Below are 72,089 nucleotides of genomic sequence, written 5' to 3'. Positions count from 1 at the left end.
TTCTAGTTTATTTGTGTAGAGATGTTTATAGTATTCTCTGATGGTAGTTTGTATTTCTGTGGGGTCGGTGGTGATATCCCCTTTATCATTTTTTATTGTGTCTATTTGATTCTTCTCTCTTTCCTTCTTTATTAGTCTTGCTAGCGGTCTGTCAATTTTGTTGATCTTTTCAAAAAACCAACTCCTGGATTCATTGATTTTTTGGAGGGTTTTTTGTGTCTCTATCTCCTTCAGTTCTGCTCTGATCTTAGTTATTTCTTGCCTTCTGCTAGCTTTTGAATGTGTTTGCTCTTGCTTCTCCAGTTCTTTTAACTGTGATGTTAGAGTGTCAATTTTAGATCTTTCCAGCTTTCTCTTGTGGGCATTTAATGCTATAAATTTCCCTCTACACACTGCTTTAAATGTGTCCCAGAGATTCTGGTATGTTGTATCTTTGTTCTCATTGGTTTCAAAGAACATCTTTATTTCTGCCTTCATTTCATTATGTACCCAGTAGTCATTCAGGAGCAGGTTGTTCAGTTTCCACGTAGTTGAGCAGTTTTGATTGAGTTTCTTAGTCCTGAGTGCTAGTTTGATTGCACTGTGGGCTGAGAGACAGTTGGTTATAATTTCTGTTCTTTTACATTTGCTAAGGAGTGCTTTACTTCCAATTATGTGGTCAATTTTGGAATAAGTGTGATGTGGTGCTGAGAAGAATGTATATTCTGTTGACTTGGGGTGGAGAGTTCTATAGATGTCTATTAGGTCCGCTTGGTGCAGAGATGAGTTCAATTCCTGGATATCCTTGTTAACTTTCTGTCTCGTTGATCTGTCTAATGTTGACAGTGGAGTGTTGAAGTCTCCCATTATTATTGTATGGGAGTCTAAGTCTCTTTGTAAGTCTCTAAGGACTTGCTTTATGAATTTGGGTGCTCCTGTATTGGGTGCATATATATTTAGGATAGTTAGCTCTTCCTGTTGAATTGATCCCTTTACCATTATGTAATGGCCTTCTTTGTCTCTTTTGATCTTTGATGGTTTAAAGTCTGTTTTATCAGAGACTAGGATTGCAACCCCTACTTTTTTTTTGTTCTCCATTTGCTTGGGAGATCTTCCTCCATCCCTTTATTTTGAGCCTATGTATGTCTCTGCATGTGAGATGGGTCTCCTGAATACAGCAGACTGATGGGTCTTGACTCTTTATCCAGTTTGCCAGTCTGTGTCTTTTAATTGGAGCATTTAGTTCATTTACATTTAAGGTTAATATTGTTATGTGTGAACTTGATCCTGCCATTATGATATTAACTGGTTCTTTTGCTTGTTAGTTGATGCAGTTTCTTCCTAGCCTCGATGGTCTTTACATTTTGGCATGTTTTTGCAATGGCTGGTTCTGGTTGTTCCTTTCCATGTTTAGGGCTTCCATCAGGGTCTCTTGTAAGGCAGGCCTGGTGGTGACAAAATCTCTAAGCATTTGCTTATCTGTAAAGGATTTTATTTCTCCTTCACTTATGAAACTTAGTTTGGCTGGATATGAAATTCTGTGTTGAAAATTCTTTTCTTTAAGAATGTTGAATATTGGCCCCCACTCTCTTCTGGCTTGTAGAGTTTCTGCCGAGAGGTCTGCTGTTAGTCTGATGGGCTTCCCTTTGTGGGTAACCCGACCTTTCTCTCTGGCTGTCCTTAAGATTTTTTCCTTCATTTCAACTTTGGTGAATCTGGCAATTATGTGTCTTGGAGTTGCCCTTCTCGAGGAGTATCTTTGTGGTGTTCTCTGTATTTCCTGAATTTGAATGTTGGCCTGCCCTGCTAGGTTGGGGAAGTTCTCCTGGATGATATCCTGAAGAGTGTTTTCCAACTTGGTTCCATTTTCCCCCTCACTTTCAGGCACCCCAACCAGACGTAGATTTGGTCTTTTTACATAATCCCATACTTCTTGCAGGCTTTGTTCATTTCTTTTTCTTCTTTTTTCTTTTGGTTTCTCTTCTTGCTTCATTTCATTCATTTGATCCTCAATCACTGATACTCTTTCTTCCAGTTGATCGAGTCGGTTACTGAAGCTTGTGCATTTGTCACGTATTTCTCGTGTCATGGTTTTCATCTCTGTCATTTCGTTTATGACCTTCTCTGCATTAATTATTCTAGCTATCAATTCTTCGACTCTTTTTTCAAGATTTTTAGTTTCTTTGCACTGGGTACGTGATTCCTCCTTTAGCTCTGAGAAGCTTGATGGACTGAAGCCTTCTTCTCTCATCTCGTCAAAGTCATTCTCTGACCAGCTTTGATCCGTTGCTGGCAATGCTGCGCTCCTTTGCAGGGGGAGATGTGCTCTTATTTTTTGAATTTCCAGCTTTTCTGCCCTGCTTTTTCCCCATCTTTGTGGTTTTATCTGCCTCTGGTCTTTGATGATGGTGACGTACTGATGGGGTTTTGGTATAGGTGTTCTTCCTGTTTGACAGTTTTCCTTCTAATAGTCAGGACCCTCAGCTGTAGGTCTGTTGGAGATTGCTTGAGGTCCACTCCAGACCCTGTTTGCCTGGGTATCAGCAGCAGAGGTTGCAGAAGATAGAATATTGCTGAACAGCGAGTGTACCTGTCTGATTCTTACTTTGGAAGCTTCCTCTCAGGGGTGTACTCCACCGTGTGAGGTGTGGGGTGTCAGACTGTCCCTAGTGGGGGATGTCTCCCAGTTAGGCTACTCAGGGGTCAGGGACCCACTTGAGCAGGCAGTCTGTCCGTTCTCAGATCTTAACCTCTGTGTTGGGAGATCCACTGCTCTCGTCAAAGCTGTCAGACAGAGTCGTTTGCGTCTGCACAGGTTTCTGCTGCTTTTTTTGTTGCTGTTGTTTAGCTGTGCCCTGTCCCCAGAGGTGGAGTCTACAGAGACAGGCAGGTTTCCTTGAACTGCTGTGAGCTCCACCCAGTTCGAGCTTCCCAGCGGCTTTATTTACCTACTTAAGCCTCAGCAATGGCAGACGCCCCTCCCCCAGCCTCGCTGCTGCCTTGCAGTTAGATCGCAGACTGCTGTGCTAGCAATGAGGGAGGCTCCGTGTCCGTGGGACCCTCCCGGCCAGGTGTGGGTATAATCTCCTGGTGTGCACGTTTGCTTAAAGTGCAGTATTGGGGTGGGAGTTACCCGATTTTCCAGGTGTTGTGTGTCTCAGTTCCCCTGGCTAGGAAAAGGGATTCCCTTCCCCCTTGCACTTCCCAGGTGAGGCGATGTCTCGCCCTGCTTCAGCTCTCACTGGTCAGGCTGCAGCAGCTGACCAGCACCGATTGTCCGGCACTCTTAAGGGAACATTTAGGGGACATATTAGTCAAAGGCAATAAATAGACTATAGAACCTGATTCAAATAATTCAACATAAAAAATATGTATTTATTAGACACTGGGGACTGGGCACAGAGGCTCACACTTGTAATCCTAGCACCTTGGGAGGCCAAGGAGGGTGGATAGTTTGAACTCAGGAATTCAAGACCAGCCTGGGCTACATGGTGAAGCTTTCTCTCTACAAAAAATACATAAATTTAGCTGGCGTGGTGATGCGCATCTGTAGTCCCAGCAACTTGAGGGGCTGAAGCAGGAGAATCACTTGAGCCCAGGAGGTTGAGGCTGCAGTGAGCCAAGATCTTGCCACTGCACTCCAGCCTGGGTGACAAAGTGAGACCCTGTCTCAGAAAAAAAAAACAAGATATTTATGAGACACTTGGGGAAGTTCAAACACTGGCTGGATATTACATGATATTAAGGTGTGACTGTTAATTATTAAGGTTTTTAAAATATTAAGGGGTAGGCATGATGACTCACGCCTGTAATCCCAACACTTTGAGAGGCTGAGGTTTTCATCTCTGTCATTTGGTCCCAGGAGTTTGGGACCAGCCTGGGCAACATGGCAAGACCTCGTCTCTACAAAATAAAAAAATTACCTGGACCAGTGGCACATGCCTGTAGTCCCAGCTACTTGGGAAACTGAGGTTGGGGGATCGCTTGAGCCCAGAAGTTCAGGATTGCAGTGAGCCATGTTCACGCCACTGTAATCCAGCCTGGGTGACAGAGTGAGACCTTGTCTAAATATAAATATACATATATATTCATACACACACACACACACACACACACACACACAGGTTATTTTATCACTCTGATATACACTGATACACTGAAGTATTACAACCAAGATGTTGAACTGATTTTAAAGTAATTCAGTGGGTGGGTGGGGTGTAGGGGGAGAGTGAGAAATAAATGAACCAAGACTAACCACAATTAATTGTTAGAAACTAAGGAATAGAGGCTTATTACTCTGTTCTATTGTGCATGTTTGAATTTTTTTTTAAGTAGACAAAAAGTGTGGGCCTCTGGATTTAGACTTTGGGTTCAATTCTCAGCTTTGCTTCTTATGAGGTATATAATCTTAAACGATTAACCTCTATGCCTCAGTTTCCCTGTGGACTGTACAATAAGAGTTCCCACTTCATAGGCAAGTAACAAGGATTAAATGAAACAAGTGCTTAGTGTAATGCCTGACACATGGTTAAGTGTTAGAACATGTTGGCCATAGTTATCATCCTCACTGAATATTTACTTTATATATGACAGTTAATCTCTCCTCTATCACATTTCAGACCTTTTAGAAGTCTATAAAATGAGCCAGATGTGGTCGCTCATGCCTGTATTCCCAGCACTTTGGGAGGTCAAGGTGGAAGGATTTCTTGAGCCCTGGAATTCTAGACCAGCCTGGGCAACATAGTGAGACCATCTTTACAAAAAATTAAAATAAAAAATTAGCGGGGAGGCCAAGGCAGGCAGATCACCTGAGGTAGGGAGTTCAAGACCAGCCTGACCAACATGGAGAAACCCTGTCTCTACTAAAAACACAAAATTAGCCAGGTGTGGTGGCACATGTCTGTAATCTGTAATAGCGCATGCTATTCAGGAGGCTGAGACAGGAGACTCGCTTGAACCCAGGAGGCAGAAGTTTCGGTGAGCTGAGATCACGCCACTGCACTCCAGCCTGGGCAACAAGAGCAAAACTCCATCTCAAAAAAAAAAAAAAAAATTAGCTGGACATGGTGCTGCATGCCTATAGGCCTTGGCTACTTGGAAAACTGAAGCAGGAGGATCCCCTGAACCCACAATTTTGAGACTACAGTGAGTTATGATAGAGCTACTGCACTCCAGCCTGGGCAACAGGGTGAGATCCTGTCTCTAGTTAAAAAAAAAAAAAAAAAAAAAAATGAGGAATTTATTTTTAAAGAAATAATAAAATAAAATGTATATTTTCAGGCAGTACCAAGATGGCCAAATAGGAACAGCTCCAGGCTACAGCTCCCAGAGTGAGCAGCATAGAAGATGAGTGATTTCTGCATTTCCAACTGAGGTACCAGGTTCATCTCACTGGGGTATGTCGGACAGTGGGTGCAGGACAGTGGGTGCAGCCCACTGAGCAAGAGCTGAAGCAGGGCAAGGCATCCTCTCACCCAGGAAGCACAAGGGGTAAGGGAATTCCCTTTCCTAGCCAAGGGAAACCGTGACACACAGCACCTGGAAAATCGGATCACTGCCACCCTAATACTGTGCTTTACCAAGGGTCTTAGCAAATGGCACACCAGGAGATTATATCCTGCGCCTGACTCGGAGGGTCCCATGCCCAGGGAGCCTCCCTCATTGCTAGCACAGCAGTCCAAGATCTAACTGCAAGGCAGCAGCGAGGCTGGGGGAGGGGCTCCCGCCATTGCTGAGGCTTGAGTAGGTAAACACAGCAGGCGGGAAGCTCGAACTGGGTGGAGCCCACCACATCTCAAAGAGGCCTGTGTGCCTCTGTAGACTCCACCTCTGGGGACAGGGCATAACCAAACAAAAGGCAGCAGAAAGCTCTGCAGATTGAAATGTCCCTGTCTGATAGCTCTGAAGAGAGTAGTGGTTCTCCCAGCATGGAAGTTGAGATCTGAGAATGGACAGGCTGCCTCCTCAAGTGGGTCCCTGACCCCCGAGTAACCTAACCAGGAGGCACCCCCCAGTAGGGGCAGACTGACTGATACTTCACATGGCCGGGTATCCCTCTGAGATGAAGCTTCCAGAGGAACGATCAGGCAGCAATATTTACTGTTCAGCAATATTCACACTTCTGCAGCCTCCGCTGCTGATACCCAGGCAAAGAGGGTCTGGAGTGGACCTCAAGCAAACTCCAACAGACCTTCAGCTGAGGGTCCTGACTGTCAGAAGGAAAACTAACAAACAGAAAGGACATCCACACCAAAACCTCATCTGTACGTCACCATCATCAAAGAACAAAGGTAGATAAAACCACAAAGATGGGGAAAAAACAGAGCAGAAAAGCTGAAAATTCTAAAAATCAGAGTGCCTCTCCCGCCTCCAAAGGAACACAGGTCCTCGACAGCAATGGAACAAAGCATGACGGAGAATGACTTTGATGAGTTGACAGAAGAAGGCTTCAGATGATCAAACTTCTCCCAGCTAAAGGAGGAAGTTTGAACCCATCTCAAAGAAGCTAAAAACCTTGAAAAGGATTAGACAAATGGCTCACTAGAATAACCAATGTAGAGAAGTCCCTAAATGACCTGATAGAACTGAAAACCATAGCATGAGAACTATATGATAAATGCACAAGCTTCAGTAACCGATTTGATCAACTGGAAGAAAGGGTATCAGTGACTGAAAATCAAATGAATGAAATGAAGCAAGAAGAGAAGTTTAGAGAAAAAAGAGTAAAAAAAAATGAACAAAGTCTCCAAGAAATATGGGACTATGTGAAAAGACCAAATCTGCATCTGATTAGTGTACCTGACAGTGACGGGGAGAACAGAAACAAGTTGGAAAACACTCTTCAGTCTATTTATCCAGGAGAAATTCCCCAACCTAGCAAGGCAGGCCAACATTCAAATTCAGGAAATACAGAGAACGCCACAAAGATACTCCTTGAGAAGAGCAACTCCAAGACATAATTGTCAGATTCGCCAAAGTTGAAATGAAGAAAAAAATGTTAAGGGCAGCCAGAGAGAAAGGTCTGGTTACCCACAAAGGAAAGCCCATCAGACTAACAGCAGATCTCTCACAGAAACTCTACAAGCCAGAAGAGAGTGGGGGCCAATATTCAACAGTCTTAAAGAAAAGAATTTTAAACCCAGAATTTCATATCCAGCCAAACTAAGCTTCATCAGTGAAGGAGAAATAAAATCATTTACAGACAAGCAAATGCTGAGAGATTTTGTCACCACCAGGCCTGCCCTACAAGAGCTCCTGAAGGAAGAACTAAACACAGAAAGAACCACCAGTACCAGCCACTGCAAAAACATGCCAATATGTAAAGACCATCGATGCTAGGAAGAAACTGCATCAACTAACAAGCAAAATAACCAGCTAACATTACAATGACAGGATCAAATTCAAACACAACAATATTAACCTTAAATGTAAATGGGCTAAATGCTCCAATTAAAAGACATAGACTGGTAAATTGGATAAGGAGTCAAGACCCATCAGTCTGCTGTATTCAGGAGATCCATCTCATGAGCAGAGACACACACAGGCTCAAAATAAAGGGATGGAGGAAGATCTACCAAGCAAATGGAAAACAAAACAAAACAAAAAGGCAGGGGTTGCAATCCTAGTCTCTGATAAAACAGACCTTAAACCAACAAAGATCAAAAGAGACAAAGAAGGCCATTACATAATGGTAAAGGGATCAATTCAACAAGAAGAGCTAACTATCCTAAATATATATGAACCCAATACAGGAGCACCCAGATTCATAAAGCAAGTCCTTAGAGGCTTATGATGAGACTTAGACTCCCACACAATAATAATGGGAGACTTCAACACCCCACTGTCAACATTAGACAGATCAATGAGACAGAAAGTTAACAAGGATATCCAGGAATTGAACTCAGCTCTGCACCAAGCGGACCTAATGGACATATACAGAACTCTCCACCCCAAATCAACAGAATACACATTCTTCTCAGCACCACATCGCACTTACTCAAAAACTGACCACATAGTTGGAAGTAAAGCACTTCTCAGCAAATGTAAAAGAACAGAAATTATAACAAACTGTCTCTCAGACCACAATGCAATCAAACCACAACTCAGGATTAAGAAACTCATTCAAAACTGCTCAGCTACATGGAAACTGAATAACCTGCTCCTGAGTGACTACTGGGTACATAATGAAATGAAGGCAGAAATAAAGATGTTCTTTGAAACCAATGAGAACAAAGATACAACATACCAGAATCTCTGGGACACATTTAAAGCAGTGTGTAGAGGAAAATTTATAGCACTAAATGCCCACAAGATAAAGCAGGAAAGATCTAAAATTGACACCCTAACATCACAATTAAAAGAACTGAAGAAGCAAGAGCAAACACATTCAAAAGGTAGCAGAACACAAGAAATTACTAAGATCAGAGCAGAACTGAAGGAGACAGAGACAAAAAAAAAAAAAACTTCAAAAAAATCAATGAATCCAGGAACTGGTTTTTTGAAAAGATCAACAAAATTGATAGACCACTAGTAAGACTAATAAAGAAGAAAAGAGAGAAGAATCAAATAAACACAATAAAAAATGATAAAGGGGATATCACCACCGACCCCACAGAAATACAAACTATCATCAGAGAATACTATAAACACCGCTACGCAAATAAACTAGAAAACCTAGAAGAAATGGATAAATTCCTGGACACATACACCCTCCCAAGACTAAACCAGGAAGAAGTTGAATCCCTGAATAGACCAATAATAGGCTCTGAGATTGAGGCAATAATTAATAGTCTACCAATCAAAAAAAGTCCAGGACCAGACAGATTCACAGCCAAATTCTACCAGAGGTACAAGGAGGAGCTGGTACCATTCCTTCTGAAACTATTCAATCAATAGAAAAAGAAGGAATCCTCCCTAACTCATTTTATGAGGCCAACATCATCCTGATACCAAAGCCTGGCAGAGACACAACAAAAAAAGAGAATTTTAGACCAGTATCCCTGATGAACATCGAGGCAAAAATCCTCAACAAAATATTGGCAAACCAAATCCAGCAGCACATCAAAAAGCTTATCCACCATGATCAAGTGGGCTTCATCCCTGGGATGCAAGGCTAGTTCAACATATGCAAATCAATAAACATAATCCAGCATGTAAACAGAACCAAAGACAAAAACCACATGATTATCTCAACAGATGCAGAAAAGGCCTTTGACAAAATTCAACAGCCCATCATGCTAAAAACTCTCAATATATTCGGTATTGATGGAACGTATCTCAAAATAATAAGAGCTATTTATGACAAACCCACAGCCAATATTATACTGAATGGGCAAAAACTGGAAGCATTCCCTTTGAAAACTGGCACAAGACGGGGATGCCCTCTCTCACCACTCCTATTCAACATAGTGTTGGAAGTTCTGGCCAGGGCAATCAGGCTAGCGAAAGAAATAAAGGGTATTCAATTAGGAAAAGAGGAAGTCAAACTGTCCCTGTTTGTGGATGACATGATTGTATACTTAGAAAACCCCATCGTCTCAGCCCAAAATCTCCTTAAGCTAATAAGCATTCAGCAAAGTCTCAGGATACAAAATCAATGTGCAAAAATCACAAGCATTCTTATACACCAGTAACAGACAAACAGAGAGCCAAATCATGAGTGAACTCCCATTCACAATTGCTTCAAAGAGAATAAAATACTTAGGAATCCAACTTACAAGGGATGTGAAGGACCTCTTCAAGGAGAACTACAAACCACTGCTCAATGAAATAAAAGAGGACACAAAAAAATGGAAAAACATTCCATGCTCATGGATAGGAAGAATCAGTATCATGAAAATGGCCATACTGCCCAAGGTAATTTATAGATTCAATGCCATCCCCCTTAAGCTACCAATGAGTTTCTTCACCGAATTGGAAAAAACTGCTTTAAAGTTCATATGGAACCAAAAAAGAGCCCGCATTGCCAAGACAATCCTCAGTCAAAAGAACAAAGCTGGAGGCATCACGCTACCTGACTTCAAACTATACTACAAGGCTACAGTAACCAAAACAGCATGGTACTGGTACCAAAACAGAGATATAGACGAATGGAACAGAACAGAGCCCTCAGAAATAATATCACACATCTACAACCATCTGATCTTTGACAAACCTGAGAAAAACAAGAAATGGGGAAAAGAGTCCCTATTTAATAAATGGTGCTGGGAAAACTGGCTAGCCATATGTAGAAAGCTGAAACTGGATCCCTTCCTTACACCTTATACGAAAATTAATTCAAGATGGATTAGAGACTTAAATGTTAGGCCTAAAACCTTAAAAACCCTAGAAGAAAACCTAGGCAATACCACTCAGGACATAGGCATGGGCAAGAACTTCATGTCTAAAACACCAAAAGCAATGGCAATAAAAGCCAAAATTCACAAATGGGATCTAATTAAACTAAAGAGCTTCTGCGCAGCAAAAGAAACTACCATCAGGGTGAACAGGCAACCTACAGAATGGGAGAACATTTTTGCAATCTACTCATCTGACAAAGGGCTAATATCCAGAACCTACAAAGAACTCAAACAAATTTACAAGAAAAGAACAAACAACTCCATCAAAAAGTAGGCAAAGGATATGAACAGACACTTCTCAAAAGAAGACATTTATGCAGCCAACAGACACATGAAAAAATGCTCATAATCACTTGCCATCAGAGAAATGCAAATCAGAACCACAATGAGATATCATCTTACACCAGTTAGAATGGCAATCATTAAAAAGTCAGGAAATAACAGGTGCTGGAGAGGATGTAGAGAAATAGGAACACTTTTACACTGTTGGTGGGACTGTAAACCAGTTCAACCATTGTGGAAGACACTGTGGCGATTCCTCGAGGATCTAGAACTAGAAATACTATTTGACCCAGCCATCCCATTACTGGGTATATACCCAAAGGAGTATAAATCATGCTGCTATAAAAACACATGTACATATATGTTTACTGTGGCACTATTCACAATAGCAAAGACTTAGAACCCTAATGTCCATCAATGACAGACTCGATTAAGAAAATGTGGCACATATACACCATGGAATACTATGCAGCCATAAAAAAGGATGAGTTCCTGTCCTTTGTAGGGACATGGATGCAGCTGGAAACCATCATTCTCAGCAAACTATTGCAAGAACAGAAAACCAAACCCCGCATGTTCTCACTCATAGGTGGGAATTGAACAATGAGAACACTTGGACTCAGGAAGGGTAATATCACACACCAGGGCCTGTCGTGGGGTGGGGGGAGGGCAGAGGGATAGCATTAGGAGATATACCTAATGTAAATGATGAGTTAATGGGTGCAGCACACCAACATGGCACATGTATACATATGTAACAAACCTGCACGTTGTGCACATGTACCCTAAAACTTAAAAGTATAATAAAAAATAAATTAAAAAAAAACAGAAAAAAATAAAATGTATATTTTAAACTTTAAAAGGAAATATATTGTCTCATTTCAATCTTATCTATACTACTTATGTTACATATTTTACTCTATAAAATACATACCGTATGAGTTGTACACATCGTTTTGTAAGAAGGAAAAAAAAAAACTTTGCCTATCAGAATAAAATGAGATCTGTGGGAAGGATCATTTCCTGGGAAGTGGAATCACTGAGAGAGAAACTGAAGAACTGATATGGAAAGGATGAGTCATGAAGCTATCAGGATAGACTTTTTGTTCTTATGGTATCCTAACTTTGTTGAGCATTTGGAAAACACTGTTCATATAAACATATTTTGTGTCAGCACTGACTCACTGCACTTTTTGGCAAGCCATTTAGACCTTTCAACTTTAAAGACATAATACTGAAGGTATACATTCCATCAGAGGACTCATATTAAACCTCTTGCAGAAAGGCTTTATCTCAAACTGCATTACCTTAAATTTCTATATATTTCCTTCATATATTCCTCTGAATCATAAGGCATTATCATATTTCACAAATGAAGACACTCTATGAAATGCCCAATGCCAAAGACAATAGCATAATGAAGACTACGCTTTCTTATACTGCAACGATGCACATTCCGCTATCTGAAAGTATATTTACATCCTCCACCTCAACTGTACCACAGCCAATTTGACCTCAGAGTTCCTTCACAGCTGTACCAAAGTGGCTAATGTGAACAACTTTGGTTAATTTTTCCTTTGAGCCTTTATAAAAGATAAAGCTTTTTATCATAAAATTAAGAATGCATTGTTCAAAAATTTATAGAGAGAAAAAAACCTACCCATAACGTCATCACCTTAACACATTTTTTTTCTTTTATTTTTTGAGACAGAGCCTCACTCTGTGGCTCAGACAGGAGTGCAGTGGTGCAATCTCAGCTCACTGTACCCTCTGCCTCCCGGGTTCAAATGATTCTCCTGCCTCAGCCTCCTGAGGAGCTGGGATTACAAGCGTGTATCACCACACCCAGCTAATATTTGTATTTTTAGTAGACATGGGATTTCTCTATGTTACCTAGGCTGGTCTTGAACTCCTGACCTCAAGTTACCCACCCACCTCGTCCTCCCAAAGTGCTGGGATTAGAGGTGTGAGCCATCGTGCCCAGCCTTAACACATTATTATACTTTTTACTTCTCATTCAGCCTGAAAAAAGTGCCAGTAATATTTTTAAACCAAATTGTTCACTAACTTTCCCCTTTCTCTTCCCTGCCTACCACCCCACCCTCGTTTCAGAAAATGTTGAGTCAGAGAGGGATAAAATTTAGAAAGACCCCTAAATAGGCTGGTTCTTTCTAGCAGTCTGAGATATTTGCAAAGTGGAATTATCCCCAGAATGCCTATTTCCTGGCCCCATCTACTCATCTTTTGCTTGTACTGTTCTCAAGTGAAATATTCTTCACTCTTCCCGTCATCTAAGCTTTCAAAGCCAGAACACATCCAGTCTCTTCCCTCTTATCCCTGGTTGCTGATTTCTAAGCTAAGTCTATGCCTCCAAGTCAGTAAGTTTCACTCCTAGCTGCCTTTTGGAATCATCTAATGCTTTTTACAAATTAGATGCTCTGGCCTTCTACCAGACTGAGAATCATAATCTCTAGGACTGAAGTCAAAACCTTGCAAGATTTTTCTAAAATCTCTCCAAGCAATTCAGAAGATCCTAAGGGTTGGAAACCATTGTTCTAGTAATTACAATTCTCTTGGTCATGTCTTGCTAGTTTTATCTTTCTTTTTTTTTTTTTTGAGACGGAGTCACCCAGACTGAAGTGCAGTGGCATAATCTCTGCTTACTGCAACCTCCGCCTCCCGGGATCGAGCGATTCTCCTGCCTCAGCCTCCTGAGGAGCTGGGATTACAGGCACACGCCACCACACCGGCTAATTTTTGATTTTTTTTTTTTTTTGGCTGGAACTGTGATTTAATATTAATTCAAGAAAACGACCTCTAACAATCACTGCAGTGGCGGAGGAGAAGAAATCCTAAGAATTGGGGCAAGTTGCAGCACAATTCATCTCTGGCTCTTGGAAATCTGAGAGAAGCTCAGGAAGTAGCTTGGCTTAGTCGTCATCCATAGCTAAAGCTGCTCCTCGGCCAAATTCCTGCATTTGTGGTCTGGATGCTTGGCAGAGTCATGCTCAGGGCTGGCACACCCATTGCTCCAGGAAACCCGACTGGCTTGCCTCCCTCCTCTCCTGGGCCTTAGCGAGGCCAGAAATGGCAATGGTTGGTCAGTGCTAAGAGCCAGGCCACTCTGACTGTGACACTGGTCTCCCTCTCTGCATTTGGCAGAAGGTAAAGTGAACAAGGGTCCAGACCAGCAACCCTGCCAACTAGCTGAGAGGCACATTGACCGTAGGAGATGTCCAGCCAGCCACCAGGCTGAGAGGGAAACAGGCACATGCCCTACCAGGGGGGCAGCTCCCTGGAAGGGCAGCAGAGAAAGCAATCAAGGGCACACACTGGGTCAGAAGGGAAGCCTGAGACTCTGGGAGCAGAAATGGCAAGGGTGGCCAAGCGTGCACTGGTTTACTGATCAAACCTCATGTGACAGGCCAGGAAACTCCTCCAGGCCTGTGGCAGCTGAATACAGTTCCTAGGTGGAGAGGTTTACTGGAACACGGTATAGGCAGGGCTTATGAGGAGGCCAGCCTTGGAGGTGTCCCACATGGGTCTTCTGAAGAAAAGTTATACCACCCTCACCACAAAAAGAACCCCACAATCAAATTAAGAGACCTACTGTGGCCGATGATGGAGAGAGAAGAGTTCTGCAGCAATTGTGGGATGACAGTTGTTCTTCCTGGTGACCAAGGAAGCACTTGGGGCCTCAGCTGGCCTTACCAGTGAAGGCCTGAGGGTGGTGTCTTCTCATCTTTATTGCTTTCCAGGGAGAAGGGAGGGATCCGAACATCAAAGTGGGAGCCATCAGGTCTTTCAAAGCGGAATGTGCTCCACATGTGCCCACTGGAAGCCTGCAGCAAGACGTGGCTGCTATACTGGAACGCGGGCTGCTCCTTGGATAACACCGGTTCCCTGCCCACTACCCCTCGGAGCCCTACCGGCGGCCGGGCAGCGTTCCGCCCCCCAATTTTTGTTTTTAGTAGAGACAGGGTTTCACCATGTTGGTCAGGTTGCTCTCAAATTCCTGACATCGTGATCTGCCCACCTCAGCCTCCCAAAGTGCTGAGATTACAAGCCTGAGTCACCACACCCAGCCCACCTTTCATTCTTTTACCGCCCCTTCAGGTGTTTGAAAGAATAAAGCTCACATAAGATTTATCTATTTGGTTTCTTGCTTAATTTATTATTGCTCTGGAAACGCTGGCCTCTCAGTCTCTCTGCCTAATTTATGTTTCCTTTTTAGTATCATCCCTGAACATGTTTTAATAATTTCAACTTTTATTCTTGATTCAGGCAGTACCTATGCAGGTTTGTTACATGGATATATTGTGTGATGCTGAGGCTTGGGGTACAATTGATTCTGTCACCCAGGTAGTAAGCTTAGTTTTTCAACTATCGGTGGAAAACTATTGGTTTTTCAACCCTTTCCCCTCTCTTTCCCTCCCCTCTCAAGCAGTCCCCAGTGTCTGTTGTTGCTATCTTTATGTTCATGAGTACCCAATGTTTAGCTCCCACTTATAAGTGAAAACATGTGGCATTTGGTCCAGCAATCCCATTACCGTGTATATATCTAAAAAATATATAAATTGTTCACCCAAAAAGACACATGTACTTGTATGTTCATCACAGCACTATTCACAATTGCAAAACATGGAATCAAGCTAGGTGTCCATCAAAGATGGACTGGATAAAGAAAATGTGGTACATATACACCATGGAATACTACACAGCCATAAAAAAAAAAAAAAAGAATGAAATCATGTCCTTTGCAGTAACACGGATGCAGCTGGAGGCCATTATTTTAAACAAATCAACACAGGAACATCTCTGAACTTTCCGTCAGCCTCCCCAAATCCTCTTACAGTGATCATTCTCAAGCCTTAATGTATGCCAAAATTACCCAGATGGCTTGTTAAAACACACATTTCTAGGCTGCACCCCCAAATGCATAATGTAGTAATTCTGAGAATCTGTATTTCTAACAAGTTTCCAGGTGATGCTGATGTACCTGGTCAGGCGACCACACTTAGAAATATTAGTTATGGATTTCCTAATGAACCCCATATTTTGTGCATCAATCACCTGGCAACTTGATGCAGTTCAGGGACCCCTTTCCTCCCCAAAAAAATTATAAGTCTTCCTTCATGATCCACTTCTAAATCACAATACGCATTTGCACTTAGAGGTAATTAAATCTGGCCGGGCACCGTGGCTCACACCTGTAATCTCAGCACTTTGGGAAGCCAAGGTGGGCGGATCACCTGAGGTCAGGAGTTAAAAACTAGCCTGGCCAACATGGGGAAATCCCATCTCTACTAAAAAATTAGCTGGGCATGGTGGCAGGTGCCTGTAATCCAGCTACTAGGGAGGCTGAGACAGTAGAATTGTTTGAACCCGAGAAGTAGAGGTTTCAGGGAGCCAAGATCATGCCATCGTACTCCAGCCTGGGCAACAAGAATGAAACATCATCTCAAAAAGAAAAAAGAAAAAAGGTAAATAAATCCAATAAACCCTGATTAAAATGTTTGAGTGCCTACTATGAGAAAAACATGGCCTGATTACTAAAAACCACACTGATTTTTCATAATACATGTTAGAATTATTGAGGTACATTTTCTTGTTAATGCATATAAACATATAACCCCAATTTGGGAAGGGAATAGCTCTACTCTCAAAATGATGGATGTGATAGTTAACTTTATGTGTCAGCTTGACTGGGTTAAGGGATGCCCAGACAGCTGGTAAAACATTATTCCTAGGTGTGTCTTTGAGGATGTTTCTAGAAGATATTAACATTTGAGTCAGGAGACTGAGTAAAGAAGACTGCCCTCATCAGTGTGGGTGGGCAGTATCCAATACATTGAGGGCCTGAATAAAACAAAAGGGCAGAGGAAGAGTGAACTCGCTCTGCTTGAGCTGGGATATCCATCTTCTCCTGCCCTTGGACATCTGCACTCCTCTGGTTCTCCAGCCTTCAGACTCAGACTAAGACTTACCCCATTGGCTCCCCTGGTTCTCAGGCCTTCGGGTTTGGACTGGAACCACACCACCAGCTTGCAGAGGGCAGATCATGGGTTTTAGCCTCCATAATCACAAGCCAGTTCCTCATGATTAAATCTTTCATATATCTATATATTTCAGCTTGTGCAAAAGTAATTGCAGTTTTTCCCATTACTTTTAATATCCTATCAGTTCTGTTTTTCTAGAGAACCCTAATACAATGAGATCCTTCGATGAGGACATGCTAAACTCCAATTTATGATTGCCTTTGTTTAATTCTTACTGAGCTTAATTCCTTACATTTTAGTAATAAATTATATTTTCATTTTATGTGGGTCAATTTTGTCTCTTTAACCAGAATGTAAGTTTTTCAAGGACAAGTCTCTGTGTTATACTTTTTAATACCCCATCTAATACTGCTGACCACATGACAAGCAAGCACTCAGTCCTTATTGGCTAACTCATTCATTCATCACTTCCCAATATGTATTTTCTAAACCAGGGTTCAAAACAGGACCATGAATTGCAAAAACGTCCACGTTGGCCAACAGAAAAACAGATTTCCAAACTAACTGAATGATTTGCATTTTAGTCATTCTTCTAGAGTATGCATGCTTTTTCCTTCCCTCTTTTTACCCCGATAACTGAAATCTGACTGTACTATGATGAATAAAGAGGAAAAGTTAGCAATAGTAAGCTGGAATTAGAAACAAAATCAAAATTACCAATAAATGCCAAAATTTCCAGGAATAGAAGAGGTAGAAGTTGAAAACCGTAATTTTTCTTTATCTTCCGATAGATGTCACTAATAATTCCTTTGTGGACATCAAAACTGGATTAAATTTGAGAGGTAAGAGGGAAATTGAACAAAAATCAAATATTCAAGTAACATACCCATTGGGCTTAAATGTTCACTTGTGACTATCAAAAAAGTTATTAAATCACAGCCAGTCAATCAAGCCAGACTCAAAATGACTATCAGCTCTCACATAAATTCTATACTGTTACTGCCAAATTATTCTAGCTTTTATTTTCATAAACATTTTACCCAATTCTATATTTTCTGAATTGTGACAATTATTTAACAAGAACTCATAAAGACACATAATGCTATCACCTCATCATTCAGAGGCTCTCAGAGTTTGTTCTTAACTACCCAATGTTCCCCAGCCATTGCTCCTCTCCAACAAAACCACTACACAATCCCAGGCTTCCATTCTTCCCTTTTCATGGTGTCAATAGTATGTTCTTACAACAGGGGGAGAAGAAATAGCAGGTGGAAATAGCAGTGGAAATAGCAAGGTTCAAGAAAAAAAGAAATGGATCACACCATTAGTACCAGTTTTTGGCATTCAGGAGCTAAAAACTCTGCAATTCCATTCTTACAACCCATTTGGAGCTCATTTCAAAAAGAAGTCAAACTTCACTAATCTTTCTGAAAACTAGAATAGATAACAACAGCAAAATTGAGCTGTTATTGAAATAAAATAGAAAATATGCTAAATGAACAATTTAGGCCTTAGTTAAAAAAAAAATTTAGATAACATTGATGGATATCAACATCACATGCTCTTCAAAAAAAAAAAAGTGATCCTTAAACAAAAGACCCACCCCATGAATGGCATCCTATCTTGTGACAACTTGTTAGTGGAAAATAAAATTTATTCATCTCTTTTCTAGATATAATTTTCATAATCATTTATCCAGATATTCATTTTTATACTTTTTGTCAATACCTAAATACTATTTAAGATGCATTTATAAAGCTCAGTCTTTTCAAACGAACAGCATTTTAGACACACAGAACCCTTACTAATGACCAATGATCTATGGCCCATATTTAAAGAGCCACCTTTGTCTTTTTTTTTTTAATCCTCCAAAACAATTACAGTAACAAAAAACTGGAATAGCCTGCCAGAGAAAATTCAGAAACTATATTCTTTTGAATTCCTAAGTGCCACCAAATATTTGAGCAAAACAGAGTAAATGAATAATTTGAAACAAGGTTTCTCAACCTTGACACCATTGACACTTTAGGCCAGATAATTCTTTGTCGTAGGAGACTGTCCTGTGCATTGTAGGATGTTTAGTGACATCCCTAATCCCTATTAGATGCCAGTGCCATCTCACCTCCCACTTGTCACAACCAAAAATATCTCCAGACATTGCCAAATAGCCCTTTGGGAGGGGGACAAAAAAATCTTTGAATGAGAGCTACTACTGTGAAGTGGTAAGAAGAGAAAGCCCAAAGTTAGACATTCACTGAAAGAAGTTCTATGACTCTGCAGCCTCATTGAATCATCAATTTGTTCTTATGCATTATCTTAAAGTTTCTCCCAAGTTTCACATTTTCTCAATGAAAAAATTTCTTCAAGTACAAATGACATTCCAGGGACAAGAAGACACCTTTATTTTACCGCCCAATTATTTTCTTAAAAAAGCTTGATGTTTGATAAAATAAAACAAACTTTTAGTACCATAGAAATCTTTCAACATGTACAATGACATATTATTACTATGTACAACTTCAAAAACAAATGCTTCCAGCTCCAAGTAAACTGATGTTGAACATCCTGCCTCTATTTCAGCTGTACAAAATTTCCTGGATGGCCAATAGTCTCCTTGGCTTGGAAAAAAATTATATAAATAAGACCTTCAATGAGTTGGGAATCATAAAAATGCTATCTGCAGTTCAGTCATCTGGATCTTGGCAAGTGTGCAATAGCTGTAAGAGTTCAACAAGCAAAATAAAACCCTGTGGATATTTAAACTTCGGTTGTCCAAGAGGTCTTGTAGGTTCACAGTTGGTCTATCAAAAATAAAAGCTATTCCTATTGTGGCAAACAAAACTTGGTATCTGGTTCAAATACCATTTTTCACCAGCTCATGAACTCCATTCTCATCGATGATTAGAGGTGCATGGAATTCTTTATCTGCCACATAACTTTCTAAACCCTAAAAAGAAGATTGAAATGAAACACAATTAGAAAATCTGCACTTATCATGCAATGCTGGACTTGCTATAATGATGATTTAAAGCACAAATGCCAAAAAAGGTTGAGATGTAGAATATAGAAGTCAAAATCTATTTAATATACATTTTAGAGTAGACTTAATGACTGACTTGTAAAAGCATAAAACAAAAATATAAAAAGAAAATTACTCTGATTATCATTTCTACAGTTAATAAGATGATAATCATTTTTCCTACAATCATCTCTCACAAAATTAACTTTTTTTTTTTTGAGACGGAGTCGTCTCACCCCTCTGCTCACTGCAACCTCCACCTCCCAGGTTCAAGCAATTCTCGTGCCTCAGCCTCCTGAGTAGGTGGGACTACGGGCGCCTGCCACCATACCCGTCTAATTTTTTGTATTTTTCAGTAGAGACAAGGTTTCATCATGTTGACCAGGCTGGTCTCGAACTCCTGACCTCAAATGATCTACCTGCCTTGGCCTCCCAAAGTGCTGGGATTACAGGCATGAGCCAGCACAAGCGGCCAATAGAGTTAACTTTCTAAGCAAGAAAGTTGTCTCTAATGCTACAACAAAGCAATACAAAGATCTCCAGGAAAAATATTACGTAATTAAAAGAGTAGAGACCTCTAAATCCCCAAGTTTTAAAAGTGACAGTACTAAGTACATGAACAAGCTAGACTCCTTGAAAGAAAAGTTACATTGCATTTTTAAAAAGCCAGATGATTTATCTAAAAAACAAGGGTGATTATATATTTTTCAAAAGCCTACTGCATTTCAATGAGTGGGTGAAATGGACTAGCTATTGTAGATGTCTGTAAATGGCAACTAACTCACTTATGGAATAGATGCAAAGCCATAACAGGAATTCTCAAAGAGAAGAATTCAGAACAAATGCAGCTTCTCAACTTGTTCCCAGGAAGAGCTCCTCAGGGCAGGACTATCAGAAAATGCTGCACCTTCTCTAAGGGCATCCCTACTTCAACATAAAACAATGCCAGAATTCTACTTTTTAAAAAAGTTTTATTGCTTTTTTCTGTTATTTTTTTTTTAATTTATAAAGACAAGGTCTCACTATATTGCCCAGGCTGGTCTCAAACAACCCTCCTGCCTCAGCCTCCTCTTGCCTTGGCCTCCCAAAGTACTGGGATTACAGGAGTGAGCCACTGTGCCCAACTTTATTTCATTTTTAATTGACAATAATTGTATATATTTTTGAGACACAATGTGATAATGCAATACATGTATACACTGTAGAATAATCAAATAAGGCCAATTAACATACCTATCACCTCAAATACTTATCCTTTCTTTGTGGTGAGAACATTTAAAATCCACCTTTTCGTTATTTTGAAATATACAAAGCTTTGCAAAAGAATAGAGGAAAAAGTAAAGGAGACTTACTTCTCCAGCATAGGAGATAAGAGGAGAGATTTCACACTGGATTGGTACATCATTGGCATCCTTCAAGCTAAGAAAAAAGACGAATGTGTATTAAAGATTTTGCTTCCCATGTTACTTGCCGGAGCAAAAGTACAAACCATCAACTTTCCTCTGAGAAGCTTACAGATAACAATTCTTCCAGTTAAACAAATGGAACAGATGCTACCCTGATGACCACTAAATTCCCTGAGGATTAAGTTAATATGAAATTCTCAGGTCAGAAGGACACTATTTGGGGCAAGTGCCAATAATTATGGGTAGCTCTTTACAGCACTTCATAGTTTTTATACACTGTCCCCTTACCTACATTTCATTTTTTACCATTTCCAAGTTTCAATTTGATAAAAAGGCAACTACTTACTAGGTATATACTATATGCCAAGCCCAGTGCTAGGTGCTCTGGAGCCTTCATATTGCATTTTAATTCTCACCACTACCTTGGTACTACTAAGGTTGACAAACATTCTAAAGCTGTACTCTCCAATACAGAAGCCAATAGCCACACAGGGCTACTTAAACTTAGTTAAAATTTATTTAAAATTTAAAATTCAGTTTCTTGGTCATAATAATCACACTTCAAGTGTTCAGAAGCCATGAATGCCCAATGACTACAAAATTGGACAACAAAGATATGCAACATTTCCTTCACTACAGAAAGTTCTATCGGACAATTAAATTATTTCCCACTACATGTTTTTCTGTACATCCCAAATATTCTAGATTAACTGAGCTGATTTATCCAGTATGTTTCAAAGTACTTCTCTGTTACCAAAAGTCCCTTTCTAAAGAGCTAAGGCAGAAGGCACTCAAGCAAAGGCAAGGTCAAAGTCCCTATTTGCTTCATCTAGGTCACAACCTAACATTTATAGCAATGAATTTCTAAGTTATCTAACACAAAAGTCAATAAATAGTCAACGCATTTGCAGTCATCAGACTTCTTTGTTACTTGCCGCTTCAAGAATCTTACCAATAAGACACCGGGCACAAAAATATTAGTCTCTTGTCAAACCATAGCTCTTTCTTTTCTTTCCCTAAGTACATAGTCTCAAACTTTGCTGGAGTGAATAAAAATCAGAGGGCTTCTGAGTTCAACTACAGGTCAACCTTTCTCTAGCATTCAAAGCACTCTATCCTACTTCAACTTACCTATCCTGAGACTCTCCACTCAAATCAGACCAGTCACACTCTTTGGATTATTCCAAGTCATTCTCAATTATGGTCCCATAAAAACCATACTCATCCTCCAAGATTTGGCTCAAGCCCCAATCTTCTCTTGACCACTGCATTTCATAGTAATTGTCTCCATCCATTTATTCATATAAAAAATAAATGTGGCTGGGCGCAGTGGCTCGCGCCTGTAATCCTAACACTTTGGGAGGCCAAGGCGGGTAGATCACCTCAGGTCAGGAGTTCAAGACCAGACTGGCCAACATGGTGAAACCCCGTCTCTAGTAAAAATACAAAAAATTAGCTGGGTGTGGAGGCGAGTATCTGTAATCCCAGCTACTCAGGAGGCTGAGGCAGGAGAATCGCTTGAGCCTGGGAGGCGCAGGTTGCAATGAGCTGAGATTGCTCCACTGCACTCCAGCCTGGGCGACTGAGGAAGACACTATCTCAAAAATAATAACAACAATAATAAATAAAAAATAAATGTATTAGACACCTGCTAAGTCACTGCCTCCTAAAGTTATTATTGCTATAGCACACATTTGGCACATAATCACATACTGTCTGAAAATTTACTTAACTTTTATGTATGTGCATCTTGAACATCCCAGTAGGCTGTAAGAAGTGACTTAATTCTCTTGTATAAGATACTTCAGCACCTAGAATACTAATAGCACCTATAAACCTGTGAGCAGGCCTATCAATGCTTGTTGTCTGAACAAATAACACTATGAAAATAGACAGATGACAAACTAATGAAAGAAAAAGAGGAGGTATAGTAGGGCACACACCTGTCTACATACGTGCCAGATTCTACCACAAGAGCTCAAGAGGTCTAGTCCAGACCTTCCGGGGCAACTCAAAGTCATACAAAACCAAATGAATTTTGAGTAGGCATGCCAAGGAAAAAATGAGGGCCCACCCATTAATAAGATGTATATAGCCCAGTCCCACATAAACCCCTGAAGGATTCAGTGTAGCAGGAACAGAAGAAGGTGGTTGTGAACCCAAGAAACACATATACAGCTGGCCTTAATATATAACTTCCATTCTACCACCACAAAGATACCCCAAGAAACTAAGGAGTCAACTTTAGCAAACAAAACTGGATGCCCTGAAGGAGGGAAAACAGAAGCTACCATCACCAAATGTAAAATCTCAGGATACAGGCAAATTAGCCCAATATACCAACTGCCCCACAATTCTTTAGCCATGCATCCTTTTGGTAGCTAACACTATTCAGTAAGCATTAAGGTGAGAAATAAAAATAATAGTGAGTCAAAACTCAGCATGGCTGTTTACATTCTTTCAGAATACTCCTAGCTGCTTCTTCCCTCTTTTACATAATATACTTTCTTTTCATCTCTCACTATTACATGATTTTCTTCAGCTGTGTAAGTTCATCCTTTGGTGCTAAGGATTATGCAGGAACTCTTTTTTAGTGCATGGTATCATTTAAAGCCACACTTTGATTTCACTTTAATTATTCTACAAACGACTAAAATGAAGAAAACTGGGCGATGGGGGGTATTAAATAAAAGAGTAAGAATAATGTTTAAAGCTTTTTGTATCTTAACTAAGATAGCTAGATGCTGTCTTCAGTTATATAATTAAGAATCTATTACACTCTTAGGTTAAAAGCTACAGTTCAATGACAAAAAAAATTTAGTCAAAGTTTTCTTTTTTAAATATAAAAGCAGTTTGCTTCCATATATTAAAAATGGTGGATGAGACAGAAAGTGACAAAGGGATCTGCATCCCAGTTCTCAGGGCATGAGGGACAATAGCCATCTGTGGCAGCGGTCCCCAACCCCTGGGCCATGGACCGGTACTACTCTGTGGCCTGTTAGTACCTGGGCCACACAGCAGAAGATGAGCAGTGGGCAAGTGAGTAAAGCTTTGTCTGTATTTACACACGCTCCCCACCACTCACATTACTGCCTGAGCTCCATCTCCTGTCAGATCAGTGGCCGCAACAGATTCTCATAAGAATGTGAACACTATTGTGAACTGCCCATGTAAGGGATCTAGGTTGTATGCTCCTCATGAGAATCTAATGCTTGATGATGTCTCCCATCATCCCCAAATGGAACCATTTAGTTGCAGGAAAACAAGCTCAGGGCTCCCACTGATTCTACATTACAGTGAGTTGTATAATTACGTCATTACAATGTAATAATAATAGAAATAAAGTGTCCTATAAATGTAACGTGCTTGAATCATCCTGAAACCACCCTCACCATCCCAAGTCCATGGAAAATTTGTCTTCCACAAAGCCAGTCCCTGGTGCCAAAATAGGTTGGGGACTACTGATCTACAGCACCTATAAGAAATTGATCAGATCTTTGAGTCCACTTCCTTGTTTACAGAGTCACATCCCAGAAACATTGACACTCACAGGAATTTGGGCAGAGGAATGGCACAAACAGGAAAAAGCACTTGGGTGACACTGATGTCAGTGCTACTCTATTTCTGAGACAATTTCCATCTCCAGATTTTGCCCTACATATATTTCCCAAATTACCTTAAAAACTTTTTTTTCTTTTTTTTTTTTTTTTTTTTTTGAGATGGAGTCTTACTCTGTCACCAAGGCTGGAGTACAATGGTGCAATCTCAGCTCACTGCAACCTCTGCCTCCCAGGTTTAAGTGATTCTCCCGCCTGAGCCTCCTGAGTAGCTAGTTAACAAGCATGCACCACCACACCAGCTAATTTTTGTATTTTTGTTTTTTTTTGTTTGAGACGGAGTCTTGCTCTGTTGCCCAGGCTAGAGTGCAGTGGCCGGATCTCAGCTCACTGCAACCTCCGCCTCCCGGGTTCACGCCATTCTCCTGCCTCAGCCTCCTGAGTAGGTGGGCCTACAGGCGCCCGCCACCACGCCCGGCTAGTTTTTTGTATTTCTTAGTAGAGACGGGGTTTCACCGTGTTAGCCAGGATGGTCTCGATCTCCTAACCTCATGATCTGCCTGTCTCGGCCTCCCAAAGTGCTGGGATTACAGGCTTGAGCCACTGCGCCCGTATACAAATTTTTGTATTTTTAGTAGAGATGAGGTTTCACCATATTTGCCAGGCTGGTCTCCAACTCCTGACCTCAGAAAATCCACCCCCCTTGGCCTCCCAAAGTGCTGGGATTACAGGCGTGAGCCACCACACGCAACCTTAAAAACATTAACTTTCAAAGTGTAACAATAACATCAAGCTGTCTCTTAAACTATAAAGATAACGGCTTTTCCAAACTCTGTCAGTACCCAGATGGGAGAGGATATGTGTTATTTCTAACTAAAAATGATCTGCCATTAAGATTAAAAGATTCCTTAGAAGCAAGATAGTAACTGACTAAAATTAATGCAGTGACCAAAAAGGAGAGCTATTAGTGTGAGAATAAATCAACAGAACAGTTTTCACCATATCAAGGGCCATCAAACACGACAGGAACAATCAGCTTTTATACTGAGAGCATACACCCAATTCCACAAGACACATCTTCAGAATGGTATTTTTAATCCCATACAAGCTTATGTTAAAGGTGCAAAATGTGTTCTCCCTGACCTGTAACCTGCTCTGGATCTTATCTATCATGTAAAATTTGTCAGTTCCAGTTCTAACACCTGTGGTCAGATTCTTTAGTAAAGCATGCTCCCCATTTCCAGCATGCAACAAGATTCTGAGTTAGTGTTATCCAGAGAGATACCTGCCACCAAGTAAGCAGTGCACCCACACCAAAGCTTCAACCATCCTCCCTCCAGACCCCCAAAAGGCAGAGCACTAAACTACGATGCCAGTTAGTATGGAGGGAAGCACAGCCCCATCACCATGCACTGTAGGCAGGCTGGTATATTTACTTGTGATTGACATCAGCTGTGTTGGTCTCTGACTTCCCATTTGTAGCACTGCTATGTGGGAATAAATAAGCATTAATGGGAATGGAAGCAAATCAAACAATAACAATGAAATGGAGTTGCAAAATATACTTGATTGAATGGTATGTATTTATGGTAAATCATAAATTTGTCCCAGGAGACCAAAAGGGGGTTAAAAAAAAATCAAAATAAAACTCAATGGCCAAAGATGAAACATGAGGACAACGTGACATGCCAAGAGCAAGCTTGTTGACCAATACAGAGCCCAAAAGTGGCCTTGGACTGGGAGATGAAAGCTACCACTGCTGCTTCTTAGAAAACCAGTTATGTACTAGTAAATTCCAATGTGTTCTCTAACATTTTATTATTTTTTCTTGAGATGGAGTCTCACTCTGTCACCCAGGCTAGAGTGCAATGATACAGTCTCAGCTCACTGCAACTTCTCCCTCCTGGGTTCAAGCAATTCTCCTGCCTCAGCCGCCCAAGTAGCTGGGATACAGGCGTGTGCTACCATGCCCAGTTAATTTTGTAGATTTAGTAGAGTCAGGGTTTCACCATGTTGGCCAGGCTGGTCTTGAACTTCTGACCTCAGGTAATCACCTGCCTCAGTCTCCCAAAATACTGGGATTACAGGCATGAACCACCGCACCCAGCCCAATATTTTAACATTTATTGAGGCATTCTTGCAGCCAGCCATCTTATCCGTTAGGAATATAAATTAAATGGCAGAATGATTTTTACATAAGTACGGATACACCAGATGATTCAGAAGGGGAAATTCTAGGTGCCAGTGAAGGTTTCATCATAAAATACAAGATTTAGGCTGAGCACAATAGCTCACACCTGAAATCCCAGCACTTTGGGTGGCCGACGCGGGTGTATTGTTTAAGCCCAGGAGGTGAAGTGAGCCGAGATCGCGCCACTGCACTCCAGCCTGGCTGACAGAGAAAGACCTTGTCTTAAAAACAAAAACGACTGGCCAGACATGGCAGCTCACGCCTGTAATCCCAGCACTTTGAGAGGCCAAAGCGGGTGGATCACCTGAGGTCAGGAGTTCGGGACAAGCCTGACCAACATGGTGGAATCCTGTCTCTACTAAAAATACAAAATTAGCCAGGCGTTACAGCAGGCAAATGTAACCCCAGTTACTTGGGAGGCTGAGGCAGGAGACTCACGTGAACCCAGGAAGCAGAGGTTGCAGTGGGCAGAGATTGTGCCATTGCACTCCAGCCTGGGTGACAAGAGCGAAACTCTGGCTCCAAAAAACAAACAAACAAACAAACAAAAACAGATTTAGCTGAAAAGTATTTTATCTTGGATTTAAATTGCTACAATACCTTCTTTTTTTAACTGCTCAAAACCAAGGCCATTTCTAAAGTATCAGTGAATGTAATTGATATTTACTTCTGTTCTAGACATCTTCCTCAGTGATCTGAAAGTGTGACAGTGAAAACTGCCATGGGACTACAATTTGTAGGTAGCCTGGGGTTGGTGGGGCTATGAGTGGGTCTCACAGACAGTACTATTAATGGTAGTGAGGTCGGTTGGGCCCAGTGGCTCACGCGTGTCCCAGCAATTTGGGAGGCCAAGGTGGGCGGATCACAAGGTCAGGAGATCAACAGTACTCTGGCCAACAAGGTGAAAGCCCATCTCTAATAAAAATACAAAAATTAGCTGGGTGTAGTGGTGTACACCTGTAGTCCCTGCTACTTGGGAGGCTGAGGTAGGAGAATCGCTTGAACCCGGGAGGTGGAGGTTGCAGTGAGCTGAGATTGCGCCACTGCACTCCAGCCTGGTGACAAACCGATACTCTGTCTCAAAAAAAAAAAAAAAAAATAGTAGTGAGGCCACAGATACATGGGCAGCAACAACCAATCCTCTGTGGCTGAAGGACTTGCCCTGGGGTACAGAGTGTTACCGATGGGCTTTAACCAATGGCACACCAAAAAAAAACATCTTCTGATCGTTATTTAGTAGAAGTCTTTTTGCTGTCATAGTGGCATTGTTTCCAAAAAATAAAAATTAAAGAAAGAGATTTGAAAGACTGCTCTTCACAAGAAAGTAAAACAATCATTCTCTTTGTAATAGGCAAAGCTAGTGTTATTTCACAACAGGAACTGTTCACACATTAACACTTTGTTTTTTAAAAAAGATCTAGGAATACAGAGAGAGAGAGGAAGTAGTCCAAGAGGAAAAGTCCAAGAAAGCATTCATACAAAAGAGAAAAGATACTGACTTACCGGGGAATTGCTGGAAGGCGAGAGCCATTTTCATCTATGAAGTGGCCCCCTGCATTAAGGACCCAGCAATGATGAAGGGACATCAAAGCATGCCTTGCAGTAGTAGGGTTGTCTTTCCCATTCTGACTGTCAGCATTCTTTAGTGGGGAAAACTCATCTTCCCGTAATACTTCATACACCACAAACTTCCTAGAGCGAAACCATATAAAGACCTCTTTATTATGAAACTGCATACACAGCTTCTAACCCCTTAATATAGCTAAGCCTTTGGTCTTCAACAACAGGCTTTCCTATTCCAATTTGAATGATGAATAAAATATTGCTCATCCTTGGACTAAAGAAAGTTGAAATTTTCTTTCTCAATGCAAAATGAGAAATCATTTCCCCCCTCAACTATAGAACAGTTCATCTGAAGTCAGAAATATTAGGAATCCTAATGTACAAAGATCACATTAGTGCCTGTTCTGGGGGGGGGAAAAAAACAGGCAAAAAAGATGATTTAGAAATGGAAAGATTAACTTCATTTTATTTATTTATGGTTTTTTTTTGAGACAGAGTCTCACTCTGTCACCCAGGCTGGACTGCAGTGGCGCAATCTCAGCTCACTGCAACCTCCATCTCCTGGGTTCAAGAGATTCTCTCACCTCAGCCTTCTGAGCAACTGGGACTTCAGGCATGCACCACCACGCCCGGCTAATTTTTGTACTGTTAGTAGAGACAGGGTTTCACCATGTTGCCCAGGCTGGTCTCCAACTCCTTGGCCTCAAGTCATCAACCCGCCTCAGCCTCCCAAACTGCTGGATTACAGGCATGAGCCACCACACATTAATTTTATACAGATTATTTGTCTTCCTCATTTTTGCACTCATCAAATTCTGAGACAAGCATCTCAACATCAAATGTGATCTTTATAGAAAGCTATATAATCTAAAAACATGTTTACTAAAACATTTATTCACAGGGCAGTAAGAAGATATCCTAAATACAAAACGGGTCAATTCTTTATCTTAACCTTTTCAGTTTCTCATCCAAAATAAACGACTTTAACAACTTTACAGGACCAAGGCAGGGCACAGTGGCTCAAGCCTGTAATCCCAGCACTTTGCGCAACCGAGATGGGACGATCACTTGAGGCCGCGAGTTTGAGACCCGCCTGCTCAACATAGGAAGAACCCATCTCATTTAATAAATATATACATATGAAAAAAAAACTTTATAGGAGCCAGAAACTAGTTGATTAAAAAAAAATGTTGTACTCATAGGCAACTCAGATCACACTCCTGGTTTTATTCTAGAGAACCATAATGAATCTAGACTGCATACTCACAATCAAAATGCCATGTGAGATATGTGCTATCAAATGTTTCCTTAGGCTTGTAAACAGTTTCATGCCTAAGAGAGTGAAAAGCAGCATTTTAAGACACTTATTTAACCTTACTGGTACTATTCAAAGCATACTTTGCAAACTGGAAGATGTCAAAGACAAATTTTTCCATCTTTATTCCATTGGGTTTGTCTGGCTTAACTAAATGTCCTTGGGTATCCACATAAGGAATCTTCTTTTGAGCCACATGGTGCTGCAACTGAGGTTCATAAACACTAAGAAGTAGGAGGAGAAAAGATATAATCATGTTTCAGATTTAAAATGCCAGAAAATCTTATAACACTCAGGAGCAAATGTGTCAACAACCAATACTAAGATTTTCAAAGTGAAGAGCATTTAAGTTTCAGTTCATATTTAAATAGTAAATGAATAGCTTTCCCCGAATAATCTATTTTTTAAAAAATCAAATAACGGTCTCCACTAAAACTGTGTATGTGTGCATTAAAACTGTATTCATTACAAATGCCTTAAAACTGTATACGTGTACATTAAAAAATGCATTAAGTTACTATGGATGAAACAAAAACACAGCTACAAATGGCATAGAATGGGAAATATTCTGGAACTGGAGTTGATATTCTAAGGCGTATTAACTTTTTAAAAAGTAGTCAGTCATCTTGAATGTCTAAAAGCTAAGTGAAATTGATAGTGAGAATGTCCTTCATTTAAAACTACGGTGGGATAAAATAGCTCTTATTTTATCCTTTGTAGCACTACCCACTGATTTTCATGCAGATGTCAAGTTCTTTCTTTATTCTTTAGCACACTAGTTTCTAAATGCCAGTTTGGGAATCAGCTGAATTAGAACTCTGAGGACAGCTTCCTAAAAATACAGATGCACCGAACCCACCTCCTGAAATTCTAATTCAGTTGGGGTAGGGTGAGTATCTGTATTTTTAAAAAGTTCACAGTTGTGGTAAAGAAAGTTTCATTTCTTATTCTTTGCTTCAACAGAACCTAGCACATAGTTGGGGGTGGGAAGGTGAGAAGGGAGAAATGCTTTGGCCTCCCATTAATGTGCTGGGGAATGGGCTCCGATGATTCCCGCCTTACAATACATCTTACTAAAAACAATCACAACATGAGATACATGTCCATTTGATAAGTGATCCTCGGGAAAGATGAATTCTGTGGGATATGGATTTGGGGTATCTGTGTCCCTCTCAAGTGTCTTAGTTTCTGATTAACAATAAATATAATTTTAAAAGGCCCCCATCTTGCCCATACTTGACAACATCTCTCAGAAATGGTACAGTGAAGAAATGGTTGGCAATGTTCCCTGCATTGAACAGCAGTCGTCCATCTGAGCTTCGTTTTTGAGCTGTTGCCAGGGAAATCTCACTATATTCTACCACCTGGTAAACTCCATCCACTCGGCAAACCACTCCAACTGGTTCTGTAGGGTTCGTTTTTTCCACCACCTGTCCACCAAAGAAAGACAACAGTAGAGGAAGAAATGGAATTAAATGTTTCTTTGGAGATTTGCCATTGTCAAAGATGATATTTACAAATTTGCTTACACTAAAAGGTATAAAGCCAAGAAGAATCTTTAACTTTAGACAATCAACTATCCATCTTTATATACCTTGACAGGCATTTTCCAACCGGAAATGAGGTACATTATTTCCTTCCTACTTATCACCTAACTAAACCATGGGCTAGAAATTCCATCATATATATATATATATATATATATCCAGCACAGAGTAAATCACATTGGACTGGGAATAACTAAATCAGGAGTCAACATTCCCCATGTATCTTGTACTTTTTGTTTAATTTATCCTTAACCACACTCAATTACTTTGATAATAAACAAAATGAAATTTCTCTGGGATTCACAAAAGACCTAAGTTAGGCATTTTGTCTCTCATTTTCTATTGCCCAATATTTCATTTGAAAATAGCATTTCTTTAATTTTCATTAGTGAATATGGCATTTTTCTTGTTTTTCAGGGACCTGAGTAGCAGGTAAAGGGGTTTAGGGCAGGCAGGTCACTAGCCTCCCACTCCAACTTTAATCAGAAAACCCAACCATATTTATCTGTTTTGTATACTCAATTTTGTTTGAAATAAGTGATTCTATATTTCAAAAAATTAATTTTGAAAACCAGTGATGTGACAATTTATCAAAGGCTCTGGGCTGATGGGGAGCTGAGAAAAGAGGGCATACTAAAATCAGAGAGAAAATGTAAGAATATGTAATTTTTAAAAACCTCACAGGTGATTTTGGTGTGCCACCACACTAATCCCACACATCACTGACTTAAGTGTTTACAAGAAAATTATAAAAGAACTATATACAATGAACTAATATAAAATCAAGGTTCAGATGAGATAAATATCCAACCAAAGAATCAAACAATAAAAAATATTTGTCAACCTAGGCAACAAAGTGAAACCCTGGTCTCTATTTAAAAAATAAAAAAATCAGCCAGGCGTGGTGGCATGCTGGAGTCTCAGCTACTAGGGAGGCTGAGGCAAGAGGATCACCTGAGTCTGGGGAGGTTGAGGCTACAGTGAAACGTGATTGCACCACTGCACTCCACTCCAGCCTGGGCAACAGAGTAAGACCCTGTCTCAAAAATGCATATTTATTTGAAGGTATTGTTTTATTTGTCCTATCCAATTATCAATTCAGCATGCTTCAAAATATGTTTAAAACTCTGTCCCCACTTTGACAAGTCTATCCTAAGTGGACATGAAATTATATTAATAAAGTTAAAACTTTTCTTCAACAACCGCTTTCTTAAAATAAATACAAGTCAGTAGCAGTCTCGTCCAGAAAACTAAAGGCACTATTGAGAACTTCATTTACACAGCAATTAGAGATATAGGCACTGAGTCTAGCTGGGTGAGGCAGAGCTGCTGGATAAGTAAGCCTGCTGTGTGGTTCACTGTTTGCCACCCTGAAAGGAACACAGTTCTTAATGAAAAGAAACTTTCTACCAAGGAATTAGATTAAACTGAAGGGGAACATTATGCAGCAAATCATTTAAATCAATCAGGGGCCTATTTATAATTCTTATCTACCAACCCATCACCACCTCTTACTTCATGTACTTTACCTACAGTGGGTATCTTACTAGGCAGGGAATTTGGGATAGATTCCCCTTATTCTCATTTTTTTTTTTTTTTAACACACACAGGTTTATTTTCCAATCACCGCTATATACGCCTACTCCCAACCAGCCATAAAAATAAAAATATGTATATTCACATTTTACATTTCCCAAAGGCTTACTTCTACGGCAGCTATTAACCTCCAAATATTATAAAAGTCTACATTACAGAAGAAAGTATTTGTAAACTGCATGAAGTGGGAATCAATTTATATTATACAGAAAAGATACAAAGCATAGACCGGGTGTGGTAGCTCACGCCTGTAATCTCAGCACTTTGGGAAGCTGAGGTGGGTAGATCACCTGAGGTCAGGAGTTCAAGACCAGCCTGGCCAACATGGTGAAACCCCATCTCTACAGAAAATTTAAAACAAAATTAGCCAGGAATAGTGGCAGGCACTATAATCCCAGCGATTCGGGAGGCTGAGGCAGAAGAATCACTTGAACCTGGGAGGCGGAGATAGCAGTGAGCCAAGACTGCGCCATTGCACTCCAGCTTGGACAAAAAGAGAAAGACTCCACCTCCTCAAAAAAAAAAAAAAAAAAAACACACACAAAGAAAAGATATACAGTATAAACTTAAAAGGTTTACTCATTATTTCACAAGTTTAATCCAGAAAAACTGAGTCCAGGGCCAGGCGCAGTGGCTCACGCCTATAATCCCAGCACTCCAGGAGGCCAAGGCAGGTAGATCACTTGAGATCTGGAGTTAAGAGACCAGCCTGGCCAACATGGTAAATTAGCCAGGTGTGGTGGCACATGCCTGTAATCCCAGCTACTTGGGAGGCTGAGCAGGAGGATCACTTGAACCCGGTAGGCAGAGGTTGCAGTGAGCTGAAAGAAAAGCTGAGTACAAAATAACACTTTAACCTCAGAGTTACTACAATTGCTTTACAAAATGATCTTCAATTAACAATGGTTCCTGCCTTTTTAACTTTGCACTTTTGCAAATTACCTCACTGTTTCAGTCTTTTCTCATGTTCCTCACTCCATAAAAAATACTTAATGCACCAAGACAGGGGCCTATTAAAGTACTGTAGGCCAGGCACAATGGCTCACACCTGTAATCCCAGCAATTTGGAAGGCTCAGGCAGGCATATTGCTTGAGCTCAGGATTTCGAGACCAGCCTGGGCAACACAGCAAAACCCCATCTCTACAAAAAAGACAAAAATTAGCCAGGCATAGTGCCAGGTGCCTGTAGTCCCAGCTACTCAGGAGGCTGAGGTGACAGGATCACCTGAACCCAGGAGGTCGAGGCTGCACTGAAGCCATAATAATGCCACTGCACACCAGCCCGGGTGGCAGAGTGAGACCCTGTCTCAAAATAAATAAATACAATAAAAATAAAGTACTGCAAATAATTCTACTACCACAATATGAATCATCCCCTAACTTACGTGTTTTAAAACACATATTCTAACGCTTTGATTTTCTTATTTTAAAAGGGCAGGGGAGCAATTACATAAATGGCTTCTAACATTTCTAAAAGATTTTAATATATGCCAGTCTAGTTATATTTTGGTTCCATCTGAATATTTACTTATTCATTCACTGAGTGACTACTACATTACATGCCAGACACAGGACTAAACAGTGAGAGTCTTTGCAAGGAAGATTCAGTCTGGAATTACCCTACAGAGCCCACAGGTAATGGAGAGGAGTGACAACACTTGCATCTTTGCGTGATTAGTGTACTCACAAAAGTTAGCACACCAGTTTAAAGATTTTTGAGCTGTCAGCAAAACTTAACTAATCTAAAGAGTATGGTTCTATAATGTAATATAATATAAGACTAGGAAGTTGGGAAACACGAACTCTAATCGTGGCTCTGCTAATGTGATAAAGAACCTTGAGCCTGGGTCTTATAAAGTACTAGAACTCTGGCCGGGTGCGTTGGCTCACGCCTGTAATCCCAGCAAAAGGCCAAAGCGGGCAGATCACCTGAGGTCAAAAGTTCAAGGCCAGCCTGGGCAACATAGCAAAACCCTGTCTCTACTAAAAATACAAAAAGACCCAAAAAAATTAACCAGGCATGGTGGTGCATGCTCGTGGTACCAGCTACTCCAGAGGCTGAGGCAGGAGAATTGCTTGAGCCTGGAGGCAGAAGTTGCAGTGAGCCAAGATCACATCACTGCACTCCAGCCTAGGCAACAGAGCTAGACCCTATCAAAAAATAAATAAACAAACAAACAAAGTACTAGAACTCAGGATTCTCATTTCTGAGATCAAACAGGTTGACCAGATCATCTCTGGGGTCCCTTCCAGGTTGAACACTCTCTGATTGCATAAAGTTTAAATTGGTTCTGAAGCTCTTAAGAGTAAAATTTTAAGTTTCTATTTTAGAAAAAACGAGTGACACCGGCCGGGCACAGTGGTTCACGCCTGTAATCCCAGCATTTTGGGAGGCCGAGGCAGGTGGATCATAAGGTCAGGCGTTTGAGACCAGCCTGGCCAACATAGTGAAACCCCGTCTCTACTGAAAATACAAAAAAATTTGCTGGGTCTGGTGGTGAATGCCTATAATCCCAGCTACTCAGGAGGCTGAGGCAGGAGAACTGCCTGAACCTGGGAGGAGGAGGTTGCAGTGAGCTGAGATCATGCCACTGCACTCCAGCCCAGGCGACAGTGCAAGACTCCGTCTCAAAAAAAAAAAAAAAAAAATAGAGTGACACCAAGTGGAAGGCGTGTGCCTATAATCCCAGCTACCGGGGAGGGTGAGGCAGGAGAATCACTTGAACCCAGGAGGTAGAGGTTGCAGTGAGCTGAGATCCTGCCACTGCACTCCAGCCTGGATGACACAGTGAGTCTGTGGCTTGAAAAAAAAAAAAAAAATACAGTTCAGATACTCACAGGGTATACAGAAGTCTTAAATAAATGAACTAAACCAACTCTTATTTTCAGAGTCCAGAGGAGGCTTATTAGGTCCATCAGCTTAATCTCTCAAAACTTGTATCAGTAAATTTAAGATTTCAGCTTCAGATGTGACTTTGCATAAAATTTCTAGATTAACTTTGAGAAAAATCACTTATTTGGCAGATCTTCTTTTTAAATACGGATATTTCAAAATACTTTGAAATCTAATTTGTTTTTGTCAGAAGTCTATACAGTTACTGCTTTTGGTAGAAAGGTCTTCCCTTTGCATCACAATTGTAAAATTATTCTAATTTTCTTCTAATACCTTTATGGCTTCCTTTTAAAATACTTAACTGTAATTCACCTAAAATTAATATTTGTATGAACTTTGACAGAGAGATCTTACTTTATTGTTAGCCAGTTATTTCATTCATTTCCTCCACTGATTTGAAATACCATATTTTATAAAATGTGTCCTTATACATACACAGATGTGTTTCTGACTGACCTACATTATTTTCATTAATCTGTCATTCTATTTTGGTTCTAGTACCACACTCTTTTAATTTACAATTCCTTTTAATGCTTGATAGATTGTCTTTGGCCCCCTTTCCTCGCTTATCTTCATCCTTTTTCAACATTTTCCTGGCCACCTTTACACGTTTATTCTAAACTTTGCAATCATTCTGTCAAGTGTCCCCAAAATAGTCTCACTGTGATTTTGACTGGATTGTATTACACTGTTTTTGATGAGAATGGATACCTTTACAGACTTCTAGTAATGTTTATATCAATATTTTTAAGTCTTCCAAAGTGTTTTTAAAGGTTTGCATGTTTGCTATTTTATTTCTAGCTATAATACATATTTTTTTTGCTACCATAAAGACATATAATCTATACAACAAAAAACATGTTGAAAAGTACAATGCCAAGAACAGAATCATTACATATCATTACAAACCTCCCTCCAACTTAGTACCAGTCTGTGTGTGGTCATTCAAGAAAGTATTTATCTCTTTAATTGTCCTTATGCCCAACTTACCTATTTCCAAATTATTCGAAAGAACATCATGATACCTTGTCACCTGACTTAGGAAGTCTAAATCTGTTATTTCTACCACATTTTCCTTTCCTACTCCAATAACTTTGTCACAGGAAAAAAGTTGGCTTAATCTGATTGAACACAATTTGGTATTAATGAATCCAACCCAGGTCTAGTGATGACCACTTTCCCAAGTACTTACAAATCCTCCTCACATACTTTAAACTCTTACCTGTGATTGATAAGTATACAACATTACTTCTAGAATCAAGTCTTGCCAATTTAAGGAAAAAAGTAGGTGTGGGACCGTTTAGTTACCTTAGAGAGATAAATGGTTCTAAAATATTCAAATCACCCTAATAAACTTGGTTTGAATTCTGGAATGCATATATGACAGAGAAAGACCATGAAAAGCCTCACCATAGTTGAGAAAGGCATTACCTTTGCTCCACAGTCTGCTCCTTTCTGAATGCAAAATCCAATGAACCGTGGGTCTGCCACTTTTACTAATATGTTGTCAACACAATAGACATGAATGCTCCAAATGCCCCTTTGCTCCATATCCTCCACAATATTCTGGGCTGCAAGTGCCCGATAAAGACCACCATTCCCATCTGAAAAACAAAATAGCTCATTAGTAGCACATCAAAATCCATTATAAAGGCAACACAAAGATTGTTTCCAAACTAGGGTCAAGATCCCTAAAAACCAAAATTCGCTTTACAAAGGCAAGAAAAGTGAATATCCATAAGGAAGGAATCAGGTGTCAAAAAATTAAACTATAGGATTTTGAAGGTTACTTAGCATTAAGTATCCAGAGAATAACACTATCAATGTAAGATCAGGCAACCCCAAAAACCGTATCTTTCTTTTTAACTCAGCCCCTTTTAATAATATATTGTATGATATAAAATCCTTTATCAGGCAATGATTATTTCATATCAAGCTTCATTAACATTTGTATGATATAAGTAGGCTCTGTATTTATAACTCTGACGCTAACAATTTCACCCACGTCAAAAATAAAAATACGTAAGTATTTTATATCAAATCGTGTTAAAAAATAGACTGATATGAAGGCCTAAGGTGATTTAAACTAGATATAAAGCCCCTTGTTTCTCCATCTATTTATAATGTTGCTTTAATGTACTTTGTCCAATAACAACCTTAGCCACAGCTTAAGTGATGAAAAATTAGACAATTTCACAAAATACAGCTAAGAATAGTAACTCTTCCATTAACCAACAGAATTAAGATGAAATAAAAGCCTACATCTAGAGAGCACCACTGTTAATACCATTAATTTCTTTTCAGCCTTTCCTCCAAGTACAGATTCACATAAATATAAATCTGTCAGTAGGTCTATTTTTACAGATTGACGTTGTACTCAAGGTCACTGAATGTGGCTACACAGGCAATACACTGTCCCATTCTAGTAGGTCCCATTAACAAACCACGATGTGCATGCACTATCTGGAACTGTGCAAAGCAGTGGCCCTAATCATAGACTGTATGTAGTTTTTCATTTTGCATTCCCTTACTTAACCTACTGAAATAATGTTTATCATTTAATGCCACCAATTATTTTAATGCTATTTAAGAATTAATGCTATTTATAAACTTAATTTAGCCTCTCATTTAGTACATAGCGTATGGTTTCAAGTTTTTACTATAATAAATAATGTAGCCACGAACATTGCAGTATATAGAAAATATTTGCTATATGGCTGGGCACGGTGGCTCACACCTGTAATCCCAGCACTTTGGGAGGCCAAGGCAGGTAGATTACTTGAGGTCAGGAGACCAGCCTAGCCAACGTGGTGAAATTCCATCTCTACAAAAAAGTACAAAAAATTAGCCAGGCATGGTGGCACGTGCCTGTAATCCCAGCTACTCAGGAGGCTGAGGCAGGAGAATCACTTGAACCCAGTAGGCGGAGATTGCAGTGAGCGGAGATTGTACCACTGCATTCCAGCCTGGGCAACAGAGTAAGACTCTGTCTCAAAAATTTAAAAAATAAAAAATAAAATAAAATACTTATTATAGAGAATGAATACCCTGAATGTTCCTCAAGTTGCTCCATCACAGAGCAGACATCAACAACAAGTATAAAAGTGTATCCATTCCACCAACGGGCATTTTCATCTTTTTAAATTATTTCCAAGCTGCAAAAAACACATACATATTCATGTTTAAATACTCAAATCACCATGTTAAAAAGCAAATCAACATTTGATGATTTAGGTTGTTAGCCTTTCTAGTCACCATTAAATAAGGATGATTACAAACCTGGAGCCATAGAAACTTTGTTCTTCTCTTCCAAAATAATTTTCCCATCAAAACTCATGGCGGGGAGCATTCCTTGCTGAAAAAAGATTACATTCTCTTTTTTTAAACCAAAGTACTTGTGCTTGGTGAAGAACTCCTTTGTAGATTCCATTGTTCTGCCACTGGTCATTATATACCTTACAAGAGAAAATTAGATCTTCTAAGCAATCGTGCTAGGTGGACTAGGGCAAAATAAAGTTCTGTCTATTTCCTAAGCTAAAGATATCTTTGAAAGTACTTGCTTATTATTTTGACTTCCTTCATATTTTTCTTGGGTAAGATACATTCATTAGCTGTTTCCCAAGGGAAATTTCTTTCAGTAATTTCATCACCTCTTAGGTATGAAATAAATCTACTTAACAATATTAAACATACTAAACATAACTCCTTCCAGAGAACCTATAAAATGGCTTAAGGAAACATTTTGGAACTCTGTGAAAGTGTATTTTAAATTTGAAAAGCCTATTCTGAATAAATAGGAAGAAAGGGTAACTGTAATACAGTTTAAATGATCTCTTGGGGTTCCTTTTATTGAAATTTGAAATGCAATCTGGGCTCTGCTAACCCTCAATTTAAAAATCATAAAAGTATAATTATACTTTCTGTTGTCACAAAAAGTCAACCCATGCTAGTGTGGATAAGAAGAAAATTATATCTAAAACTATAATTAGTGACTGTGGTAGCTTTTGCCCTTACTAGAATGTAAACTACATATAAGAAGGGATTTTTGCCTGTTTTGGTTACTGATTTATCCTCAACACCTAGAAACAGACACTCAATTAATATTTGTTAAACGAATAAACAAAATGGTATAATTTCATACTACGGGAGATATCTGTCTGTTTAACAAATTATCCCGGATATTTTGAACTTTAGGTACAAAAGGTTTGGATATATTTAGAAGACGACAAAAGAAGTGGCTAAACTTCTCTGCATAAGAACAGAAATTCTGAGTTGTGAGGAGATGGAAGAAAGAAAGAGAAGAAAATTTAACATGATAGTAGGAGGCCAGGGCTGTAAGTAGAATGCTGGCCACTTAGAACACAGATGTTCCTCCAAATTCCCCCACAGGAATCAAGATGAACCAAATAGTTCACAGCAGGCCAGTACTCGTGGTAAGAAGAGCTAGAAAAGTTAGGAAAATTACAAAAAGCAGATTTTTAAAGGCATCAGAGAGCTTCAGAGGCAAAACAGATTGGAACTGTAAGTCCAGAGACAGAATCTTTCAAAAGGGAACTGAGGCCTTGTCCTGAGGGCATCTGCTGATTTGGGGTATAGGCTAGTGGTGAATATGGCTTGGACCAAAGGCTGCTGCTAGGGGACAGAAACTAGTGGAGCTTTTGTTGATCACATGGGATTGAAATAACAAGATAGGGACTTGGGGGGCCTCAAACACACAGCTGATTTTCCCCTCAAAACATGCTAATTTCCAAAACTGCTCGGGCAAAGAGATTAAAGAGCTGAACCAAAAACTTGTAAAAAGCAGAGCAGGATCTTCTGTAATCTCTTGGTACTTAGGCAACTGACACTGGCTAGACACAATGGCTCACACCTGTAATCCCAGAATTTTGGGAGGTCGAGGCAGGCAGATCGCTTGAGCTCAGGAATTTGAGACCAGCCTAGGTAACAAGTGAAACCCTGTCTCTACAAAAACTACAAAAAAAAAACAGCCAGGCACAGTGGCTCATGCCTATAATCTTAGCACTTTGGGAGGCTGAGGCAGGCAGATCATGAGGTCAGGAGTTCAAGACCAGCCTGACCAACAAGGTGAAACTCCATCTCTACTAAAAATACAGAAATTAGCCAGGTGTGGTGGCAGGCGCCTGTAATGCCAGCTACTCGGGAGGCTGAGGCAGGAGAACCGCTTGAACCCGAGAGGCAGAGGACGCAGTCAGCCAAACCTGGTGTGTATGTGGAAGAGGTGTGCGTGGGTGTGGGACAGCTAAATAACCTGGTACTTGAAAATAAGGGTTTCTAGATGCAGAGAGCTCACTGAGTACTTTAAGGTACTCAGTTAGGAATGTAAAAGTTGGTGGTGAGTGCGTATTGCTTATTAAGTCAATAGTGGTCATCTACCAAGCAATAATATATATTACTTTTAACATATATAGTAAATTACACCTCCCAAGAAAATCTTCAGTAACAAGAAATATGTCTGCGAGTGAATAAAGTGTATATATGCATTCTGAATATTATAAAACAATATATGTTCGGACACACTCCAATAATGAGACGTATCTTACCATGGAATAATGCATTTGTTGCCATAATATTTTTCAGCAACCTGTTGTAGCTTCAGGATACGCTCTGCTTGAATCTGAAAAAGTGTCTTACAGGATGGCAAACCAACATCATACATCCCCTTAGGATATGCAACGCCGAGTCTTGTCCCCTGCCCACCAGCTAGAAGAAGAACTGCTACTTTATTCTGAGCAATCTGGAAAAGTCCTAGAAAAGAAAACACTTGTATCACAAAACCTCTACAATTCAACACTTTAGTATTAAATATACATAGGTAGCAGCAAAGACTCATCAAAAGGGGAAGTAAGGCTATACAGCTGCCTTGTCCTGAGGTCATTTGCTGATTTGGGGTACAGGCTAGTGGTGGAGAATCTGGCTTGGACCAAAGGCTGCTTGCTGTTTTATTGATCACATGGGACTGAAATAACAAGATAGGGGCTTATCAACGTAAGGCACAGACAGCACAGAATCTACATAGAATCGTGGATGACTACCTTGCTAATAAAAACTTTTCTATTATTAAAACAATTAAATTTACATAACCCAACAGAACACCAAACGATGAACGATGTATTTTAATGAACTAAATATTTTTGCTGATAATGTCAGGAGGTAAGAAGCGAGAGATATTATAAAGGTTTCGCAAAAATTTGATGACTGATTGATGTGGCAAGTCAAGAAAAGATAAAATAAAGAAAATACCAAAGTTTCAGGATGAATGATGACACTATCAAATTACCTCCAGGCTATAATAAATAATCAATGAGCACGCAAATATAGCAGGTAAGCTATATAAAGAAAATAAATCTTCAGTTGGGAAAGCAGTAAAGTATAATGGGTGAGAACTCAGGCTCTGAAGTTAGGATTTCTGGTTTGAAACCCAACTCAACAGAATGAGCCTGGGGTATCACCTGCAGTGGGCATCAGAAGTCTTTGTAGGGTGATGGAAATATGCTTATGTTGATTGGGATGGTAGTTATATGGGTATATATTTGTTAAAACATAAAATTGGCTGGGCACAGTGGCTCACCCCAGCACTTTGGGAGGCCGCGGCAGGTGGATCACCTGAGGTCAGGAGTTCGAGAGAAGTCTGGCCAACATGGCGAAACCTGTCTCTAATAAAAATACAAAAATTAGCCGGGCATGGTGGTACACACTTGTAGGCTGAAACAGGAGAACTGCTTGAACCCAGAAGGCGGAGGTTGCACTGAGCTGAGATCATGCCACTCCTCTCCAGCCTGGGTGACAGAGCGAGACTCAAAAAAAACACAAAAACATAAAACTACGAGACAGGCAGATCACGTGAAACCAGGAGTTCAAGACTAGACCAGGATGGCCAACATGGCGAAGCCCCATCTCTACTAAAAATACAAAAATTAGCCAGGCATGGTGGTTCATGCCTGTAATCCCAGCTATTCAGGAGGCTGAGGCATGAGAATTGCTTGAACCTAGGAGACAGAGGTTGCAGTGAACCAAGACTGCGCCACTGCACTCCAGCCTGGGTGACAGTAAGACTCTGTCTCAAAAACAAAACCAAACCAAAAGGTAAAACCAGTGTATTTTATTACATGTAAATATATATTAATTTATTAAAATGCCTTTTATAGGCCAGGCACAGTGGCTCACGCCTGTAATCCCAGCACTTTGGGAGGCCAAGGCGGGAGGATTACCTGAGGTCAGGAGTTCGAGACCAGCCTAACCAACATGGTGAAACCCCATCTCTACTAAAAATACAAAAATCAGCTAGGCACAGTGGCAGGCACCTGTAATCCCACCTACTCAGGAGGCTGAGGCAGGAAAATCACTTGAATCCGGGAGGCGGAAGTTGCAGTGAGCCAAGATCATGCCACTGCACTCCAGCCTGGGCAACAAAGTGGGACTCTGTCTCAAAAATAAATAAATAAATAAAATGTCTTTTAAAAAAAATGGGCCATCTATACCAGCTCAGAAGAATATAAGACTCAGACTATCTTCACTACTGATTTATTTCTTTAGTCTGGAAGCCTGTCAATTTTTGCCAGTAGAATATTCAGCAATAAGTAGTCATCAAGCATAATGTTTGAATAAAAATGTTATTCTTCAAACCAAAATAAATTCAAGATGATTTGAGATCCAAATGCAAATAAATGTAACTATAAAAACTACAAAGGAGCTCTCAGTCTGAATTTAAAAAAAAAAAAAAAAAAATCTTGCCATAATCCATTCCTAAGACCGATCTCATCATTCAAAAGTGGACAGTCTCAGTACCACAAGGCACAGTAGTTTGTGAGAAGAGGCTATGTGGAAACCGGGTTTCTGGCAAGCTAGAAAAACTATAAAATTAAAGCCATGGTAAACAGTTTTGTTCTTGTTTTCTGAGTTTCATACTTTCATTAGAATGCTTAGAAATTTTGTGAACAAACCTGGCCACTGCCCACAATTGTACGCTAAGTCAGAGGACGCAGTCAGTGACGGCAACTATCAATTATTATTTTAAAATCCTTAGGTAATGTTTATTTCATTTACCAACTTTGTGCTTCATTTGTTTTTGACATATTGGGTTTTCTTAAAGCTAATACATTAGTAGGTCAACAACATAAAGAAAACTAAACCCGGCCAGTTGCAGTGGCTCACACTTGTAATCTCAACACTTTGGAAGGCCAAAGTGGGTGAATCAGCTGAGGTCAGGAGCTTAAGACCAGCCTGGCCAACATGGTGAAACCCCATCTCTACTAAAAATACAAAAAGTAGCTGGGTGTGGTGGTGCATGCCTGTAATCCCAGCTGCTCAGGAGGCTGAGGCAGACGAATTGCTTGAACCTGGGAGGCAGAGGCTACAGTGAGCCAAGATTGTGCCACTGCATTCCAACTTGCGCAACACAGTGAGACTCCATCAAAAAAATAAAATAAAATAAAGAAAAATAAAGAAAAATAAACCCATTATAAATTTAGAGCCAGTTCTGATTCTATTTTTCCTTCATTAGTAAGTATAGTCCAAGAACATTATTCAGCAATCATTCCAGCTATTTTTTCTTCTTTTTTTGGAGACAAAGTCTCACACTGTCACCCAGGCTGGAGTGCAGTGGCACAACCTTGGCTTACTGCAACCTCCACCTCCTGGGTTCAAGTGATCCACCCACCTCAGCCTCCCATGTAGCTGAGACTACAGGTGCACACCAACACACTTAGCTAATTTTTGTATTTTTAGTAGAGACAGAGGTCTCACCATGTTGCCCACGCTGGTCTCGAACTACTGGGCTCAAGCGATCTGCCCACCTCAGCCTCCCAAAGTGCTGGGACTACAGGCATGAGCCACCCTGCCTAGCCTATTCCAGCTATTTTTTCAATTTAAAAACCCAAAAGCACATTATATATTTTCATAAATTTCACCTTCGATATGAAGCTGACCTCAGCTACCTGAGAGTTAAATCTTCTTTCTTCCTTCCCTAAAACCAGAATTGTCCTCGTTAACTCCATAGTATTTAATTGTACCTCATCAGAGTTTGAAAACAAGAACATAAAATCAGGTGTACCAAAATAGAACCCAAAATAGTAACTATAATCTAAGAGGCAGGTTCTGTGTAATTTTCACCACTTTAGAGATAATAAACTCAGAAAACTTAAGAGTCTCACCCAGGGTCACATAGCCAGTAATTGTGAATCAGGATTAGGACTTGACTCCAGGGCCTCTTCAGCACCATACCACCCTGCCACCAGAGGTTATGCTGCCTTTTTTCTTAGCCTGTCTTACCCACCATCCTAAACGAAAAAACTGTTGAGCAAGAAGAGCCAACATTCTCCAAAACTTCCCAAACACTGAAATTCTTAACAGTCATTCTGAGTTTGTATTTGTCTTAAGCAAGACCCATAACCATTATATAACAAAAACTGAGATGAAGAAATGTAAAGGGAACAGGGAACATTTTAAGACATTTGAAAACTGTTCTATATTTGGTTATTCCCTGAATTATATCAAATAAACTATGGTTTCTAGAAAATAAATTTAATTCTGCTGTCACCTACAAAACATTGTTTTAAAGTACAAGTCCACAATCTCTTACTTAAACCCATAGGTCAGATTTGTTTCAGAACACAGAACTCTTCAAAATGTATAAAAAGACTATAGTACATGTATAATATGTTATAATAATATATGTCCCCAGCAGATCTGAAACAGCATCCTATAATCACATTAAGTGGGATAAATAAAGTTGACAAACAGCCTCATGTCTATTCAGGTCAGGTTTTGTATCATTTTAGAAATGCAGATAAAGATCTGCTGTCTGGACACTTGCATATAATCCAAGGTGTTAGAATAAAAAATATTTCTGAACATCTTCAAAAGAAGTGCCTGATACCTGTATTTTGGACACAGAGATCTCTGTTCTTTTTATACAGTACATTTCCTTCATATGGCACATGTGTTTCAAGTTGTTTTACTCTTAACATGGTGCTAGCCTTCTTCCTGACTTCTTACTTTCACTCTCAGTCCCAGGTAAGTTATTTCCCTCAGCTAACTGACCCGAAAAAGGTAAAAGCTACACTCCCAGAGCCAGTTCCAGGTCTCAGCTCCTGCTGACCTGATGGCATTCAATATCAATTCTGTGCTTTCTATAGGTCTAACCAGGTTCAAAATAGTCCTGTATAAACTTTTCTCTTCCTTAGATGGGTTCCCTAAATTACTGCTTCATTCCTACTCTCCAATTGTTTCACGTTTAAAATTTTGCTAACCAACAGCTCACAGTGGCTTCATTCTTTATTCAGATAAACGGCATGTGTTTGTTTCCTAAACTCCTGTTCACTCTTCAGTGCTTCTTTCCATCTCTGAACCTGATAACCAGTCCAGTCATCAATTAACAGTGGCACTGAGATGATGCCAACCAGATGTATATTACCAGGTAGATATACATTTACATCTTATCTCTATTTAACCACAACTATTACAATGAATTATAACACAATCCACATATATTTGCAATAAAAAGGTTTTTCATTAACTTCTTCCTGTTTACACACCTCACTTATAAGCAAACAGCAAAAAACAAGAGAAAAGGCAGCAGTCCCTGGAGAACCAAGGCCAGCTATAATTCACAAATGAAATGCAGCTATAGCTATTGTTCACAGTATCAAATTGGTGTACACTGGCTGAAGTACTCAGTACTCATCTACTTCAGCTCTGTTACTACAATAAAGTTGCAATGTTTATCAAAAGTATGCAACACATAAATTAGTATCTGTCTTCTGATGACAGATAAAATGCTGTTTTGAATTAAGTGGGCCAATAAAATTCAATAAGTTTTCTGGTTATATGGCAATTATACATTATTTCAAACTGCGTTTGTCATAACATAAATTTTATATGGGCAGCACAGCACCTACCTGAAAAATGTTAACTAATTATAAATGTATTTAAACCCAAGTGACAATTAGGAAATTATAAATTTCTATCCTAAAGCTACCTCTGCAGAAATACTGAAAAACACTGAAAAGTTCAACACTGTATCACCCTTTCTATCTCTCCATGGTAAGACATAAAGGTTAATTTTCCTACACAAGGGAACTCAACACAGGCAAAACTGAAACTGAAATTGAAAAAAGTGGCCAGGTGCAGTGGCTCACACCTGTAATCCCAGCACTTGGGAGATAGCTTACACCTGTAATCCTAGCACTTGGGAGGCCAAGGCAGGCAGATCACTTGAGGTCAGGAATTCAAGACCAGTCTGGCCAACATGGTGAAACCCCATCTCTACTAAAAATACAAAAATTGGCTGGGTGTGGTGGCAGGCACCTATAATCCCAGCTACTGGGGAGGCTGAGACAGGAGAATTGCTTGAACCCAGGAGGCAGAGGTTGCAGTGAGCCGAGATCGTGCCACCGCACTCCAGCCTGGGCAACAGAGTAAGACTCTGTCTCAAAAAAAAAGAAAGAAAGAAAGCCAGACTGACACATGTCCAGGGCTGGAGTATATCTCTCTCCTTGGAGAGTCATGCATTGTGGGCCCAAGAGAATCTAAGCACTTTTTCTGATAACATTCACAAGAAACAGAAAAGTTTACAGTGGCCTGTCAAAGGTGAAATGCTTCCTGGATAACTTTCTACTTAGACCAGTTCCTTCTGTAGACTTTAACAAAGAAGACAGCACAGGTCCTTTTGGAGTAAAGCACTGTCAGAACTTTCATTTAAATTATCAGAACTCCAGGACAAGTAGAGTTGGGTAAACAGGCTATTCAACTGCTAGAAATAAAGGAAAGCTATCCAAGAAAGTTAGAATAATTTAAGTCTTTAATTTTTAATCACGTTATAGCTGAAACTACAGTATTTCCCCAAAATAGTAAGCACAAAAAGCAGAGTAATCAGGAAAATCTCTATCTGAACCAGTTTTAGGTAGCAGAGATTACATTAGAAGAATTTCATTAGGTATGATAATGGCATGTGATCAGTAAGAAAAGGCCCATATATTTAGACACGGATATCAAACTATATGAGGATAAAAATAACATGATGTTTGGGATTTGCCTGAAAATACTGCAGCAAAGGAAAAAAAAAAAAAAGAGGGAGAGAGAAAGCAAAAGGAGCAAAACTTTCACAATTTTTAATTAAGGTGGCTTATGAGGGGGTTCACTGTACTGAATTTGCCACTGAATATTTGTTTCAAAATATCCTTGACATTTTTCATGATAAATTCTTGTGCAGGCTACAAAACTATACAACGCACCACAATCCCAATATATGCATGTGTGTGTGCGCGAAAGAAAATACTGTAAAATATTACTAGTGAGTATCTCTGAATGGTGGAATCACAGAGATTTGTATTTTTTCCTTTGTAATTTTTAGTATTCACCCATTTCTCTAAAATAAAGCTTCATTGCAGTGGCGCAATCTCAGCTCACTGCAAGCTCCACCTCCTGGGTTCACACCATTCTCCTGCCTCAGCCTCCCGAGTAGCTGGGACTACAAGCACCTGCTACCACACCCAGTTAATTTTTCGTATTTTTAGTAGAGATGAGGTTTCACCATGTTAGCCAGGATGCTCTCGGTCTCCTGACCTCATGATCCTCCTGCCTCGGCCTCCCAAAGTGCTGGGATTACAGGCGTCAGCCACAGTGCCCAGCTGTATTACTTTTAAAATAAAACAAATCTATTAAAAACATCAGTATCCTAGATTTCAGAAAATGTAGAGGGAGATAATGTTAAGCATGCATTTCTTCTAAACAATCCACTTACTTTTCTACTATAGTGCTATATGGTAGAGAAGCACCATTATGATTAACAGGAAAACGTCTCATAGGCAAAAAAGGCTAAGACTGAATTAGATATTATTATATTATATTGTAATATAGATATTACAATATAAAATTGGTAGATTTGTGTTCAAATAAGTATGCATTTGTTTTAATAAATGGGAATTTTTATCAAGCAAACAGGTTTTCCCAGTGTATCTTTACTAAAATAACATTCTCAAAGCTGGTAATTACTTCTCTTTCAAGATCTCGGCTTTGTAAAATAAAGATTTTCTAGTGTTCCTCTACATTCCTTTTTCTACAACTGGCTAGAAAACTTCAAGAAATAAAGCAAGATCTCTCTTTAACAAGGAATACAGTGGTCACTTATATTCATCCTTCAGAAATAAATAATTTTCCACTCTAGTTGTAAAAATGTCCATTATCATCTGAATAACCACCAGATACTTTGCAACTACTGGACAATGCTTTCATTCCCCCAATCTGAGGAGGTGGAGGTGTGGGGAAATAAAAACTGTCCCTGATACAATTACCAGGATCTTCCTACTATCTGAAACACAATGCCATGATCTTCGCAATGGCTTCTCTTCCCTTTGATAACTTACTGCAGAAACTTCATTTTGTTATGAATTTGCAAATACATGGTAGTCTCTGGCTAAGTGAAAAGGATATAATGTCAACATAAAGTCTCCTTCTCCACCCTTACTGTTGTTTAAGCTACAGATAAATACCTTTCCCTTGACACTAAGCCAAAAGGAAGTTTACACCGTGTTATGCTATACTTGGTTCTAATAGTTCCGGATTTTAGTTTACATGAAAAGTCATAAAAGTAGACTGGCTTCACATAGTCCAACAAAAAGGCTATAGAGAAGACTCAAATTATAGGATATCTTAATTGTGGCTTATGTTCCCCATTACACAAGGTCAAAGCTTTGACTTTCCATAAGAGTTACTACTAATACTTCATCCCATTAAAATCCCAATGAAAAATATAGGCAACTGGGATACTAGAGGGTAAAGAAAGGCCTGTGTGGTTTTTGGTTTGGAATAGTAGCCTTTTTGAAACCCAGGGAAGGAGGGAAGGATTAGTGAATCCAAAGTAACAGGAGTCATGGTATCACTGAAACTCTTCATTCACAAGCACTCATCTAGGCATCGTTCTCTCACATCTTAGTGGCAGAGCCCTATCCTAGGTAAAAAGCTAGGTTAGCTACCACCAAGCATTTTACATCTGAAAAGCACCTCCTTGAAGAAGATCCAATTATTTTCAAACTGTTTTTAAACCTCTAAACTCTTTTAAATAAAACCTCACGTAAAGATCAAATACATAGAACAGAAAAAAGTAGAACTACTCATAGTGGAGAACAAAGGGGTTGAAGACCTACCAGTTTAGTATCTGCTCCCTCCCTCCCTCCCTATAAGAGGCAGCTTCTCCAACAGTGAAAACCCTTGGGTTCTTTGGAACACCCTTTGAAAATCAGTAAATTTGTGAGCCTGGAGAAAGACAGAGAGAGGTATACAGCAGGTTGATAATGCCAGTAATCTTTCTTTTTACAAGGGGTGAGGGGATGCCAAAGAGTGGAAAACAAAATAAAAATAGCCATGTTATAAATACAGACTGTAAGATTGTATGTATAGCATTACTACACATCTATGAAATCAAATATATATACAATCTGCCCGGGCACACTGGCTCATACCTGTAACCCCAGTACTTAGAGAAGCTAAGGTGGGCCGATCACTTGAGATCAGGAGTTGGAGACCAGTCTGGCCAACATAGTGAAACCCCCTCTCTACTAAAAATACCAAAAACTTAGCCAGGCATGGTGGTTCACACCTGTAACCCCAGCTACTCAGGAAGCTGAGGCAGGAGTATTGCTTAAGCCTAAGAGGCAGAGGTTGCAGTGAGTGAGGAACACACCACTGCACTACAGCCTGGGCAACAAAGCGAGGCTGTCTCAAAAAAAAAAAGGACAGCCGGGCGCGGTGGCTCAAGCCTGTAATCCCAGCACTTTGGGAGGCTGAGACGGGCGGATCACGAGGTCAGGAGATCGAGACCATCCTGGCTAACACAGTGAAACCCCGTCTCTACTAAAAATACAAAAAACTAGCTGGGCGACGTGGTGGGCGCCTGTAGTCCCAGCTACTCCGGAGGCTGAGGCAGGAGAATGGCGTAAACCCGGGGGGCGGAGCTTGCAGTGAGCTGAGATCTGGCCACTGCACTTCCAGCCTGGGAGACAGAGCCAGACTCCGTCTCAAAAAAAAAAAAAAAGGACAAAGAACCAAAAAAGTAAGTATACAATCAAGTACTGGGTGGTAATGTGAGCAAATAAAAATATAGCTTTGATGAGATTATGGGCAATCTGTTATTTCAATAATATTTTTGCAATAAAATAATGTATTTTAAAAAGTTAAGGAAAGTATTTGCCCAAGTTCTCATTCACAGTTGAGAAAATGAGGCCCAGATGTGACAAGGATCATGTACAAACACTCAGGGAATCATCTACAATATTTAGTCAACATTTTACTTACAAAGGAGTAATAGATTATAAAAAGCACAGCTTTCAACTACACCAAAAGCTACAGTTGAGCTATTTTGTCATTCTCAAAAGCACAAATTAGTATTAGGTTAAGGGGACAGATTTTTTTACATGCTTTAGAATGAAAAGCATTGGGGCAATTCAATAAACACTTATTGATCAACTTATAACTATAAAACTCTTGTTCTAAATGCTACGTAACATGCAGAGACAACTAGTACATGGGCTGCTCTTCAAGAATTTATAATGCACTGAGGAAGACAAACACCTCTTATGATAAGCTAGAATGAAATAAAAGCATGAACAACTAATTCTAACTTGGGACACAGAAGAAAAGGTCACAGATCAAATATTATGTGTAGTGAACCTTAATGAATGAGTGTAAGTTCCCCAAGTGGCAGAACTACTGCACAGTACAACTCCAAGAAATGACCTTACAAGGTGACCTAGCTAGGTAGAGAAAGGGCAAAGGGCACATCAAGCTAAGGATAAACATAAGCAAAGGCAGGGAAAGGTGAATTATTTCGGGGAAAGGTGAATTATTTGGTTCAGCTAAAATGTTGACTGGAAATATGGGTTAGGGTCAGGTTAAGGCATTAAAGATTAAGCCAGCTGGGCTAGGCGCAGTGCCTCACACCTGTAACCCCAACACTTTGGGAGGCTGAGGTGGGCGAATCACTTGAGGTCAGGAGATCAAGACCAGCCTAGCCAACATGGTGAAACCCTGTCTATACTAAAAATACAAAAATTAGTCAGGCATGGTAGTACAAGCCTATAATCCCAGCTACTCGGGAGGCTGAGGCAGGAGAATCACTTGAGCCCAGGAGGTAGAGGTTGCAGTAAGCTGAGATTGCCCCACTACACTCCAGCCTGAGCAGCAGAGTGAGACTCTGTCTTAAAAAAAAAAAATTAAGCCAGCTTAAACTTAAGTATTTAACTTGTGCTTCCGGAAAAGAAATCTAGCAGAAGTATGGAAACTAAGGAGGGAAAGAGACTGAAGACAAATTAAGACTTGAGTGAGAGAAGCCTTGAATGGAGCATCAAAAATAAAAAGACAATTTTTGTCACTTTCTGCTAGATCACGTTGTTTAATGTAGTATGAATCAAAATATTAGTGACATGATCCAGCTACCTGAACAATTTTAGTATATCTCAAATAAACTTCAGAAGAAATATGTACACGCCCAGTACCTTCGCTTTCCCAGGCCTGGAGCTGATCTTGATCCCTTGTAGCACTGCCCAATACCTCTCGAGGCACAGGCTCCATTCGTGCATCCACATTCTTTTGGTGAGAAGACTGGTTAAATCCTTCAATGGCCTTTTGGAAAAAGAAGTTCAGCTCCTCAAAATTCATGGCCTGGAGCTCTGCATAAAGTTCTACCTGTTGGGCTTCTTCAAGCTCATTCCAGAAATGTAGTAGGTGCTCTTGCCCAGCTTTGGACAACGTGAGTTTGAGGTCATTAATGTTCATAATGGTCTAATAGCCAAGCTCTGTAGAAATAGGGGTGTAATGTACGTACCTATAAACCGAAAAGAGAAAAATAATTAATGGCACGTCAAAATTCAACCTCCAAAATTGAGGGGGTTTTTCCCCTCTAAAATAAGAATATTTTTAAAACTTGATGTTAAAAAAAATTAACTTCTGCTTTTCCATCAATCAATATTTGTAAGAGATCAAACCTGTAAGACAATAATATGCACCAGGCACTTCTAAGTACTTTACCTTCATGGTCTTGTTTAATTTTCAACAACTCTATGGCATAGGCACTATTATTACCACTCCTTTACAGTTGAGAAGACAGGCAGAGAGGCTAAGCAACCTAACAAATGAGTGGAGCTGGGATAGGAACCCAGGCAGCCTGATGACATGGCTCACACTCTTTACCACATTTAGTTGTCTTTGTATTAGTCCTTTGACCACTAAGCTACCACTGAAAGAACACCTGACTATTTTACATTTAAATGTTTTCCTTGTATCTCTACTGATAGAAATACTATTAAGTGTTGTAGTCAGTATACCGAAATATTCAGGAAGACAGAACTACCTATAATAAGGAAAAATACATTTCATTTCATTAGCAACTTCTGCAAAGAAGCAATAACACATCTATTGTCTCTACTCACTAAAAACTTGGGTCCTCCTTAAAGAGACAAGCAATATACATGTAACAATCAGTGAATAAGACAAATGTTTTCTAAAGAGCTATATTCTGTGATAATATAGTAAAATGTTAAACTTCATAGTGCTAAAAAATAAGAAAATGAGGAAATATTTAATCTACTTGCCCAATATAGACCAATGCAACAGGAGATAGGTGTTTTCTAGAAAGGTCACAAACAGGCACGATCTAGCCGTATGTTAAGGGTTGGGCAGACTACATAGATAAGATTAGAGGCCAGGCATGGTAGTTCATACTTGTATTCCCAGCACAGGCCTCTGCTCAGGAGTTCAAGACCAGCCTGGGCAACATGGCAAAACCCCACCTCCACAAAAAACACAAAAATCAGCCAGGTGTGGTGACATATGCCTATAGTCCCAGCTACTCTACTCAGGAGACTGAGGTGGGAGGAACACCTGAATTCGGAAGGTCGAGGCTGTAATGAAGCATAATCACATCACTGCACTCCACCCTCAGCGACAGGAAATTCTATCTCAAAAAAATAAAAGATTAGGAAACAAGCAGAGCCTGGTGGCCATAAGGAGCAAGTATGTGTGGGATGGAAAGCAGTAAGGTTAACGTATGACAAATGACATAAAATGGCCTGGGGTAGGGCTAGATCATGAAGAGTCTGAAAACTAACCAAAAGAATTTAGACTTTAGAGAATAAGTAATAGAAAGTGAACAGTAAATTCTCAAACAGGGCAGCGTTACCATGCTTTAAAGAGATCAGAGAAAGGAGCAATGGCATACAATAGATTGTAAGGAGGGACAACTAGAAGCAGGAAAAGAAGTTAAAAGAGAATTGCAGGTATGAAATACCAAAGGTCTGAACCAGATTAGTGGCAGAGCAAGTAAGAGTAAAAGGAATAAATCTGAGGGTCACTGTAAAGAATCATCACTGCATTATAACTGCTTCGATGTGAGGGACAGAGGGAAAAAGTAGGTACTAAAGACACTTATCTTCTCCTACGAGAACAGTGAAAAGTCATACACATGGTAGTTCAGAGCACAATTCTAGACTCAGCTGAGCCACTTAATTTCTCCATGCCTCGGTTACCTTACCTGTAAAATGAGATTAACAACAGTATCTACCTCACCAGGATCATTAAACATCAAACACCATTTACAAGCTCAGATCTAGAGAATCTACATCTGTGTGTTCTCTGAGGTGGTAATAACAACACTTAGCTTTCAATGTTCGTTATGGTATTAAAAGGCATTCCTATTGATTTATATAGGTTTCAAGAGTCATGATGCTATTATTTTTTAATTTTAAAAAATCACATTAAAAAAAGACACTTGAGAGGAACAGATTTATATTAAATTATTTTCCAAGGAATGTAGTTTTTCCCAAGACCTCATTTATGCTACTGCTTTGCCTCTGATTTAAGAGAGTACATTGTAATAGGAAGATCAGCAAGGAACCAGATAACCAAAGAATAGGAAGTCCCTGTTCTTGGTCCTTCTCCATCATTTGATTCTATGCAATCATTTTACCTCCCTGTGCATATACTTCCTCATGAATATAAGACAACCAACCTTTCTCACATGCCTTCAAGAGAGTCAAGAGTAAAGAGTGCTCTGTCTGCTAAAAGGCATACACAAACATATTATTATAACATTTTAAGATATAAACCAAACTTTTCTAAAAGGTCATTAGATACTCCTCCACCTTCAGGCACTTGGAAAAATGAATCCATGCAAATAAGATACCTCATAGGGCCGGTCGCGGTGGGTCATGCCTGTAATCCCAGCACTCTGGGAGGCCGAGGCGGGCAGATGATGAGGTCAAGAGATGGAGACCATCTGGCCAACATGGTGAAAACCCATCTCTACTAAAAATACAAAAATTAGCTGGGCATGGTGGTGCGCACCTGTAGTCCCAGCTACTCAGGAGGCTGAGGCAGGAGAATCGCTTGGACGGGGGAGGTGGAGGTTGCAGTAAACCAACATCACGCCACTGCACTCCAATCTCAAAAAAAAAAAAAAAAAAGGTACCTCATAGGTTACACTTTGATATCTGGACCTAAACCACTGGTCACATGTACTCATTTACATGTTGTATAATGTTTATAATGTAACAACCATACTTGAGTTTTAGACAAGCACAATTCATCTATTATATTTATCTGAGGCAGATGTAAGCATCTTCATGCCACAAAAATAGTACCATATTTCCCATTAATGATGTTTAGAGGCGTGTGTGTAATGGTAAGCAGCAATGAACAGAAGAGTTAAAAGATAAGAATTTTTATTTTGATAACCGAAAACTGAAAAAGTTGAAAATCTGCTCTAGAAATTATAACAAAACTTGGTACATGCCCACAGCCTAATCCATCTGCATCAAAATATATGACAAATTTGGTAATAATCCACCATTATCAAAATATTTTTATTAGAATTTAAATACCAGTATTAAAGAAATCCAGTATTTCTCCCTCCTTTTCTGGCCTCCCCCATCCGGCCCCCATCTCTGCTGGTATATGTATGCCCTCGAAATGATTAAGTAAACCTTTTACAGCTTTTAAAACACAGTATCAGCGTTGAGACATAACCACCAACTGAACCCTATAAATGCTTGGCAGCACAGCCTAAGAAGTCTTTCTTAGCTCCACCTAAGTGAGCCAACTGACTAACAATGAAGGAATAGACAACTGCCTTGAGTTTCCGGCGAACTCTTGGGTCCACACCCAGTGAATTTCACCTAAAAGTCCTTAAACTTTTGCAATACCAAATGACACACACATATGATCATAATCCTATTACCTGATTCCAGATTTCATAAACCATGTAGAAGTAAGTGTAGCACAGCGTCAGGCCAAAGTTCAAGCAGCCAAAGTTCAAGCAGCCATATGTTCAGCATATATGTACTTAGCCCTCCAATACCATCCTTCTGTTTGGCCAAGCAAGGGGAAACCCAGAAATTTAAATTCTCTCACTACCAGTATCATGGCAAACCAAACCAAAAAAAAAGAAAGAAAAACGTGGCAAGCAAACAGGTTTTGTCCCACTGTCCTGTCCTCCAAATGTATCCTATCTTTGTCAGAGCTCTCAATTCTTTTTCTCATATATTCAAGATACACGAACTCGCTTCCACCTGACAGTTCCAACGATCTTCTGTCCCACTGGAGGCCCCCGTACTTGGTATAACTGTCCACAAGGCCCTAGCCTGAGAGCCTCGAGGTCTCTACTGCCCACTCGGGAGAGGCCCCACTCCCAACCCCACACGCCTACACAACCCCCTCGGACTCCAGACACTGGCCCAGACCTCCTCCCACAACGCCTCCAGTCCATCTGCGGCGAGATCATTCCATCCCTGGCCCCGCCATCCACCCGGCTGCCCAGCCCACACACCCTCTCGCCGGGTGGCGGAGGACCCGGTGCGACTGAGGGGCGCACGGGCTGGGGTGTGTGTGTGCTCGGTTGCCCGCGCTGTGCACGTTCGCGCGACGCGTGTCCACGTCTGAGCGCGTGGCCTTGTGTGCGGCGGGGCCAGGTCCTCCGCCCGCCCAGGTCCAGGACCCCGTCATCCCCTCGCTGGGCTGGGAGCCCCTCACCTTCCTCGGCGCTACCGCAGCTACGCCTGTCTCCAGCTCCTTCCGCGCGGCCACTCATCGGCGTCCCGCTCCCGCTCCGAATATATACCCTCATCCGGGGGGCCGCGGCGGCGGGGCGGGCCGGGAGCGGGGGCCAAGGGGAGCGCCAGCCCCGGCCACCCCGCCCCTCTCGCCACGAGTGGCTGCCGGCGCCGGGAGGAGTGGAAGCCGACCGCCCAGACACGTCAGCGTCCGGGGCGCAGATGACGACGCGGACGCAGCCAGGGGCGCCGGGGCGGGGCTAGGGAAGGGGGCCGGGCATGAAAAGAGTAACCAGCCGGGGGCGGGGCGGGGCCTAGCGCGTCACTCATTCTCTGGCCCAATGGGGATAGTCCTCGAGCACAGTCGGCTGCCCAGTCCCTCCAGCGCTCTGGCTGAGCCTGGAGGATATAAGTTGGGTCCGCTAGGAGGGGCCACGCCCGGTCCGGCAGAGAGCGCCTACTGGGTCCCAGGACTCCTGACGTCCCTAGGTTGTACTGAGACGTGCGAGCCCGAGGCTCTTGGCTCAGCGGCACGAGGCACAAGCGGGCCACAGAGATGGGCAGGGAGCTGTGTCCCCAAGGTGGCGGATTTCCGAGCCACCTACGCGATGGTTGGGAAAGAGCGGCGGATTTTCCTGCGGAGAAACTTTCAGGGCGGGCCTGGCGCGCTCTCTGACCTTGGGCTAGTTATTTTGTGTGCAGTTCGCAGGATGCCTGACCGAGCTCCAAACTCGCTCTCTGGTTGTGTTTTGGCTCCCAAGAAGGTGAAGCCAGGCCTTTTTCCCTTTGCACAAGCAGACAGGAAAGGAGAGAGGAAATGCAAGCAAAGGTATTAGGTAACCTAAGGTAGTATAAGCCCGGGGTCATCTTTGTGAGTCTGCAGACAACGTAGCTGGGTTTCAGTACTCTGCAGAAAGATGGCGGAGGGCCTAGATGACCTCCCAGGCCTTTCCAGGACCAGTGTTTACAGTCCTGTTACATAACCTAGTGTGGGTGTGCACACACAGGTTATTATATGTTCAGCACTGTGCCCTTGGAAGCTATGTTTACATTTAAAGTTGTGTTGCATTTTGCAGCTTTTGCAAGAAGTGGAATATGTTGAAATACGAAAACACCTAGATTTAACATACCACCTATCATAAAGAGATTCAGGCGCCTTTCTTCTACTTTCTTGAGTGCAAAGGCCTTTTCGTTCCCTTTACCAGTTGCATAATCACCCACTGCCTCAAGTAACAACAGAAAAACTTAAACTTGGTAAGTAATGGTTGTAGATTTACATTCAGGAGATTGAATACTCTCCATCTCTCATGATCCTAGAACTTCATTCGTTTCTTTGAAAGAAGAATACTGTAGTGATTGGTTTCTTAACCACGGGATCCAAAGACAATTTCAGCTTCTTTATTGCTTGTGATCTTTGGCAAGCTACTTGTGCGATCAGTTTTCTCATCTATAAAAAACACAATAAAGATGAAAATGCCATTTGGTGGTTGTATTAAACCAATCAATATAAATGAAGTATGTAAAACAGTAAACAATAACTTTTAGTTATTATTTATTATTGAGTACTTATAAAAATTCAAACTAGGAGACCCAGATTCAAAATCAGTCTATACTTACTAACTGTGTGACTTTGGGTAAGTCATTTAACGACTCCAAACTCCAGTGTCCTTTTATGAAATGAAGCTAATAGCTATTTCACATGGGTGTAGTAAAAAGTGAGAAAGAACCTAAGATAGTGTCTGGAATATTATAGGCATTCTATAAGTCTTAGATGAATGACTGAGTAAAGAGCAAAATTATTAGTTAGTAATCCTTTAAAGAAAAAAGGTAGAACTGAGGTCTGACTCAAATGTTTTTACTATAAAATCAAATTTGTACTTTTACCCTTTTTTGCTGAAGTTTCATTTGTTTGTTTGTTATTCCGGTTAGTAGGCATAAGAGGGGCCATAATCTCATCTTACCAGCTAAATGTCCAGAAATTTCTCACACTAGAGTTATATCTGTCCTTCAAAATACTTTTTATATAAATGGTCTTTTAAGAGCCGATTGAAGAAAACAAGGCAGCGATGCTCACTCTACCTATGATTTTTTGACATTACACCAAAGGTATCAGCTAATGAAGTTAGACAACAGAAATCATAAGAGGCTTATGAATTCGAAAAATATATATAAAATTTTAAAAATACATTTTGAGAATTTTAGAAAGTAGTAAAACTACTTCAACTTGCAAATGACAAGAGAGAATACCTGGAAAACCCTAAAGAGTCAACGATAAGACTAACAAACCATAACATTTTGATTAGTGTATTAGTCCGTTTTCACACTGCTATCAAGAGATACCCAAGACTGGGCAATTTATAAAGAAAAGAGGTTTAATTGACTCACAGTTCTGCATGGCTGCAGAGGCCTCAGGCAACTTACTATCGTGGTGGAAGGCACCTCTTTACAGGGCAGCAGGAGAGAGAATGAGCACTGTGTGACGGGGGAAGCTCCTTATAAAACCATCATATCAGCCAGGCGCAGTGGCTCACGCCTGTAATCCCAGCACTTTGGGAGGCTGAGGTGGGTGAATCATGAGGTCAGGAGTTTGAGATCAGCCTGGCCAACATAGCGAAACCCCGTCTCTATTAAAAATACAAAAATTAGCCGGGTGTGGTGGCACGTACCTGTAGTCCCAGCTACTTAGGAGGCTGAGGCAGGAGAGCTGCTTGAACCTGGGAGGCGGAGGTTGCAGTGAGCCTAGATTTCACCACTGCACTCCAGCCTGAGTGACAGAGCGAGACTCCGTCTCCAAAAAAAAACAGATATAATGAGAACTCACTATCACAAGAACACTATGACGGAAACCATCCCGTGATTCAATTATCTCCACCTGGTCTGACCCTTGACACATAGAGATTATTACAATTGGAGGTGAGTTTTGGGTGCGGACACAGAGACAAACCATATCAGTAAGGTAGCAAGTTATAAAATGAACATGTAGAAATCAGTAAATCAGTAGCTCTCATATACACACATTATAACATCTAGAAGACACGGTGGAGAAAATCCCATTTATAACAGCAACAAAAAAAAATTAAGTATAAATTTAGTGCAAAATGTGCAAAACCTGTATAAGGAGAGTTGTAAAAGATGCCTGAAAGCCACACAAGATACTTGATCAAATGAAAAAATTCTGGAACTATTTCATGTATGTTGCGGATATGAACAAATGACTAAATAAATTGATTTTGATCACTGTGCTATGGTTATGTAAAAGAATGTTTATGTTCCTAGGAAAGACATACCAAAATATTTAGGAGTAAAAGAATATGATGTCTGCAATTCTTAAATGACTCAGAAAGATCAGGAGCGATGGCTCACGCCTGTAATCCCAACACTTTGGGAGGCCAAGGTGAGAGGATCACTTGAGTGTAGGAATTTGAGACTAGCCTGGGCAACATGGCAAAACCCCATCTCTACAAAAAAAAAAAAAAAAAAAAAAACACAAAAATTAGCTGGGCATGGTGGTGGTGTGTGCCTGTGGACCCAGCTACTCCCAAGGCTGAGGCAGGAGTGTCGCTTTAGTCCAGGAGGTTGAGGCCGCAGTGAGCTGTGATCATGCCACTGCACTTCAGCCTGGGTGTCAGAGTGAGACCCTGTCTCAAGAAAAAAATAAATAAAAGGCTCAGAAAGAAATATATGTGCATACACACATGGGGGTAGGCAAGGAAGAAATTTGGGAGGCAAAGTAAATAATAAAGTAAATGGAGGAAAATACAATTAGTTAATTTAAAGGGTTAATACTTTATACTAGTTCTATATAATAGAACTTTATACTGTTCTGCAAGTAAGATTGAAACTATATAAAATTTTAAAATACAACCGACAGTGGAGTTGTTCATTACCAGTCCAACACAAAAGGAAATCTTTAACCTCTAGAGCACACAGCTCTGAAGGGAAAGGATCCAGGAAAGGTGTGACAGTGCACAGAACAGCATATCTGTCCCATGTTGCAAGCCTTCTGGCATCTGGTCAGAATGCCACATCACCTGAGAAGCTGTAAATGCCACCAGCAAGTCCTGTTTATGGTGGCATTCTTAGTACGAGAATAATGTGCTCCTTAGTACAGGAATAAGGATAGGGAAATGCCTCCTTAGTACAGGAATAATGATAGGGAAATGTTTTTCTGTGATTCTCAGCCTTCTAGTTGGATACAGTGGAGGCTTAGATGAAGAGCACAGAAACCTGTACAGAGAGGGCATTGCCTGGAATCCCTCCATGTTTATATCTGGATGTCTCTGAAGTTGAACTATTCTCTTAAGCACAAACTGGCACATGTTCAGCATTCAAAAAAGAACAACCTGATGTTTGCTCAAAGTATGTTTATTTGGCTGCTCTGTGCTAGACTTCGTGATAGACACCCGAGGATATCAAAAGATTCTGTGTCCTCAAGGGCTTTATAGTGCAATAATAGAGATAGGAGAGATGTTTCTTTTTCAATGCAGAGAGTCATAAGCATCATAGTGAATGCACAAATAAAGGATTTCAGAGCTCAGAGGAGGGAAAGAATGAAGGAATGAAGAGGTTTCCCCAAAGGACACCCAGAAGGTTTGGGAAAGAGGCAGGAGGCAAAGGACAGCCTCACTTCTCACAAGAGGCTGCCGTTTGATACGCAGCCTTGGGGTTGGAGGCTTTCATGTGTTTTCCTACTTGTAACACCATCATCTTTTCTAACTCTTGCTGCCTCCTTAATGAAAAAGACCAAGGTATTTGTACTCAGGTAAAGAACTTAGAAAGTAAGACATCTGGCCGGGCGCAGTGGCTCACGCCTGTAATCCCAGCACTTTGGGAGGCTGAGGCGGGCAGATCACATGAGGCCGGAAGTTTGAGACCAGCCTGACCAACATGGAGAAACCCTGTCTCTACTACAAATACAAAATTAGCCAGGTGTAGTGGTGCATGCCTGTAATCTCAGCTACTTGGGAGGCTGAGGCATAAGAATCACTTGAACCCGGGAGGCGGAGGTTGCAGTGAGCTGAGCTGAGATGGTGCCATTGCACTCAAGCCTGGGCAACAAGAGGGAAACTCCATCTCAAAAAAAAAAAAAAAATTGAAAAAACGGGCTGACAAAAAAAAAAAAAAAAGTGATATATCTACTTAAGAGTTGCTATTAAATAAGCTGTAAAATTTGAAACACCAAAAATGGAATATTTACCAAAAGGTATGTATTTTCAGCAGTGTTATGATCTCAGCTTGGTGTTCCAAAAGATGATATTTCATCTAGATAGATAGATAGAGAGATCCATAGATAGAGCTGGGCACGGTGACTCACACCTGTAATCCAAGCACACGGGAGGCCAAGGCAGGTGGATTGCCTGAGCCCAGGAGGTCAAGACCAGCCTGGGAAACATGGAGAAACCCTGTCTCTACCAAAAATACAAAAAATTAGCTGGTGTGCTGGTGTGCACCTGTGGTCCCAGCTACTTGCGAAGCTGAGGCAGGAGAATTACTTGAGCCTGGGGGGCAGAGGTTGCAGTGAGCCCAGACTACACCACTGCACTCCAGCCTGGACGACAGAGTGAGACCCACATCTCAAAAAAAAAAAAAAAAAAAAAAGGAACAGGTATATAGAAGCTGTGAGACCTGGAAAAAAATCACCTAAATTCCCTGAACTTCAGTTTCCTCATCTACAAAATTGAAATATGAGTTGGAAAGAGAATTAAAAGGGAAAAAGCCTAGTACACAGTAGCTATTCAATAAATATTAGGTGAATACAAGGTCAGGAGTTCAAGACCAGCCTTACCAACATTGTGAAACCTTGTCTCTACTGAAAATACAAAAATTAGCCAGGCATGGTGGTGCATGCCTGTAATCCCAGCTACTCAGGAGGCTGAGGCAGGAGAATCACTTGAACTCGGGAGGTGCAGGTTGCAGTGAGCTGAGATGGTGCTATTGTATTCCAGCCTGGGTGACAGCGAGACTCCATCTCAGTGAGCTGAGATGGTGCTATTGTATTCCAGCCTGGGTGACAGCGAGACTCCATCTCAAAAAATAAATAAATAAATAAATAAATGTTAGGTGAATAAATGAAAGACAGAAGGAAAGAAAGAAAAAAGTGAAATGAAATAGTCCTCTATTAAAAATATAGAATCAGGCTGGGCTAGGTGGCTCATACCTGTAATCCAGCACTTTGGGAGGCTGAGGTGGGTGGATCACCTGAGGTCAGGAGTTCGAGACCAGCCCAACCAACATGGCAAAACCTCGTCTCTACTAAATACAAAAAATTAGCAAGGAATGGTGGTGAGCACCTATAATCCCAGCTACTTAGGAAGCTGAGGCAGGAGAGTCACTTGAACCCAGGAGGTGGAGGTTGCAGTGAGCCAAGATTGTACCATTGCACTCCAGCCTGGGCAATAAGAGTGAAACTCTGTCTCAAAAAAGAAAAAAGAAAAAACCAGAATCATACCGCGATTACAGGAGAGATGTTTTAAGTGGGCCATTACTACAAACAAAAAAATTCAAGACATACAAGAGTAGGTTTTATGTTTTGTCTTTTAGGGACAATAGAATTATGGTGATTTTTATATTCTTTTGGATGATTTTGAGGGGTTATTTTCTAAATATGCTCCAGAGGAAGTTGTTTTATAATTAGGAGAATTTTTTTTTTTTAATTTCAGAAGAGCAGGTATGCTAACAACTTAAAAAGCTGCTTCCTTGATTGTTCTTCCCTGAAGTCATGACAGATATGTGCCAGTCTGACCACACTCTCTTGCTTAGTACAACAAGTAATGATCCACCACCCAGGGTTTTTTGTTTTTGTTTTTGTTTTGTTTTGTTTTGTTTTTGAGACAGGGTCTTGATCTGTTGCCCAGGCTGGAGTGCAGTGGCACGATCTCAGCTCACTGCATCCTCCACCTCCCGGGTTCAGGTGATTCTCATGCCTCAGCCTCCCAAGTAACTGGGATTACAGGCATGTGCCACCATATGTGGCTAATTTTTATATTTTTAGTAGAGACGGTTTCACCACATTGTCCAGGCTGGCCTTGAATTCCTGGCCTCAAGTGATCCGCTCACCTCTGCCTTCCAAAGTGCTGCGATTTGCCTGGCCCCACCAAGATTTTTTGAACAGTAGGCTGGTATTAGCAAGTATACACTAGAGGAGTCTTCCCTCCATTGTCCTGAGTGCAATGGCCTCAGCTAGTCCTCTGAACTTCTGCAAATGTCCAGATTATTTCCCAGCTGTATAGACAACACACCAGGAGAAAGTCTGGCTCAACTCAAGGCTCTGTTCAATGCAAGGCCTGAGCATTCATGAGATCACTGTTTCTGAGAGCCTCAAACAAATGGGTGGGGTGGGATTAGCGTTTTGACTTTCCTGTTGACAGTTTCCTAGGACATGAGTACTTCATTCTCCCAAGAGATCATCCTGACTTAGCTTACCACTTCTTCCACACTATAAATTTTCTGTACTTCAGAGTGTGTTTTGAAATTCTGTGGAATGATGAGTACAGTCTATTAAATGACAATTTTTTTTTTTTTTTTTTTTTTTTTGCCCAGTGTTTTCCACACCCTTCTAAAGTATATGCAGTCCTTCAGAGGGTTAAGTTGTCAGAAAAATATTTGTGCATCTACAGTGTGTGGGATGCTGGGGATGATATACAAAGATGAGTAAAGGTACAACCTCTCGAAACTGATTATAACCTAAGAATCACATAAATAACAAAATGGAATAAACAGGAGAGAAAGCAAGCAAGAAAGTGTTGGTGTGCCAGGTGCAGTGGCTCACACCTGTAATCCCAGCACTTTGGGAGGTCGAGGTGGGCCAATAGCTGGAGCTCAGGAGTTTGAGACCTGCCTGGGCAACATGGCAAAACCCTGCCTCCACAAAAAATACAAAAATTAGCCAGGTATGATGGCATGTGCCTGTGGTCCCAGCTACTCCAGAGGCTGAGTTGGGAAGATCACTTGAGTCCAGGAGTTTGAGGCTACAGTGAGCCGTGATCACTGCACTCCAGCCTGGGCAACAGAGCCAGACACTGTCTCAAAAAAAAAAAAAAAGAAAGAAAAGAAAAATTAAGAGTATCATTGTGTGCTAATTAGAGCAGGTACACAACTTCAGGATTCCACACTGAGGTATGGTTTTTATAGTGTGGAGGAGTGGACTTGAAATTTTATTCCTGTGCTGTTAACTGGAAATTACCTGGTTCACCTCCCTTAATTCATAGATAAGGAGACAAAATTTCTCTTAAGAGATTAACTGAAGAAAAGAACGAGTAGTTAAGAAAAAACAGCAGGATCAGAAGTCAATCTATTGCCACATAACAGAGTTCCTCTGAAGGTAATGAGTGTAAAAATAACCCAGTCATTAAAAACCTCAACCACCATAATCAATGATTCCAATATATTTTCTTCTCTTAAAGGTAAATGGCTTGTAACCATTATGAGTCCTAGGTCAAATACTTAATGCATATTCTTGAGAGTCCAGTTGGCTGAATCTTTCCTTTTTTTTTTTTGAGATGGAGTTTTACTGTCACCCAGGCTGGAGTGCAGTGGCACAGTCTCAGCTCACCACAAATTCCGCCTCCCAGATTCAAGGAATTTTCCTGTCTTAACCTCTCAGGTAGCTGGGATACAGGTGCCCGTCATGATGCCCAGCTAATTTTTTGTATTTTTAGTAGAGACGGGGTTTCACCATGTTGCCCAGGCAGGTCTCGAACGCCTGGCCTCCAGCGATCCACCCACCTTGGCCTCCCAAAGTGTTGAGATTATAGGTGTGAGCCACCACACCTGGCTTTCACTGGATCTTTCTAAGGCGGGCAGCCACACAGTGTTACTCTCTCCAAGGGACATTCCTCAGAAACCTAGCCTAGAATGGCATCTGACCTACATTGAAACCAGAAGGGCAGCATACTTTATTCTAAACCTGCCCTTCCACCTATTTTGTCATTGTTCAGCCATCCATCTCTGCTGGGCTGTTGACCTTCCATAAGATGATTTCTCAGATGTGGATGATTTCTCAGAATATGATTTTCATAATACAGTTTTTCAGCTCTACTCTAAGTGAACATGTCTGAATTTATTGTGCATTTTATCTCTTATCCTTCTCACACATACAATATACCACAAGTTATTTTTGTTGGAGATATCTCCTGGTTGCCTATTCCTTCTTTATGAATAGACAACAAATTAACTTTGTTTTTTGGAAAAATATTTTCCAGGTAATATCTTAGGCACAGCAAAAAATTCCTCAACATTTTTTTGCTCCAGATCCCGTATCTCCCCTTGGCCTATGTTACTGAATATTAGTGGAAGAAAAAAACCAATGTTGCAATAAAAGTCTCTGGCAGTGGCAACTGGCTTGACATCAAAATTGAATTACAGAAACAAAAATAAGAAAAAAATTGAATTACAAAAGTGTGTTTGTTTCAAAACTTACTTGGGTTCTCAGAGCTGCTGGGTAATTATTTCCTGTTTCTCCCCAAAGCATTTATTTTTTCATTTAATTTGTCTTTAACTGCTTAGCATAATAGGTAAGAATATGAACTCTGAAGCCAGACTACAAGAGTTGGAGTCTTGGCTCTGCAGTTACTATGACCTTCAACAAGTTAACTGATGTCTCCATGCCTTGATTCTCAAATGCATATATAAATAAAACCTATCAGACCTGGCGTGGTGGCTCACACCCATAATCCCAGCACTTCAGTAGGCTGAGGCAGGAGAATTCCTTGAGCCCAGGAATCCGAGAACTAGCCTGGGCAACATAGTGAGACCCCTGTCTCTATAACAAAAAAAAAAACAAGGTAGAAAAAGAAATAAGACCTACTTAATAATAAGACCTACCGACTAGAGTTGCTGTGAGGATTAATATTTATAAAGTGTTTAGAGCAGTTTCTGACACTGAATAAGAGATCTGTAAGTTTTTGTTTAAAAAATTATATTTGCTGGCCGGATACAGTGGCTCAGGTCTATAATCCCAGCATTTTGGGAAGTTGAGGTGGGCAGATCACTTGAGGTCAGGAGTTCAAAACCAGGCTGGCCAACATGGTGAAACCCTGTCTCTACTGAAAATACAAAAATTAGCCAAATGTGGTGGCAGGTGCCTGTAGTCCCAGCTATTTGGGACGCTGAGGCAGGAGAATTGCTTGAACCCAGGAGGCAGAGGCTGCAGTGAGCCGAGATAGTGCCACTGCCCTCCAGCCTAGGCGACAGAGCAAGACTCCATCTCACTATATACATGTGTGTGTGTATATATATATATATATATATATATATATATATATATATATAACTTCATGATGGAAAGAAAGGAGAGAAAGAAGAGAAGGAGGGAGGGAGGGATAGAGGGAAGGAAGGAAGGAAGGAAGGAAGGAAGGAAGGAAGGAAGGAAGGAAGGAAGGACATAAATCACCGTTTGGGCCTGGCACATAAATCCTATATATGTGTGTATACACACACACACACGTATATATATATATATATTTGCTAAGTTTGGCTTTGTGAGTGTCAGGTATTGAGAACAGAATGGTGTGCATTTGGAGGGGGTTTGTGTAACCCCTCTCCTTGAGTGCAGGCAGGACCTGTGACTTGCTTCTAACAGAATATGGAAAAGGAGATATTCACTCCCCTGAATACAGTATGCTGTTTGACAAAGGTGAGTGGATGTCAATTCCAAGATCATGTTACATTATGTAAAACTCCTTCTTGCCAACAAACTATTTTCACAATTTGGCTGGCCTTGAGGAAACCAACTGCCATGTTGTGAATGGCTTGTGAAGAGGACCACATGGCAGAGAACTTGCAGCTTCTAGGAGCTGAGAGTGGCCTCCAGCCAACCAAACACAAACAATAACAAAACAACAACCGCAAAACCCTGAAATTTGCAATCCTGCAATGCAAGGAAACAGAGGGAGCTTGGAACTGGAGTCTTCTCCAGTCAAGCCTCTAGGTGAGAATGCAGTGAAGCTGACATCTTAACTACAGTCTGGTGGGACCTTGAAACAAAAAACCCAGGTAAGCCCTGGGCCAACAACACCTTGATTGCAGCCTTGTGAGAGACCCTGAACCAGAATACTCAGGTAGATGAACATATTGGAGAAAAATGTGCAATCATGCTGACTGGTCTGACTTTAAATTCATGAACACCACAGAAATATGATATGCTATATTTCTGTAGTCTACTCTAGAGAAATATCATTTTACCATCCTCCTAGATGACTATTTCACATCTTTTTTTTTTTCCTCAGGCCTCTATAATCTTCTCCCCCATGCTCACTCTCAACAGATAACCTTGCTTCTTTCATTGAGAAAACAAAAGCAATCAGAAGAGAACTTTTACAAGTTCCCACCACCACACCCTCCCATGTACTTGTATCTGCACCCATATTCTTATCTTATCTCTATGTGCTTAGGATAAACTGTCCATGGTTCAATCCCTCTACCTGTGAGCTAGATCCCATCCTTTCTTGCTCACTCAAGGACATCACTCTGGGGCTTGAATTCTTTAATATTTTAAAATTTAATTGAGATTGGGTTTTGCCATGTTGCCCAGGCTGGTCTCAAGCTATCTGCCTGCCTCATCCTCTCAAAGTGCTGGGATTACAAGTGTAAACCACCATGCATGGCCTTGAATACTTACTTACACAATTAACATGTCTTTAACTGAATTCCCAAATGATTCCTATACACCTCCAAAACTACCTGCTTCCCTCCCTCAGTCTTCCCTATCTCTATGGTTTCTCAGACCAAAAATCTTAGGGTCATCCTTCACTTCTTTTTCTCATACCAGATCCAATCTACAGTAAATCCCATAGGCTCTATCTTCAAAGTACATCTAGAATCTGACCAATTCTCACTATCACTTTCTCCCATCATCATTTCTTACCTGGGTTACATAATGGCCTCCAAACTAGTCTTGCTTCTACCCTTGCCCTTGTTTTTATCTTTTCTTCTTTCTTCCTTTTTTTCTTTCTTTTTTTTTAGTTTTTATTTTTAATTGAGATGGGGTCTCACTGTTGCCCAGGCTGGTCTCAAACTCCCAGGCTCAAGTGATCTTCCAGCTTCAGCCTCCCAAAGTGCTGGGATTACAGGCGTCAATGACCAAACCCAGACCCCTTGCCCTTCTTAAAGCCATTCTCAATACAACAGCCAGAATGATGATCTGTGGATTTATAGTACCCCTGTGCTCAAAACACTCTGATGGCTTCCTATCTTAACCAGAATAAAATGCAAAATCATCAAATGACTCACAAGGTCATCTATGCTGTCCCATTCCACCTGGCCCGCTCCTTCTCTAACTTCTCCCTAAAGTTCTCCATAGCCTGCCCTGGTTCACCAGACTCCAGCCACACTGGAGCTTATAATTAGTCCTGAGGCCAGTGAGGAGTTCTTGAAGGGTTTTTCTTTTTCTTGTTTTTTGTTTTTTGTGTTTTTTTGAGACAGAGTCTTGCTCTGTTGCCCAGGTTGGAGTCCAGTGGTGCAATCTCGACTCACTGCAACCTCAGCCTCCCAAAGTGCTGGGATTACAGGTGTGAGCCACTGTGCCAGATCCCCTGAAGGATTTTTAAAAGCCACCATTTTATGTTCTCTGCCTATAAAGTGGGACAAAATACAGACAGTTAATATCACAGGCCTCCACCTCCTACAGTACCTGCCCCTTATGTGATCAAACTGTTCTGATTGGTCTTGCTGACCCAGCAGGGGCACAAAGGGTCCCTTAGTAGCCAAGCTGGTGTTACTTGAGACTCTTTTTTTATCTTCCTTTTTGTGATGAAAGAAAGATTAAAAGCAAAAAAAGAATCAGTTAAAGACCTGAAGCTTTTAGTATTTTTAAAAGAATAAAATAGATTCTTATTTTTTAATTTTACAGATATTATAAATATTAAAACTTGAAACACAAAGGAGAGAAAGAAGGGAGGGAGGGAGAGAGGGAGAAGGAATAAGGAAGGAAGGAAGGAAATCACCTTTTGAGCCTGGCACATAAAACAATTCCTATTCAAACTAGTATTTTTTCTTATAGAGTAAAAAGTCTAAATACTTTTAAAAGACTTATTTACTATCCTTGGCAGTGTTCCTCCCCTGGGAGAGAGAGGAACAGTGTCTTCTCTGAAATCCTGACTTCACGTAGCACACCACACCCTGCCCCAGTTGAGCTCATTTCTCACAAGTTTTTGAAAAGACGCCCTGGGGTTTGCTCATGAGCCCAGACCTTTCTGGCATCTCACTGAAGTAACTTCTGACCGTAAGGCTGTTTTAAAGAGACAATCTAGATTCTTCTTTTGATAGAATATATTTCATTGCACTGTATTCTCAACAGTTAAAATGAATGCATAAAATATAAACAGGCCACCCAAGAATAAAATAAATCCTTTTTATTGAAATGGACATACAGACTTTTTCTTTTCCTTGCCAGATTATTTCATTAAATTACATCATGATGGAAATCTACAATTTTTTTTTTTTTTTTTTGATATTTGGTGTTTGTTTGGTTTGTTTGTTTTTGAGACAGAATCTCTCTCTGTCACCAGGCTGGAGTGCAGTGGCGTGATCTCAGCTCACTGCAACCTCCGCCTCCCGGGTTCAAGCAATTCTGCCTCAGCCTCCCGAGTAGCTGGGACTACAGGTGCGTGCCACCATGCCCAGTTAATATTTGTAATTTTAGTGGAGACAGGGTTTCACCACGTTGGTCAGGATGGTCTTGATCTCTTGACCTCGTGATCCGCCTGCCTTGGCCTCCCAAAGTGCTGGGATTACAGATGTGAGCCACAGTGCCCAGCATTTGTTTATATTTTTAAAGATTAATTTGTCCTTCATTTATTTGTCACTGAACCTTGTTCCATTAATACTAGGTTTTATAAGATTCTACTGTAACTACTAAAGAAACATTGTGATGGTTTGTTTGGGGGTAGCCATTTTGTTTAAATAACTGTCTAAAATTGTTATTTATTATTATCCATAAAAAACATGACTTTAGGCCACAATTTAGTATACAATAGAAAACTGCTAAAAAGTAATTTAGGAATATGAAAATATACAGTAAATGGAACTTTCCAAATGGCAGCTGTGAATTTTTTTTTCTTGTTCTATATCGCCCATGTCAGAGTGCAGTGACTCAATCACAGCTCATTGCAGCCTCAAACTCCTGGGCTCAAGTGATCCTCCTGCCTCACCCTCCCAAGTAGCTGAGACTCCAGGTGCATGCCACCACACCTGGCTAATTTTTATTTTTTTAAATTTTTGTAGAGAAAGGCCTTGCTTTGTTGCCCAGGCTGGAGTGACTCTTTGATATAGCACCTGATTATAGCTGATTTGGATAATTATTAGAATAAAGAAAGCCTATATTTAAATTAACAATGTAAAATATTTTCAATTATGTGCTTAAAATTTTTTACCACAAAAGTTAAGGTCATTTTACAATAATTATTTTTGTTGTTTATTTTTGGTTTTGTGTTTTTGGTTTTTTGTTTTTTGTTTTTTGTTTTTTCTTTTTTAGACAGTGTCTTGCTCTGTCACCCAGGCTGGAGTACAGTGTGCAGTGGCTTGATCTCAGCTCACTGCAACCTCTGCCTCCTGGGTTCAAGCGATTCTATTGCCTCAGCCATCTAAGTAGCTGGGACTACAGGTTTGTGCCAACACACCCGGCTAATTTTTGTCCTTTTAGTAAAGACGGGGTTTCATCATGTTGGCTAGGTTGGTGGTCTCAAGCACCTGATCCACCCGCCTCAGCCTCCCAAAGTGCTGGGATTACAGGCATGAGCCAGCATACCCGGCCCTGATATTATTTTCATCTTATAGTTCAATAAACAGGCTGAGAAATGTTAAGCAGCTTTTTCAAGGTCTCAACCAGTGGCAGATTTTGAATATAAACACATCTCTCTTACTACAAATTTCATACTCTTAATCACTGAATTCATATATCCAACAATTTATTTTCCAAAATAGTAAATACTCTGTCCAGTACCCATTTAGATAAATACTGCAGAGTAACATCTCAAAAAGACAATAATGGGCCAGGCACGATGGCTCACGCCTGTAATCCTAGCACTTTGGGAGGCTGAGGTAGGCGGAGCACGAGGTCAAGAGATGGAGACTATCCTGGCCAATATAGTGAAACCCTGTCTCTACTAAAAATACAAAAAATTAGCTGGGCGTGATGGCACATGCCTGTAGTCCCAGCTACTTAGGAGGCTGAGGCAGGAGAATTGCTTGAACCTGGGAGGTGGAGGTGTATTTTGTATTTTTAGTAGAGACAGGGTTTCTCCATGTTGGCCAGGAGGGTCTCGATCTCCTGACCTCATAATCTGCCCACCTTGGCCTCCCAAAGTGCTGAGATTACAGGCGCGACCCACTGCACCAGGTCCCTGGAAGAAAC

General features: G+C 40.6%; 1 protein-coding gene across 2 annotated transcripts; it reads right to left on the bottom strand.

The window, feature by feature from the left end:
- Nucleotides 1-18,975: 18,975 nt before the first annotated feature.
- On the bottom strand, nt 18,976-56,877 carry UAP1 (UDP-N-acetylglucosamine pyrophosphorylase 1). 2 transcript variants are annotated; one of them, XM_023190351.2, is made up of 10 exons: nt 56,721-56,877; nt 52,193-52,521; nt 41,246-41,450; nt 38,964-39,139; nt 37,116-37,288; nt 30,885-31,078; nt 29,732-29,872; nt 28,274-28,462; nt 20,969-21,035; nt 18,976-19,544 (listed from the first exon to the last, which is right to left on the bottom strand). In XM_023190351.2, exons 2-10 carry the CDS (start codon nt 52,470-52,472, stop codon nt 19,452-19,454), a joined length of 1,518 nt encoding a protein of 505 aa, XP_023046119.1. In that variant the 5' UTR covers nt 52,473-52,521; nt 56,721-56,877; the 3' UTR covers nt 18,976-19,451. The 2 variants fall into 2 exon arrangements, with proteins under 2 accessions (XP_023046119.1, XP_023046120.1); XM_023190352.2 differs by having other exon boundaries at nt 52,193-52,319; nt 56,721-56,832.
- Between the last annotated feature and the right edge of the window lie 15,212 nt (nt 56,878-72,089).

The sequence above is a fragment of the Piliocolobus tephrosceles genome, chromosome 1 (assembly GCF_002776525.5).
Source record: "Piliocolobus tephrosceles isolate RC106 chromosome 1, ASM277652v3, whole genome shotgun sequence".
NCBI classification, from domain to species: Eukaryota; Metazoa; Chordata; class Mammalia; order Primates; family Cercopithecidae; genus Piliocolobus; species Piliocolobus tephrosceles.
The sequence above is the reverse complement of the archived record's forward strand: the minus strand, read 5'-3'. Positions and strand labels throughout refer to the sequence as shown.

What these genes read in the sequence shown, in the direction of transcription:
- UAP1 (XM_023190351.2), bottom strand. Translation starts at nt 52,472, where the DNA reads ATGAACATTAATGACCTCAAACTCACGTTGTCCAAAGCTGGGCAAGAG. An exon ending in CAAAGTTTCTATGGCTCCAG is followed by an intron (nt 37,289 to 38,963) that starts GTTTGTAATCAT and finishes TTTGTTTTTCAG; the next exon opens with ATGGGAATGGTGGTCTTTAT. An exon ending in TTATCTCCTATGCTGGAGAA is followed by an intron (nt 19,545 to 20,968) that starts GTAAGTCTCCTT and finishes TCTTCTTTTTAG; the next exon opens with GGTTTAGAAAGTTATGTGGC.